At 42.2% G+C, this 60,037-nt stretch overlaps 1 protein-coding gene across 1 annotated transcript; it reads right to left on the bottom strand.

Moving 5' to 3' along the window:
* Nucleotides 1-9,132: 9,132 nt before the first annotated feature.
* Nucleotides 9,133-57,738, bottom strand: LOC118394835 (matrix metalloproteinase-16-like). Its single transcript, XM_052463930.1, has 11 exons — nt 57,270-57,738; nt 55,264-55,412; nt 52,337-52,453; nt 50,072-50,238; nt 49,818-49,955; nt 33,884-34,045; nt 25,619-25,836; nt 21,297-21,435; nt 12,276-12,426; nt 11,059-11,174; nt 9,133-10,826 (listed from the first exon to the last, which is right to left on the bottom strand). Exons 1-11 carry the CDS (start codon nt 57,396-57,398, stop codon nt 10,459-10,461), a joined length of 1,854 nt encoding a protein of 617 aa, XP_052319890.1. The 5' UTR covers nt 57,399-57,738; the 3' UTR covers nt 9,133-10,458.
* Nucleotides 57,739-60,037: the final 2,299 nt, after the last annotated feature.

The raw sequence follows: 60,037 nt of genomic DNA, 5'->3' as shown, positions 1-60,037 counted from the left end.
CCAACAGCCAGATCGATCGCCTTCAACTTGAAAGCTGCATCATATGCATTTCTCCGTGTCTTTGCCATGATGAGGGTGACAAAATGACTACCGTAATCAGAATGATGGGAAGTTTGAGCGCGCTCGATTTACGTCACATTATGTGACGGTGCTCAGTTTTTTGGCGGCATGAATCTTGTGAAAGAGGGAAAAATCTATAAATTAGCCGCGTCATTGTATAAACCGCGAGTTTCAAAGCGTGGGAAAAAAGTAGCGGTTTATAGTCCGGAAATTACGGTAATATATATTTATTCTCATTAATCTATTAAAAAAAGAGTTATTAGTGCTTTTTGTTGTGATTTTCAACAGGGTTCGTTAAATACTCATCTCTTGGTTCAGTCTTCTGGACAATGGAACCAACTACTGCAACCTCTACAACCTGCTGCAGAGTAAGGCCCAGTTTTCTATTGTAGAGTAGTTCTCTACATTATTATTACATGCTATTGCTCATTAAGTCTTATAACCGGTACCGGGTCCGACGAGTTTGGGGGGTACCTCCCCCCACAAAGAAAGTGACATATCATTTGAAGGCTACAGCCCTTGTCTTTTTGGAAATCAAACTCAAATCTTACTGCAGGCAAAGAATGTTCCTGTAAGACCAAAAATTACATTGCACAATCCCTGCACATTTAAAATGGCTGTGTTCCCATGGGAATTTGTCCATGCTTGGAGCGTCACAATTAGGTAAAAATCCTTTTGGAACAGTAATTGGTGACATTTTTCCCCCCCAACATTTAAACATTGTGGGGCCTGCTGTATCTCAGGCTCTGTAATTGTCACATTATTTCTGACACTTTTATCCACATTTCTTACCTTTCTAATGGTGAGTAGCATGTGTTTGTCGGGCTTAGAGTTTTGAAACCTAAATGTACTTTAGAGGGTAGTATACAATATTATGCATCGCTTAGGAAATGCCACCAGAGGGCATCAGAGTTTAACAGATTAACTATTTTCATGTCTGTTTCCTGTCTTTACATGAAGTGGACTCCTCTTTGTCCAGACTACTGTATGTTGAGATTTTTTTTTAAATAATAAATTAACTAGGCAAGTCAGTTAAGAACAAATTCTTATTTACAATGACTGCCTAAGCGGCGACCGAGAGACTGAAAAACATCTTCTATCTCAAGGCAATCAGACTGTTAAACAGCCATCACTAACATTGAGTGGCTGCTGCCAACATACTGACTCATCTCTAGCCACTTTAAAAATTAAATATTGATGTAATAAATGTATCACTAGCCACTTTAAACAATGCCACTTTATATAATGTTTACATACCCTACATTACTCGTCTCATATGTATATACTGTACTCTATACCATCTACTGCATCCTGCCATCGCTCATTAATATATTTTTACGTACATATTCTTATTCATTCCTTTACACTTGTGTGTGTATAAGGTAGTTGTTGTGAAATTGTTAGGTTAGATTACTTGTTAGATATTACTGCATGGTCGGAACTAGAAGCACAAGCATTTCGTGACACTCGCACTAACATCTGCTAACCATGTGTATGTGACAAATGGGATTTGATTTACCCTGGTGACGCTGGGCCAATTGTGCACCGCCATATGGGACTCCCAATCATGGCCAGATGTGATTCAGCCTGGATTTTAACCAGGGACTGTAGTGACGCTTCTTGCACTGAGATGCAGTGCCTTAGACCGATGTGCCACTTGATTGGTCCAATGATTGGTCCTGTCTTGGATACTCATTGGTCACCTGTAAATGTTTGACCAATGACATTGTGGGGCTGACATGTACCTGATAATTGTCTGTTGAGAAAGAGAGATGGGCAATTTGGATATTTTCTGAATAAATATTTAACATTTTCCTCAAAGCAATACCATAAAATACTTTTATTAATTTTATCAGGGAAGCTATATTATTTCAGAAAATACTGTAGATTTCTCAGACCGTTTCATCCTGAATGATTCTCTGATGGCTCTTAGATAGCTGTAGATCCCTACAGAAAGTTTATTTTACTGATCCACCTCTCTGAAGTGGTCAGGATATTCTCCATTCATACATAAAGTAGATAATCATTCACAAATTGGATGATATGCCAATTGAGGAGTCTGCATGTCTCACCTGGTATGACCATTTCCATGGAGTATTATCATGCACTATGTTGTGTGGTCAAGGGAAGAAACATCTGTGACATTAATAATGTGTCCCATGCAGAACAATAATTCATTGTTTCTGTGAGAATGTTATTATCCTCTTATAAGTCTCTGTCCCATGATGGATGTCAAGTTACCCCAGCTGTTCTGGGAAGCTCGGGATGAGAGCTTCAAGTTTACATTTACATTTACATTTAAGTCATTTAGCAGACGCTCTTATCCAGAGCGACTTACAAATTGGTGCATTCACCTTATGACATCCAGTGGAACAGCCACTTTACAATAGTGCATCTAAATCTTTTAAGGGGGGTGAGAAGGATTACTTTATCCTATCCTAGGTATTCCTTAAAGAGGTGGGGTTTCAGGTGTCTCCGGAAGGTGGTGATTGACTCCGCTGTCCTGGCGTCGTGAGGGAGTGTGTTCCACCATTGGGGAGCCAGAGCAGCGAACAGTTTTGACTGGGCTGAGCGGGAACTGTACTTCCTCAGTGGTAGGGAGGCGAGCAGGCCAGAGGTGGATGAACGCAGTGCCCTTGTTTGGGTGTAGGGCCTGATCAGAGCCTGGAGGTACTGAGGTGCCGTTCCCCTCACAGCTCCGTAGGCAAGCACCATGGTCTTGTAGCGGATGCGAGCTTCAACTGGAAGCCAGTGGAGAGAGCGGAGGAGCGGGGTGACGTGAGAGAACTTGGGAAGGTTGAACACCAGACGGGCTGCGGCGTTCTGGATGAGTTGTAGGGGTTTAATGGCACAGGCATGGAGCCCAGCCAACAGCGAGTTGCAGTAATCCAGACGGGAGATGACAAGTGCCTGGATTAGGACCTGTGCCGCTTCCTGTGTGAGGCAGGGTCGTACTCTGCGGATGTTGTAGAGCATGAACCTACAGGAACGGGCCACCGCCTTGATGTTAGTTGAGAACGACAGGGTGTTGTCCAGGATCACGCCAAGGTTCTTAGCGCTCTGGGAGGAGGACACAATGGAGTTGTCAACCGTGATGGCGAGATCATGGAACGGGCAGTCCTTCCCCGGGAGGAAGAGCAGCTCCGTCTTGCCGAGGTTCAGCTTGAGGTGGTGATCCGTCATCCACACTGATATGTCTGCCAGACATGCAGAGATGCGATTCGCCACCTGGTCATCAGAAGGGGGAAAGGAGAAGATTAATTGTGTGTCGTCTGCATAGCAATGATAGGAGAGACCATGTGAGGTTATGACAGAGCCAAGTGACTTGGTGTATAGCGAGAATAGGAGAGGGCCTAGAACAGAGCCCTGGGGGACACCAGTGGTGAGAGCGCGTGGTGAGGAGACAGATTCTCGCCACGCCACCTGGTAGGAGCGACCTGTCAGGTAGGACGCAATCCAAGCGTGGGCCGCGCCGGAGATGCCCAACTCGGAGAGGGTGGAGAGGAGGATCTGATGGTTCACAGTATCGAAGGCAGCCGATAGGTCTAGAAGGATGAGAGCAGAGGAGAGAGAGTTAGCTTTAGCAGTGCGGAGCGCCTCCGTGATACAGAGAAGAGCAGTCTCAGTTGAATGACTAGTCTTGAAACCTGACTGATTTGGATCAAGAAGGTCATTCTGAGAGAGATAGCGGGAGAGCTGGCCAAGGACGGCACGTTCAAGAGTTTTGGAGAGAAAAGAAAGAAGGGATACTGATCTGTAGTTGTTGACATCGGAGGGATCGAGTGTAGGTTTTTTCAGAAGGGGTGCAACTCTCGCTCTCTTGAAGACGGAAGGGACGTAGCCAGCGGTCAGGGATGAGTTGATGAGCGAGGTGAGGTAAGGGAGAAGGTCTCCGGAAATGGTCTGGAGAAGAGAGGAGGGGATAGGGTCGAGCGGGCAGGTTGTTGGGCGGCCGGCCGTCACAAGACGCGAGATTTCATCTGAGAGAGAGGGGAGAAAGAGGTCAGAGCACAGGGTAGGGCAGTGTGAGCAGAACCAGCGGTGTCGTTTGACTTAGCAAACGAGGATCGGATGTCGTCGACCTTCTTTTCAAAATGGTTGACGAAGTCATCTGCAGAGAGGGAGGAGGGGGGGGAGGGGGAGGAGGATTCAGGAGGGAGGAGAAGGTGGCAAAGAGCTTCCTAGGGTTAGAGGCAGATGCTTGGAATTTAGAGTGGTAGAAAGTGGCTTTAGCAGCAGAGACAGAGGAGGAAAATGTAGAGAGGAGGGAGCGAAAGGATGCCAGGTCCGCAGGGAGGCGAGTTTTCCTCCATTTCCGCTCGGCTGCCCGGAGCCCTGTTCTGTGAGCTCCTTGGTGTCCACATCACCAACGAACTGTCATGGTCCAAACACACCAAGACAGTCGTGACGAGGGCACGACAATGACTATTCACCCTCAGAAGACTGAAGATTTGGCATGGGCCCAAAATCAAAAAGTTCTACAGCTGCACCATTGAGAGCACTGGTTGCATCACTGACTGGTATGGCAACTGCACGCCCTCCGACTGCAAGGCACTACAGAGGGTAGTGCATACGGCCCAGTAAATCACTGGGGCCAAGGTTCCTGCCATCCAGGACCTATATACCAGGCGGTGTCAGAGGAAGGCCCTACAAATTGCCAAAGACTCCAGTGACCTTAGTCATAGACTGTTCTCTCTGCTACCGCACAGCAAGCTGTCACGCCCTGACCTTAGATATCCTTTAAATTCTTTATTTGTTAGGTCAGGGTTAGGGTTTGGGTGGGAAATCTATGTTTATATTTCTTTGTTGGCAGAGTATGGTTCCCAATCAGAGGCATCGTTGTCTCTGATTGAGGATCATACTTAAGCAGCCCTTTTTTGTCTTTGTGTATTGCATGTGTTGCACTCCTAGCTTTACGTTCGCTGAGTTGATTGTTTTTTGGTGGAACATTTCAAATGAAAGAAAATGTACGCCTACCACGCTACACCTTGGTCTACATTTTACACAAGCGGTACCGGAGCACCAAGTCTAGTTCCAAAAGGCTTCTTAAAAGCGTCTACCCCCAAGCCAAATACTCCAGAACAACTAACTAAATGGCTACCCTACATGCACATACTACCTGAATCACCTCTACTAACCTGTGCCCCCGCACATTGACTCGGTACCGGTACCCCCTGTATATAGCCTCGTTACTGTTTTTTATTGTTGCTCTTTAATTATTTGTTATTTTTCAATTTTCCTTTTCTTTTCTTTTTTCTTTGTATTTATTTATTGTTTACTTTATTTAGTAAATACTTTATTAACACTTGTTTTTTTCTTAAAACTACATTGTTGGTTAAGGGCTAAGGGCTTGTAAGTAAGCATTTCACTGTAAGGTCTACATTTGTTGTATTCGGCGCATGTGACAAACACAATTTCATTTGATTTGATTAATCTCCTCCCTGTCACTGTTAATCAAAGATGTAGTACCTACCGTGGTGCTGCCGTACTGCTGTAACTCTCCTGGATAGTACATATTTCAAACCTTCACCATCTTTGACCTTATCTTCATTAGCATATGTTGTTTCTGTAATCATCCCATCACACGACACACTGCTTTCACAGTGTGTTTTTAGTATTTTTGATTTGTTGAATGTCATTAATTGCCGAGGACAAAACAGATGGATATGAATATATGGGTCTGTGCTGTGGGAGTGTGCGCCCCCCCCTCTCTTTCTCTCTTTCTATCTCTCTCTCTCTCCAAAAATGTCACGTCTCTTGTATCGACTGCTGTGTAATGGCCTCTTCCCACTTCCATTAATAGCACTCCAAATTATCCCTAATGGCTTAACAGCATGTGTCAAAGCATCAGAGAGAGAGGCACTCAAGAGCCTGGTAAAGGCAACACTTATCTACTTCCAGAGGACAGACAGAGCTGGTTACTATGCCAGACAATTTGAACATTTAATGCTCCTGGTTTTTATGACGTTCCCTTTTGCCCTTAGTGGAGAAGATCTCATGTTAGTTGACTATAGAATTATAGGGTTTTGGCTTGTTATGGCGTTGATGCTGATCCTTTGTACACACAGGTGGAATTCTCTATACAACCCAAAATGATGAAATGGCAAAGTCTTTTTTAAGCGTGTTCATCGTTTAGCCTCTTTTCTCATTTTCTCTTTCCATCACTTTGCTTTCAAACTTCAATCATCACTTCTGTTGGCGACGATACTACTACCACTGTATTTAATCTGATGATAACTTATATAATTTTCTTAGATTTAAACACTTAAAAGGAAAATCACATTTACACAAATGTACAGTGACAAAAAGCAATCAGCAACAAACAAAGCATCAGGATGCCCAAAAAAGCTGCACTGCATTTTAAAATACACTTTATTGACAGACTTTATCTTGCCCTCAGAACAGTGCAACGAGACCGAGGTGCTGATGAGCACAGGGGAATAAATGCAGCAATACAGTACTGACTGAACTGAACTAGCTCTGCTTCAGAGTTGGGTTCCATTTCAATTCAATTCAGTCAATTCAGGAAGTACACCAACTGAATTCCAAATCCGCGTTAGGGAAAATTTGACTTTCAGCATACTTCACGAATTGACATGGAATACTAAGCTACTAAGCCATATGGAATTGTTTTAAGAAACATCATTTTGCTATTTGATTTTTAACTTTAAGACCCCTTGTATAAATAATATATATATATTTTATGATCATTTTTATTTGGTCTTACTGCTATGAATAACAGATTCACATTGAACAACCAAGCCCCCCCAAAAAAAATCGAAAGGAAGTTTGTTCTGAAGCATCTGTCTGATATCGGAGAGATATAAAAAAGATCCGATAACATTTGTTGTTTTTTTGTTATGTATTTAACCCCTGTTTTTGGCAGGTACACTTCCATTATTTTTTTTTCGAACTGGTACCTGGGGACCTTCAGACAAGTCTTGTGAGGCCTGTGGGCGTCCTAGAGCAACAACCGACATGTACCTGTTTGTGAGAGTCTCACATTTCCATAGAGTTTTGTAGGCCAAACTGTTCGATGTTACAGATGATTTTGTGAGGACCGATTTTCGGGATGTGTCCATGGTCTGCCAAAAACCGCTCTAGCTCTGTTACCTTTCAGCGCAGATGCGGAAGTGCGACATTCGATTTCTACGGGGACAAGGACATCGACTCTAGATTAAATGAATAACAATGAGAAATGAATGGCTTGATGAGAACCCTTTTGTGATATGATTTCTAAGGGTTACGATACAGTGTCTAGTGAAAGTCTACATACCCCTAGCACAGTTTTCACATTTTTCTGCCTTAAATTTAAATCATATTTTTTGTTTTGAAAGCACTGAGGTCGGAAGTATGAGATTTCTGAGTTTCCAGTTCCGAGTTCCCAGATGTTTTGAACGTGGGAACAGTTGTCTTGAAAGCACCATAAATCTCATGGTACCCTTCGCCAGATCATATCTGTGTGAAGCTGGTTTCAGTGCTCTCATCTGCATTAAAACCAAATGTCGATCGAGGTTGGAAGTGACAGCAGAGATGAGGAGAGGTGTGCACTGTCGACCACGCCCCCTGAATTTAAGATCCTCCTACGCAACATGAATCAAGCACACCCATCTCATTAGTGGTGGCGAGATTAGGTCAATTATGTCTGACTAATTTGCAATTGATTGTCATAGCCCCACATTAAAATGATGTGACAATCAGAAATAATGTTAGAATGTTTTTCAATTGACTGCCATAGCCCCAAATAAAAGCGTTTACATTGGCTTTTAATTGTCAGATATAAAAATGGTGTCGTGGGGCAAAAATATTTGGGAATCTCTTTTTTAGGGCAACATACACTGAGTGTACAAAACATTAAGGACAGCTTCCAATTCACCGGGGAATGGACTCTACAAGGTGTCGAAAGCATTCGACAGGGATGACGGCCCATGTTCACTCCAAAGCTTCCCACAGTTGTGTCAAATTGGCTCGATGTCCTTTGGGTGGTGGACAATTCTTGATACACATGGGAAACTTTTGAGTGTGTAAAACCCAGCCGCGTTGCAGTTCTTGACACAAATCAGTGCGCCTGGCACCTGCTACCATGCCCCGTTCAAAGGCTCTTTTGTCTTAACCATTCATCCTCTGAATGGCACACATACACAATCCATGTCTCAATTGTCTCAAGGCTTAAAAATCATTATTTAACCTGTCTTCTCCCCTTCGTCTACACTGATTGAAGGGAATTCAACAAGTGACATCAATGAAGGATCATAGCTTTCACCTGGATTCACCTGGTCAGTCTATGTCATGGAGAGAGCAGGTGTCCTTAATGTTCTGTATATCCATTGTTTTTGTCAAAATTGCTCAAACTCAGTGAATTTTGTTCGAAATGATTGATTAGTAGAAATATTCAAACCGTGTCTCTGTTTTTCAAGGAGATTTAAGTCAGGACTGAGACTGGACCACTAAGGAATACTAAACACGTCTTCGAAAGCCATTCTGGAGTGTATTTCGCCCTAAAATGTGTTTATTTGTCCCACTGAAAAATACAATTATATTGCAGTGTTAGGTCTTCAGAGGACTGAGGCAGATTTTCCTCAACATTTTTACATTGGCTTTGTTCCTTTCACATTTTTGGGATCTGGACCAACTCCCCAGTTCTTGCCGATGACATGCATACCCAACATGATATTGCCCCCACAATACTTGGAAAAACACTTTTTCACTCTGTGATGTGTTGGATTTGCCCCGAACCTTCTTTTTTTCATTGAGGCCAAAAAGTGTATTTCTTTGCCATGTTATTTCGCTGTGGAGTAGATTGTGTACACAAAAAAAATCCCAATTTAACCTCTTTTTAACACGAAATGTTAAACTTTTACAAGGGTGTGTAGACTTTCACATGGCACTGTATGGTATTGATATAGCTGTTGATATGGAGTTCATTATCCTGATTCTATCAAATATTTTTAAGTAAAAACAAAAAAAGAAGTACCTACCACAAATGTGGACAACTCAAATCCCTAAAAATGTAAAAATATGTTTCTTCAAGTTCACCGGGAATCTCACATACTGAGTCATCTCACACACGTCGAGAGGAACGTGACATCACACAACCACATTGATTTTAATATCATGGAGGGCAACCATGGGCAATTCAGAGACAATATACTGTAACATGTTTCTTGGGACCTACTGTATATTTTATTCACATTGACTGTACCTACTGTATATGTCTTCAGATCACAGCCAGGATTTTGCCACTTTTTTCTTTCACTTTTTTTTTATCACACCATGTAAAAGAATACATGAAAAACCAACTGCTGTCACTGCCAGTCAGAAGAACAACATGGCAAAAGATGTTAATAATAAATGGACACAGTAAACCCCACTACCACTATCTACATACAGATTTGTGGAGCCTACATACAGTAGATATGTTAACACACACACACACACACACACACACACACACACACACACACACACACACACACACACACACACACACACACACACACACACACACACACACACACACAAAGAAACATAACAAAAGTAAGCTATGATTAAGGCAGTCTCCAAAATATTGCAGAGATGGTTTTGGCCCCCTGTGTTAGAGACAGACTGCCACAACAGTCTTATTCGGTTCTCAGCTCTGTTCCTAGCTGCTGCTGCTTCCCGTAGACCACAGACAGACAGAGAGCACACCAGACCAGACGGATGGCCATGGGCAGATATGGAAAAGACATGGCCAAAGAAAACGTAAGCGTGATGTCATGTCATGATGATGTTAGATCCATAGATTAGAATTAAACATCCCAACAAAGACTCTCGGAGTCGTAATCCGCACTAGGAAGGGAAGATAGGTCAAAGGTCATATTTGGTTTGGGTATCAGACAGTCCACCTCACAAGTACTAATATTTGAAAGATAATTAAATCAAAAAGCACAGAGTCTGGGCAACTTCAACTTTACTAGGACATGAAAATAAAAAGTAGTAGCCTATTACTAAATGGTCCACTGTACTGTAGATAGTAAGGGCTTGTTAGGGGCGTGCAGAGACAGAGAAAGACATGGGTCCCACACAGCTTTCCTTTTTCTCCAATAACTACTGAGTGCACCCAATGATAGTCAAGAGTTAAATCAGACACATCTTCGTTGGAATTGGCAGCCACAGTCCATTATAGTCTTGAATGAAGACGTCTCGCTTCGCTCCACCTTGCATGTCACAAAGAGGGCAAAGCACAGTTTGGAACATGTTAGGAGGACTCCTCTACTGTACTGCATATACAGTCCATCCACAGAGGGAGTTAGTTTAACAACTAGAGAGCAATAGGAGTTTGATAGCTCTTCCCACAGTCCCTAGTGGAAGTTCCATACACCTCCCCTACAGTTCCAGTCCCCTCTCAGGTTTGGCTCAGACCCACTCCTGCATGGAGCGCTTGCAGTACAGTATGTGTCTCTGCGTGCTCTTCCTCCTGAACTGGAACACGGTGTAGAGCAGGACCATCATGCACAGCGCCAGGACGCAGGGGATGGCGATAGCCACGGCATTCTCTGTGCCCCCTGTGCTGTCCAGCTTGATGACGACGTCCACATCACCGTTGCTGCTGTCGGAGTGGCGCTCCTCCACCTCCGGGGGGCTCCAGTCCCAGTCGGGGTCGGCCGGCGGGCCGTCGCAGCCCATGAAGTCCCTCAGGATGGAGCGGGGGTAGCCCGGCTCCACACGCAACCGCTGGTTGTTGAACTTCCAGTACTCCTTCCCCTTGTAGAAGTAGGTGAATCCTGTTCACAGGAGGACAAAACTCAATATTTAAACATTCATACAAGTTAATAAAATGACTTGTGCCAAAAAAGTTGATCCTAAAATGTGTTTTAGAACACAATCAAAAACGTCCTGTACTGAGAAGCAAGGCATAAATAGGCTATATCGTGCAAAGAGGCCAATTTGAGTCATTAGAAAGAGATGCGATGCAGAGATAGAGGATGATATAGAGGGAGGAATGGGATGGCCTACCGTTGGCCTTGTCCACAAACGCCCCCTGAGGGGAGTCAGGGATGCCCTTCCAAACCGTGATGGGTTTGGGGTAACCAGGGTCCATGTTCCTCATGTCTTCGTTGTACCTCCAGTATCTAAAGCCGGGTAGGAAGGAAACAGTGCGGTCAATATCCAGAAATGCAGATGTAGGATCTTCATTTGAGCCAGTTTGCTAAAGGAGGGAAATCATCCTGCAGCAATAGTTCATTAGAATTATTATGTGGATTATAATTAATGACGTTTTTATAGGGGTTGATAAAAAAAAATTGTTAGGGCAACTTAAGTCGGACATTTCAAAGTGGAAATTCCAAACTTTAGAAGCTTTTTTGAAAACCCAAATACACTACAAGTTTGCATTTCCTTGCACACTCACACACTCACACACCAGCATTATAATCTCATGATCTTCTACACGCACACACACATTTTAAGGCTCAGGATAACGTTACGCTGTCATACACAGAGGGATGATGTTGTGGTCTTAAAAACAAAACCTCCTAGTGAACAGGGTGCTGCGGCATGATGACAGCACCATGACAAATAATTTGATCTGCTCTCGCACCCGGGTCAGCGCCTTCATATGATTTAATCTATCATGACAGCTTCACAAAATATCTGAGTCATATTGGTAAACACCATGTACTAAGTATAGCATCTTATTCTCTTATAGTCCACATACATAGATGGTCTCCTTACGAGACAAGTCCCTCAACATGGGGCGGCAGGGTAGCCTAGTGTTTAGAGAGTTGGACTAGTAACCGAAAGGTTGCAAGTTTCAAATCCCCGAGCTGACAAGGTACAAATCTGTCGTTCTGCCCCTGAACAGGTAGTTAACCCACTGTTCCTAGGCCGTCATTGAAAATAAGAATTTGTTCTTAACTGACTTGCCTAGTTAAATAAAGGTAAAAATAAATAAATTATAATAATATAATAAAAACATTTGTGCCAATATCAGTCAATTCTATATCAGCTAGCCTGTATCATTGTCATTGATAAAAACTAATACAATATAAGGTATAACCTAATTCACAATCTAACAAATCTAGTGTAACGCACAGACTGTCTCAAAGCCTCCATAACATGCAGGCCCCATTGTCATCAATGCCTGTCAGTCAATTCTATCATCAGCTACAATCTATCGTCACTATGAACCAAACCAATGTGGTGTCATGGAGAAAGGAAAAGGTAAAACAGACCTGTCTCCCTTGAAGAAGTATGTCTTGGCCACATCCTCCCACCACACGGCGGTCTCTATACTCTGGGTGGGCATCCCGCTCCCAAACAGAGAGATATCCTGAGGGTAGGTGGGCTGCAGAGTAGTGTCCTTGACCACCCAGAAGCGGTTCCCTAAAAATAAAAAATAGATACAAATGGATCAGTGGTCATAATTATCCAGTAATCACAAACAGAGCCTGAGTCCAAACATGATGTTTTACACTGTTGCTATGTAACACTGTGAGCAGTATTGTAACTTTTAATTGATTCCAATAACGAGGGCTTATTACACTGGCGTACCGGGCACCCCCGCAAGGCGTAAGGCCCACACCTCTGGAGGCCCATCCGCAAGTCCTCGATGTCTATTTTATTTACCTATTTAATCATTTTTACAGAAACCCTCCAAAAAGTTATTAAAAATATATATATATAAAAAAACTTTTTTTCATTTCAATACGTACTAGGAAGTTAAGTGTTTGTTTCTTGAGCTTCAGGAACGTGCCTTGAAAAAAATAAACTGATTGAAAGAAATGGGATATCAGTGAACAAGGGCCATGGTCCAGGCTACGACGCCGCTAGTGCAATGAGTGGAGCGTATCAGACCGAGAGTTTTTGTTCAGAAAATGATCTCTCCGCAGAAGCGACAGTTACAGGGGTGGTTAAAAAAAGAAGAAGCTTGATTGCCGTAGCAACATCAAGGAAACTGGGCAGAAGGGAGTGGTGCTTTAAATACAGTAGTTCTGTAACATCTTTAAATAAACCTCTCATTCTTCTTATTTGCTGGCCTCAACACGTTACGGAAAGAGAGGAACTGTATAGGAAGCTCTGGGGACAGGTCGTCTAGATACTGGACAGTCAATAAATGTGGCATTTAATAGATTGGTTTTACGCACAACAACTTTCTATCCAAGCTGGGAGAAAGAGTGAGAGCTCATGTCATGGAGGTTCAGGTAGGCTACACAGGACCTCTGTATATTCAAAAAAAAAAATCAATTGGGAGCTGATTAGTATGCTGCTGCATCGAAAATTAATTTTACAATCTGCAATGTTTGAATCTCCTACTTTAATTACCGAACAAGTAATTACATTATTGCCGCCAGCCAGCAGACACTGTGCATAGCTTCGTGAAATGTTAGGATTAACATGAGAAAAGGACGACCAAATAGGCCTAGTAATAAACATTTATCCAATCCATTAGCTAAAGCAAAGCTACAGGCTACAGGCTACATGCCCTGGCATCATCGGTTCTATAAACAGCCACATAGACATGAAGGGGGGGGACACTGCATTACACCAGTGACTTATTTGCATAGTTCAGGAAGAGGTAAAGAGCTACTATAGTGTTGTGAGTTTATTTAAGAGCTTTTGAAAACGAGTGTAATTATAATGAGTACAATAAGGGGCTACTGAAGTGTTGTTTTATTGTGAACGCAGTACAATAAGGGGCTACTGACGTGTTGTTTTATTGTGAACGCAGTACAATAAGGGGCTACTGAAGTGTTGTTTTATTGTGAACGCAGTACAATAAGGGGCTACTGACGTGTTGTTTTATTGTGAACGCAGTACAATAAGGGGCTACTGAAGTGTTGTTTTATTGTGAACGCAGTACAATAAGGGGCTACTGACGTGTTGTTTTATTGTGAACGCAGTACAATAAGGGGCTGCTGAAGTGTTGTTTTATTGTGAACGCAGTACAATAAGGGGCTACTGACGTGTTGTTTTATTGTGAACGCAGTACAATAAGGGGCTACTGACGTGTTGTTTTACTGTGAACGCAGTACAATAAGGGGCTACTGACGTGTTGTTTTATTGTGAACGCAGTACAATAAGGGGCTACTGACGTGTTGTTTTACTGTGAACGCAGTACAATAAGGGGCTACTGACGTGTTGTTTTATTGTGAACGCAGTACAATAAGGGGCTACTGACGTGTTGTTTTACTGTGAACGCAGGACAATAAGGGGCTACTGACGTGTTGTTTTATTGTGAATGCAGGACAATAAGGGGCTACTGACGTGTTGTTTTATTGTGAATGCAGGACAATAAGGGGCTACTGACGTGATGTTTTACTGTGAATGCAGGACAATAAGGGGCTACTGAAGTGTTGTTTTATTGTGAATGCAGGACAATAAGGGGCTACTGAAGTGTTGTTTTACTGTGAACGTAGGACAATAAGGGGCTACTGAAGTGTTGTTTTACTGTGAATGCAGGACAATAAGGGGCTACTGAAGTGTTGTTTTACTGTGAACGCAGGACAATAAGGGGCTACTGAAGTGTTGTTTTACTGTGAACGCAGGACAATAAGGGGCTACTGAAGTGTTGTTTTACTGTGAATGCAGGACAATAAGGGGCTACTGAAGTGTTGTTTTATTTTGAATGCAGGACAATAAGGGGCTACTGACGTGTTGTTTTACTGTGAATGCAGGACAATAAGGGGCTACTGAAGTGTTGTTTTATTGTGAATGCAGTACAATAAGGGGCTACTGAAGTGTTGTTTTATTGTGAATGCAGGACAATAAGGGGCTACTGACGTGTTGTTTTATTGTGAACGCAGGACAATAAGGGGCTACTGAAGTGTTGTTTTATTGTGAATGCAGGACAATAAGGGGCTACTGACGTGTTGTTTTATTGTGAACGCAGTACAATAAGGGGCTACTGAAGTGTTGTTTTATTGTGAACGCAGTACAATAAGGGGCTACTGACGTGTTGTTTTATTGTGAACGCAGTACAATAAGGGGCTACTGAAGTGTTGTTTTATTGTGAACGCAGGACAATAAGGGGCTACTGACGTGTTGTTTTATTGTGAACGCAGGACAATAAGGGGCTACTGACGTGTTGTTTTATTGTGAACGCAGGACAATAAGGGGCTACTGAAGTGTTGTTTTATTGTGAACGCAGTACAATAAGGGGCTACTGACGTGTTGTTTTACTGTGAACGCAGGACAATAAGGGGCTACTGAAGTGTTGTTTTACTGTGAATGCAGGACAATAAGGGGCTACTGAAGTGTTGTTTTACTGTGAACGCAGGACAATAAGGGGCTACTGAAGTGTTGTTTTACTGTGAATGCAGGACAATAAGGGGCTACTGAAGTGTTGTTTTATTGTGAATGCAGGACAATAAGGGGCTACTGACGTGTTGTTTTACTGTGAATGCAGGACAATAAGGGGCTACTGAAGTGTTGTTTTATTGTGAATGCAGTACAATAAGGGGCTACTGAAGTGTTGTTTTATTGTGAACGCAGGACAATAAGGGGCTACTGACGTGTTGTTTTATTGTGAACGCAGGACAATAAGGGGCTACTGAAGTGTTGTTTTATTGTGAATGCAGGACAATAAGGGGCTACTGACGTGTTGTTTTATTGTGAACGCAGTACAATAAGGGGCTACTGAAGTGTTGTTTTATTGTGAACGCAGTACAATAAGGGGCTACTGAAGTGTTGTTTTATTGTGAACGCAGTACAATAAGGGGCTACTGAAGTGTTGTTTTATTGTGAACGCAGTACAATAAGGGGCTACTGAAGTGTTGTTTTATTGTGAACGCAGTACAATAAGGGGCTACTGAAGTGTTGTTTTATTGTGAACGCAGTACAATAAGGGGCTACTGAAGTGTTGTTTTATTGTGAACGCAGGACAATAAGGGGCTACTGACGTGTTGTTTTATTGTGAATGCAGGACAATAAGGGGCTACTGACGTGTTGTTTTATTGTGAATGCAGTACAATAAGGGGCTACTGAAGTGTTGTTTTATTGTGAATGCAGGACAATAAGGGGCTACTGACGTGTTGTTTTATTGTGAACGCAGTACAATAAGGGGCTACTGAAGTGTTGTTTTATTGTGAACGCAGGACAATAAGGGGCTACTGAAGTGTTGTTTTATTGTGAATGCAGTACAATAAGGGGCTACTGACGTGTTGTTTTACTGTGAACGCAGGACAATAAGGGGCTACTGAAGTGTTGTTTTACTGTGAATGCAGGACAATAAGGGGCTACTGAAGTGTTGTTTTACTGTGAACGCAGGACAATAAGGGGCTACTGAAGTGTTGTTTTACTGTGAATGCAGGACAATAAGGGGCTACTGAAGTGTTGTTTTATTGTGAATGCAGGACAATAAGGGGCTACTGACGTGTTGTTTTACTGTGAATGCAGGACAATAAGGGGCTACTGAAGTGTTGTTTTATTGTGAATGCAGTACAATAAGTGGCTACTGAAGTGTTGTTTTATTGTGAATGCAGGACAATAAGGGGCTACTGACGTGTTGTTTTATTGTGAACGCAGGACAATAAGGGGCTACTGAAGTGTTGTTTTATTGTGAATGCAGGACAATAAGGGGCTACTGACGTGTTGTTTTATTGTGAACGCAGTACAATAAGGGGCTACTGAAGTGTTGTTTTATTGTGAACGCAGTACAATAAGGGGCTACTGAAGTGTTGTTTTATTGTGAACGCAGGACAATAAGGGGCTACTGAAGTGTTGTTTTATTGTGAACGCAGTACAATAAGGGGCTACTGAAGTGTTGTTTTATTGTGAACGCAGTACAATAAGGGGCTACTGAAGTGTTGTTTTATTGTGAACGCAGTACAATAAGGGGCTACTGAAGTGTTGTTTTATTGTGAACGCAGGACAATAAGGGGCTACTGAAGTGTTGTTTTATTGTGAATGCAGGACAATAAGGGGCTACTGACGTGTTGTTTTATTGTGAACGCAGTACAATAAGGGGCTACTGAAGTGTTGTTTTATTGTGAACGCAGGACAATAAGGGGCTACTGACGTGTTGTTTTATTGTGAACGCAGGACAATAAGGGGCTACTGACGTGTTGTTTTATTGTGAACGCAGAACAATAAGGGGCTACTGAAGTGTTGTTTTATTGTGAACGCAGTACAATAAGGGGCTACTGAAGTGTTGTTTTATTGTGAACGCAGGACAATAAGGGGCTACTGACGTGTTGTTTTATTGTGAACGCAGGACAATAAGGGGCTACTGAAGTGTTGTTTTATTGTGAATGCAGGACAATAAGGGGCTACTGACGTGTTGTTTTATTGTGAACGCAGTACAATAAGGGGCTACTGAAGTGTTGTTTTATTGTGAACGCAGTACAATAAGGGGCTACTGAAGTGTTGTTTTATTGTGAACGCAGTACAATAAGGGGCTACTGAAGTGTTGTTTTATTGTGAACGCAGTACAATAAGGGGCTACTGAAGTGTTGTTTTATTGTGAACGCAGTACAATAAGGGGCTACTGAAGTGTTGTTTTATTGTGAACGCAGTACAATAAGGGGCTACTGAAGTGTTGTTTTATTGTGAACGCAGGACAATAAGGGGCTACTGAAGTGTTGTTTTATTGTGAATGCAGGACAATAAGGGGCTACTGACGTGTTGTTTTATTGTGAACGCAGTACAATAAGGGGCTACTGAAGTGTTGTTTTATTGTGAACGCAGGACAATAAGGGGCTACTGACGTGTTGTTTTATTGTGAACGCAGGACAATAAGGGGCTACTGACGTGTTGTTTTATTGTGAACGCAGGACAATAAGGGGCTACTGAAGTGTTGTTTTATTGTGAATGCAGTACAATAAGGGGCTACTGACGTGTTGTTTTACTGTGAACGCAGGACAATAAGGGGCTACTGAAGTGTTGTTTTACTGTGAATGCAGGACAATAAGGGGCTACTGAAGTGTTGTTTTACTGTGAACGCAGGACAATAAGGGGCTACTGAAGTGTTGTTTTACTGTGAATGCAGGACAATAAGGGGCTACTGAAGTGTTGTTTTATTGTGAATGCAGGACAATAAGGGGCTACTGAAGTGTTGTTTTACTGTGAATGCAGTACAATAAGGGGCTACTGAAGTGTTGTTTTATTGTGAATGCAGGACAATAAGGGGCTACTGACGTGTTGTTTTATTGTGAACGCAGGACAATAAGGGGCTACTGAAGTGTTGTTTTATTGTGAATGCAGGACAATAAGGGGCTACTGACGTGTTGTTTTATTGTGAACGCAGTACAATAAGGGGCTACTGAAGTGTTGTTTTATTGTGAACGCAGTACAATAAGGGGCTACTGAAGTGTTGTTTTATTGTGAACGCAGTACAATAAGGGGCTACTGAAGTGTTGTTTTATTGTGAACGCAGTACAATAAGGGGCTACTGAAGTGTTGTTTTATTGTGAACGCAGTACAATAAGGGGCTACTGAAGTGTTGTTTTATTGTGAACGCAGTACAATAAGGGGCTACTGAAGTGTTGTTTTATTGTGAACGCAGGACAATAAGGGGCTACTGAAGTGTTGTTTTATTGTGAATGCAGGACGATAAGGGGCTACTGACGTGTTGTTTTATTGTGAACGCAGTACAATAAGGGGCTACTGAAGTGTTGTTTTATTGTGAACGCAGGACAATAAGGGGCTACTGACGTGTTGTTTTATTGTGAACGCAGGACAATAAGGGGCTACTGACGTGTTGTTTTATTGTGAATGCAGGACAATAAGGGGCTACTGAAGTGTTGTTTTATTGTGAATGCAGTACAATAAGGGGCTACTGACGTGTTGTTTTACTGTGAACGCAGGACAATAAGGGGCTACTGAAGTGTTGTTTTATTGTGAATGCAGTACAATAAGGGGCTACTGACCTGTTGTTTTATTGTGAACGCAGGACAATAAGGGGCTACTGACGTGTTGTTTTACTGTGAACGCAGGACAATAAGGGGCTACTGACGTGTTGTTTATTGTGAATGCAGGACAATAAGGGGCTACTGACGTGTTGTTTTATTGTGAATGCAGGACAATAAGGGGCTACTGACGTGTTGTTTTATTGTGAATGCAGGACAATAAGGGGCTACTGACGTGTTGTTTTATTGTGAACGCAGGACAATAAGGGGCTACTGAAGTGTTGTTTTATTGTGAACGCAGGACAATAAGGGGCTACTGAAGTGTTGTTTTATTGTGAACGCAGGACAATAAGGGGCTACTGAAGTGTTGTTTTATTGTGAACGCAGGACAATAAGGGGCTACTGAAGTGTTGTTTTATTGTGAATGCAGTACAATAAGGGGCTACTGAAGTGTTGTTTTATTGTGAATGCAGTACAATAAGGGGCTACTGACGTGTTGTTTTATTGTGAACGCAGGACAATAAGGGGCTACTGACGTGTTGTTTTATTGTGAACACAGTACAATAAGGGGCTACTGAAGTGTTGTTTTATTGTGAACGCAGGACAATAAGGGGCTACTGAAGTGTTGTTTTATTGTGAACACAGTACAATAAGGGGCTACTGAAGTGTTGTTTTATTGTGAACGCAGGACAATAAGGGGCTACTGAAGTGTTGTTTTACTGTGAATGCAGGACAATAAGGGGCTACTGAAGTGTTGTTTTACTGTGAACGCAGGACAATAAGGGGCTACTGAAGTGTTGTTTTACTGTGAACGCAGGACAATAAGGGGCTACTGAAGTGTTGTTTTATTGTGAATGCAGGACAATAAGGGGCTACTGAAGTGTTGTTTTACTGTGAACGCAGGACAATAAGGGGCTACTGAAGTGTTATTTTACTGTGAACGCAGGACAATAAGGGGCTACTGAAGTGTTGTTTTACTGTGAACGCAGGACAATAAGGGGCTACTGAAGTGTTGTTTTATTGTGAATGCAGGACAATAAGGGGCTACTGAAGTGTTGTTTTATTGTGAACACAGTACAATAAGGGGCTACTGACGTGTTGTTTTATTGTGAACGCAGTACAATAAGGGGCTACTGACGTGTTGTTTTATTGTGAACACAGTACAATAAGGGGCTACTGACGTGTTGTTTATTGTGAACGCAGTACAATAAGGGGCTACTGAAGTGTTGTTTTATTGTGAATGCAGTACAATAAGGGGCTACTGAAGTGTTGTTTTATTGTGAATGCAGTACAATAAGGGGCTACTGACGTGTTGTTTTATTGTGAACGCAGGACAATAAGGGGCTACTGACATGTTGTGTATTGTGAACACAGTACTATAAGGGGCTACTGACGTGTTGTTTATTGTGAACACAGTACAATAAGGGGCTACTGACGTGTTGTTTTATTGTGAACGCAGGACAATAAGGGGCTACTGACGTGTTGTTTATTGTGAACACAGTACAATAAGGGGCTACTGACGTGTTGTTTTATTGTGAACGCAGGACAATAAGGGGCTACTGACGTGTTGTTTATTGTGAACACAGTACAATAAGGGGCTACTGACGTGTTGTTTATTGTGAACACAGTACAATAAGGGGCTACTGACGTGTTGTTTTATTGTGAACGCAGTACAATAAGGGGCTACTAAAGTGTTTATTTTTATTGTGAATGCAGTACAATAAGGGGCTACTGACGTGTTGTTTATTGTGAACGCAGTACAATAAGGGGCTACTGACGTGTTGTTTTATTGTGAACGCAGTACAATAAGGGGCTACTGACGTGTTGTTTATTGTGAACACAGTACAATAAGGGCTACTGACGTGTTGTTTTATTGTGAACGCAGTACAATAAGGGGCTACTAAAGTGTTTATTTTTATTGTGAATGCAGTACAATAAGATGCTACTGACGTGTTGTTTTATTGTGATCGCAGGACAATAACGGGCTGCTAAAGTGTTGGGAGTCCAGTCCAGTAAGTAGCTCCTCCACGAGGGAATAAATAAAGCATGATGCCCTCTGTGATCCTGCTCGGTGACAGATGTCATGTTAATCTGCCTGATGGAGGGATGCAGGGATGGAGGAGGGGCTGAACTCTCACCCGTTATCATACAGTACAAAATTGATGCAATTTAGAACATATTTCTACTAATTGCATTGACATTCTCTTGTACTTATCAATATGACATTGTGATGACCACAAACTGCTTTGCTCTGTCTTTTTCCCTCAATTGCTCTCCTCAAACTACCCTTCAAACATAATGCTACCTTCTGCTGATACAAGAGTAAAGTAAGCTCCCTTTCATCTCCTCCATCTCTCTCCCATCCTGTCCTTTTTTCCTCTCTATCTCTCATTTATCTCTTTCTCTCACCTTTGAAGAAGACAAACTTCCCTTCGCTGTTTTCATAGACGGCGTCGATCTTGGCAGGCAGGCCTTTCCAGAAGTAGTTGATCTGCATGGGGTAGCCAGGGACCACTGAGTTGTCCCTCACCCTCCAGAACCACTGGTCCTACACACGGTGCAGACAAAAACACATGATCTTCACCTCCTTCTCTGTGGTAGCATAAACCCAAACTCTGAAACCTGCTTCGTCGCATTCCCTAAAACCAGCAGTGATCGATTCCACTGAAAGCCTTCAGTGAACACCTCCACATGTAAACATATCTTTTAACATCTCTCCATCCACAGTCAGGGGACATGGTCAACAGTGGAAGTGTAATAATAACCATCAAATCTAGCGGTCAAACAGACATGGTTCCAATAATTTCCCCACCATTCATTTTCCCCATAGGAAATATTAGAAGCACTTACAATAAGGGCTGCGTTTCGTGTAGGATTACCCGGCGTGATGTTTTGATAACCTTTCGGACAAGGTGACTTTTATCAATATCAGTAGGTTTTATTTACTCTCAAATTTGAAAATGCTAGTTAGCATGGCTAACGGGTATTGTGTCAATTTAAAACTTGCACAAGACAGTTCACAGAATTTTAAATGTAAAGAAATTTAACATTTTTGGAAAATAATTGAATATCTGTGTTTATCAAAGATAGAAGGTAGTGAGAGCACTGGGTGGAGTCCTTATCTTTTTAAAAATAAAAGCGAAATTAGCGCTGTATTTACATCCCTTCAAAACAAACCTTTGTGAGCGGCTTTGTTAATCATTTCAAGTAGCAGTGGACCTAATTGGTTCCCCAATACATTATAGACCTCAGGAGGAATACCATCACAACCAGGTGATTTGTCTTTATTCATGTTATCCAATGTCCATTTGAGGTCATGAAGGGAGATGTGGGCTCCCTGGAAGCTGGCTTCTTCAGTTGAAAAAAGACGAGTTCTTATAGCTTTTAAAAATGATTCAATCTGGCTTTGTGTGGATGTACAATCAGAGGTGTACAATTATTTTATAGAAATGGGGAGTCATTAGCAATTCACCTGATTCAGATTCTATAGTTGCAATATACTCTAATCGATCATTACTACAAAGCCTGTTACACAGTAGACGACTGGATCGATTACCACGGAAGTAAAGGTTGAGTCTAACTTGATGGATGTCAAATTCTGCTCTCTGTCTTATAGATTTAGATCTGTCTTGACTTTGAAAAGAGTAGTCGCTACCTAGTCTGATAAAAGTGTTTGTTGAAACCGCTCTAACGTCGTTAACAACTTTTCCAATTCTGATATCTTCATTAATTGTGATTCATTCAGCCCAGATGCAAATGCAGTTGAATTGTTTTTAATAAAACCTTCAATGACATCCCATAAAATCGGATGATCATCGACTTAATTTTTGTTAATCATTATCAATTAATTTAATTCAGTTTGAAATTGTTCACAGAAAGTATGATTTTGTAGTAAGGAATCATTAAAACATGTGGTTCTTTTAGGAGGTTCTGGCATTTGTATCTGGCAATAATAAGCATGGTGATCAGATATGCTCATATGCCGAATTTCTATTTTCATGATTAAAGAAAATAGAGGAGTAGATAATGGCACGAAATCAATATGGGAGAATGTTTTGTGCCTGTTTTAATAGATAGTGTATTTCTTTGCTTTAGGGTTATGAGCTAGTCAGGCATCAATAAGGTTGTAATCAGAGAGTATATGTTGGAGAGCCTTGACTGCCTCTGGATTGGAGTTGGTCTCATTAGTTTTGTCCCGCATGTCCAAAATGGCATTCATGTTTGTCCCAATAACCAGTTGGAATTCACGTATTTCTAACAATATGCTGCTCAGAGAATCAAAAAACATAGAATTATATGAATTTGGAGCATACACATTAATAAAGGCAATTTTCTTTCCATTATGGATACATTTAAGGAAAGTGATTCTGCCTTCTTGGTCTTTGCCTTTACCCAAGATGGTACTTTTTTATTTCTTATGTGTTGCAATGATTACCCAAGCAAAAAAAAAGTATATTTGAATATATTACAAGTATACTGAAATATACAAAATAATCAAATAATATACTTCAAAATCGAGATGTATTTTTCTAGTATATATTAAGTAGACTATAATATATTATATTAATTGTTTTTCAGTCTTGTAGTATACTATAAATATGCTATCATCAACCTTCAATACACGTATTAAGAGTACACTTTAAATGAATCATTTTTCAGTCTTTAAGTATACTATATTGGGGCGGCAGCGTAGCCTAGTTGTTAGAGTGTTGGACTAGTAACCTAAAAGGTTGCAAGATCAAATCCCCTAGCTGACAAGGTACACATCTGTAATTCTGCCCCTGAACAAGGCAGTTTATCCACTGTTCCTAGGCCGTCATTGAAAATAAGAATTTGTTCTTAACCGACTTGCCTAGTTAAATAAAGGTAAAATCAAAATATGCTTACTATCATTAAACTTAAACACATTAAAACTGTACTTCAATTTCAATCGCTTGAATTGCAATTTAGTATATTCATTCAAAATACAGGAGTTGTTTTTAATAAGTTGAAGCATAATTCTTTCTTTTTTTTATAAAACTCTTGTGAGTGATCAAGTGCACTATAAGTATACAGTGCCTTGCAAAAGTATTCTTACCTCTGGTATTCAAATTTGATTGTGTTAAAGAGTGGGATTAAAATTGATTTCATTGTCATTTGTTGTCAACAATGAACTCAAAATACTCTGTAATATCAAAGTAAAAAAATTATATTACAAATTAGATCACTCAAATATAGCCATTGCATAAATATTCAGCCCCTTTGTTTAGGCAAGCCTAAATTAGTTCAGGAGTAGAATTTGGCTTAAGAAATCACAGAATATGTTTCATGGATCTGTGTGAAGTAACAGGGGTCGACATATATTTATTTTGTGACCAACCTTTCCTCTGTCCCCCATTACAACATATGTAAGGTCCCTCAGTCAGGTATTGAATATCAGGCACAGATTCAACTACAAGGACGAGGGAGCCTTTCGAAAGTCTCATAAAAAGGGCAATGATTGATAGATCGGTAACAATACAAAAATCAGACATCGAATATCTCTTTAAGCATGTTCAAGTTAATAATTATGCTGTGGATTATGAATTAAACCACCCAGACATAGCAAAGGTAACAGTCGTTCTTCTGAACTGAGCTGGAGGACAGGCGTGAAACTGCTAAGTGATGTTACCATGAGGCCATTGGTGATTGATTGTAAAACAATTACAGAGTTCAATGGCTGTGATGGGAGAAAGCGGAGGATAGATCAACAACGTTGCAGTGACTCCACAATAATGATGTAAATGACAGAGTGAAAAGAATAATACAAATATACAGAAGAAAAATATTCCACTTTTGAGAAATACATATAAATATATTTAAGGTGTATTCAAAGTATATTAGAATACACATTAGTATCTAATATACTAAGAACATGCCCCAATTTAGATCCTTTTGTATGTATTTAATATACTTAAATGGTTATAAAATACAAATAAATTCACATTAAATGTATTTAAAATGGTTCCAATTTAGATCATTTTAAATATACTTAAATACATATACTTAAAATATGTTAATGGAGTATGATTTAAGGATATTTAAATATTATTTTTCGCTTGTGTGCGTGCACCTTTAGTTTTGTTTGGGGCTGGTGAAAAAGCAGCCAGTTTGTACAAGTAGTTCTCTATTCTGTGTGTGTCCTTTTGGAGCAGGTGTTCTCCTTGGGACATTGCTATATCAATATGGTTTCTTGCTAGAATATCAAGACAGCTGGAACGTTTGATTGGTGAGTTTAGGCCTCTCACATTCCATGAGAGAATAGCTAGCGTTGCCATTGTACCCCCCCTTATTACAGATGTAATTATTATATTTGGTGTTAATAAGCCCATGGCTGTAAAACAAAAAGCAGGAGCCACAGGAAAAACCACTCATGTTCCCTCCCTCACGAACAATCTGATATTGAGAGACGCCATATTCCCACAGTCGGATTGTGGACAGACAAATTCTAGCTGCTGGAGCGCAATAGACCTACTAGTTATTCCTTGTCACACAATGAATGTTCCACACCTTAATATGGTGTTAATTATTGACAGGCTTGAGGAAATAAGTCCATCAATTTATAGTAATTTGCAAAAGAAAGCAGCGAAAAGCCACATGTTGCAATTAATGCCACCTTAACCGGAAGGAAAAATCTATTACCTTTTAACACTTTGTAGATTTTATAGGGTAGACAAGTGTACATTACACAGTATCTGTGCATGCCGACCTACCTTGAATACGAACAGCTCCTGTCTGAGGATGGCCAGGGTGTTGAAGCCTCCGTCGCAGATGTTGGGCGTGGCGTAGGGGTTGGAGGGTTTGGCGCCCTGAGGCGGGCGGTGGGGCCGTACCTGGCGGTCGTGCTTGCGGGGCTCTGAGGGGGAGTGGAAGCGTGGGGGAGGGGCCGTGGGTGGGGCCCTGGTGGGCTGGAAAGCCCTGTCTGGTGGACCTGGAGATGAATGGGAAACATTAGCCCAACCAACTAACTAGCTAAGGGCATAAAAAATATACATATTGTCATTGAACATTATCATTGAACATTTATTCCTTCAATGAAAACAATAAAACAAATGTTTTTAAAATTATATACACAATACTATTACTATACTACTTTGCGTAGATTTAGTGTACTAAACAGATTGAGGGCATTACAATAATATAATATTATGTGGGAAATTAAATGCAGTACAATAGATACAGGTAAATGCCCAAATAAAGGAAACACTTGAGTAAATGAAGGATACAAAGTATATTGAAAGCAGGTGCTCCACACAGGAGTGGTTCCTGAGTTAATTAAGCAATTAACATCCCATCATGCTTAGGGTCATGTATAAAAATGCCCAGTTGCCCATTATTTTGGCTACCATGGCAAGAAGAAAAGATCTCTGTGACTTTGAAAGAGGGGTTTTAAAGGGGCATATGGGGTTTAAAGGGTGTGTGTGTGTCAGTTATAAGATCACAACCCAATTGAACACTTGTGGGAGATTCTGGAGCGTTCCCTTTCAGTCAGTCAACTTCAGTACAACCTACTATGGGTAGTCGCACTCTCGTTGAAGGATCTACAATCACGCCTGACAAGGCAAATTAAATCCACGCCTCACTAGAAGCCCAGTGTGAGGCTCGGATTCTTTCAATTATTCCACTCTTCACCTCATGTGGTCCCGTGTGGCTCAGTTGGTAGAGCATGGTATGATTCCCACGGGGGACCAGTATGGAAATGTATGCTCTCACTACTGTAAGTTGCTCTGGATAAGAGCGTCTGCTAAATGACTAAAATGTCAAAACAGGAACGATTCACGCTACGAACACAAACAATTAGAAAAGGAGACTATCTTACGTTGCGCTAACTAAACTGTGATAGAGTGGGCTCACCACCTGTACGCTGTACTAGTTATCATACGTTTTCTAATCACAAACAAAGTTATTAGTTATTCTTCAATTTGCTGGTACAATGAGTAAGATGGTCAACAAAACAACTGAGACGACGATGCATAAGTGTGTGTTTGGTTTGGGGTCGAGATCATGCCCCCAGTCATGAGGTTATAGCATTTCTCTGAAAGATACTCACAATCTATGTATAGTTTGTCTCGGGTTTGGAGCATGCTTAGGTGGCCCTCAATCAAACCAGTTTGGGTACGCATTGCCACGTACTGTGTACAGAGTCCCTGGAAAGACGTGTAGCATTCTTGAGGAAGCTTGGAATTACTGATGGTGACTTTCCTTTCCCGAATGCTGGAAGCGGAGATGGATTGGGTGGTCTGCCTGGGCGTGGGGTATGTAATGGCTGCAGGTGCCCAACTCGGCTCCTGTGCACTCTGTCGTCGGTTACGGGAGGCTACTCGAAGAGAAGGGGCATCCTGGTTCGGTAGGTACCTCACAGGCTGCCTCGGGCAAGCACTGCTTGCCTCTCTTCCCAGACTTGTTGATGAAGGGTCCGGTCCCACCCCAGTGATCCGTTCCTATGTGGACTTTCGAGACCGGGCTAGCTAAACAAGTGCTGCATAGCGTGCTAGCCAGGTTGGCTAACTGACTAAGGCGAGCTAGGTATTACTAGCTATTCCCGCCTCCTCATGATGGAGTTTCTGGAGTAGCTCTCTTGTTTAGTATATGTATCATTAAGTCGCTTGGTTATTCTAAACGGACCGGGCTGCGGTCAAAGAGGCTAGCCTAGTGTCATGACGTGGCCCTTTCTGGGTGTGGATCGTCCCCCCCCCCTCTTGTTCCTCGTTCCTCACTCTCTCTCCTAAACCCAGGTTTTGTTATCTCAGGTCATACATTATTGGCAGAGGCTCTCTCCCCCTGGTCATGCAGAAAGAGAGGGAGAGAGTACAGAGAGAGAACAAAGGGCTTCACCGGGCCAAACTCCTAAATCCCCAAAATGGGAGAATTAAACCATTTCTACTTTTGAGAATGTGGGAATGGTCCATGGACACTAAAGGGACAGTTATGATGAGTGTGTTTCATTTGGTGATCTCATGAAGGACAGGAAACACACATAATGTTATCTCTTAAAGTGGACATTTCCCAGCTGTTTGTGAAATGATGTAACGTGATATTAACCTTCTAAATGAGAGTATGGATTTTCATATAAAGATTAACTAGTCAGTGGCCACACTCCCGTGAGCCCAGACATCACATTAGACGTCACGGCCCTTTTCCACTGAACGGTATCTCTTAATGTGTACATTTCCCAACTGTCTGAAACGTATAAAACCCACTCCTGATGAAATTCACACCAGACCACGTAAAACCCAATGTAAACTAAGGTTGCAAATGGTTGAATTTCTAAGACCAAAACATACCGTGTGACGCTGGTCTGTGAAGTGGATTAAAACTACAACTCTACCAAAGGACAATACTATACTACGTGGAGCATTGGCTACACGGCTGGAAATTAAACTACAGAATTTAATGGAGCATTGGCTACACGGCTGGAGTTAAACTCTGAAACTATCAATCTCCACAGAATAAGTGACGAATTCTAGACGACACAAATTACTAGTCTTCAGCTAGAAATTACGAAAACCTAGGACAAGAATACAGACAACCGCCGAAACACCTATTCTATGGCAACATCTCCGAATGGTATTCTGAACTCTCCAGCAGACAGACCAGATTCCAACAGAGAAGACAATGACATACGGGCGTAAATATGAATTGCAATTTATTTTTGAATGAGTGGTCATTCATGTAAAGTATTAGTCATTTCTATGAGTGTAGTAATCCTCTGAGTTTCCCGCTCTTTATCGGTCCACACGCCCTTTCTTTTGTCTACCAAGCCATCATATCGGCTTTGCCAGCTAGGGAGTCTTTTCTTTGTATCATGTAGCAACCCAATGTATAATATCTACTGTTTGTTTGTTATGTATTTATGTGATTTGATTAGTTAATAAATAAATAAATAAGCCAATTTGTATAACGCTGATTCATAATTTATGCTAGGTTTCGTGCAGAATTTTGTAAGACGTTCCGATGAGACTAATAGAAGGTAAAGAATCATTAATTATGGACTGCTATTGATATAAAAGATCTTCAGATCTTTAAGAGTGGATTTGGGAGATAGCCGCTCCATATAAACTAATGCTTCCGTGGTGCCATCCTATTCCTAATGAGTTAGTTATTGCCTGATTAATTTATTCAAAAGTTAAACGTTAGGTAATCGATTTGAAAATAGCCTGTCATCACATTAAGGATAATAGAGACACGACACTATCTTATGCTAAAAAGCCTCCCGGTTAACATTGGCTAGCATACTTAACCTCCGGCGAGTAAAACTGACTAGCTTTCCCCTGGCGTTATGGCAACCCTCTTCCTATTTTCAGTTCCTGGAGTTGGAGGGAGTGAAAGAAATGGAGTTTGTGTGCACCGCTGATGAAGAAGCAGAGCCCTGGGCACTTGTCTGGGGTAACGCCCAGAGCGAGGGGCTTTGGCATGGGTCTGTGAAAACAGTGCCCCTACTTTAGCTAAACGGTTACTACGTCAGCCATTGCCAGAGTGCCTGTAAAGGGGCCGGGCTTCATACAGGCTATACAGTCTCATGGAAGCACAACGTATGTTGGAAGCTTGGCCATGTTTAATGCTGCTCCCTCTGTTACCCCACGTTCCACGTTGTTCACAGGGTTCAAGGGGTATATCAGTGTCCCCAGGTTGAGAGTGACAAGTTGGGTCACTGTCCGCAAGGGGGCGTCCCTCCCCCATAGGTGGGATCCATTGCTAATTCCTGCCTGAAGCTCACTAGTCCCTTTAAGGTGTCTAGTGATACAGGTTATGGGCTCTATAGAAAATTAATTGTTGGTAGCGGAGTCGAGGGAACCAGCAGGGTTGGACATGACAAGGCTATTATCCCACACGCAGTTTTACCGCCAAAACCGAGTGAGGCTCATTGTGGCACGGCCAATCGGGGTACATCACTGGCTGCGTTTCAAACTCATAAAAGACACATACTCGTCCACTTACCCTCGCCTTATGCCCTTGGGAGAATCCCCACAGCCATATTTGTCATCGGTCCAAATGATTAGCCAAGCAAGGGAAGTTAGCAATGAAAGCACCTCCACCCTCGATTTCGAGTTTGAGAGTGTACATTTATGTTCACCTCGGGGCTGAAACGCCTCATAATTCAATTCGCGATGATTGTACATCCACTAAGAAAAGTCCACCAAAACTTAAAACCTCAACATCAATATGGAGTCAACATAAATAAGTAAAAACGAATGTAAATAAGTTAGAAATGGTGCTACTAATGCACATGACGGCACAAACACGTCTCGTAAAATGAATGATGTTTTTGTTAGGTTAGCTTTTGGAAATGACAGAAATAAAACATTTTCCTTTTTCAGAAGTAGCTAGGCAGGCTAACGTTATTTAGATAATTCATTCGCTAGCTATCATACAGTAGGTGTATATTAATAATTATATATTTAATGTAAGTAGAAATGCAATCATAATTGACAGTAGCGAATGTAAAGCACCCACAAGCTAACGGTGGCTGAAAACACAATCATCGCGGGTTGAATGTGACGAATGTTCGGGCCCGAATGGCTTGTCCTCGGGGTTTCGCCTGGTACATAAGTTATGTTATACACACAGATATGATTCAAACCATTTTAGAAACTTCAGAGTGTTTTCTATCCAAATCTACGAATAATATGCATATCTTATCTTCTCGGGATGAGTAGCAGGCAGTTGAATTTGGGCATGCTTTTCATCCAGAATTCCAAATGCTGCCCCCTATCCTAGAGAAGTTAAACAACTTCTTCCGTGGTGCCCCAAATTCCTAATGAGTTAATTGTTACATTATTAATTTAATCAGGTAACAATTAAACATAGTTAGTGGATTAAATAAATAAAAGTCATCAGATTAATGAAAGTCACAAAAAGGTTTTGTTTGCATCACGCATTTTGACATTTGAGTGAGGGGCCCCTCCAGCGGTCAGGCGCATCCCCCTCAGTCCTCTGGCCTTGCAAATTCTTTCCCCACTTGAATTTACTTTTTTATTGGTCTTGTTTTTTCTGTCTTTTTAGGTTGATGCTAAGCAGGCTGTTATGGTGCACAGGTTTTTTGGTTTATATTGATGCATCATGGGGAATTTAAGGTCATAAATCTCAATGTAAACAGATTGGGGAGTGCCATCAAGAGAAGTGAGGTAAAAGCAAAGATGAAACGGGAGAGAGTTGACATATTATTCTGTCAGGGAACTCACTTATCCCATCCTGATCACGAGAACTCAAGAGATATAGGGATATAGGAATACCATTTTCTCTTCTTATAAAATGGGTAGAAGGGGCGTTGCATTTTTGAGCTTACATCAGAAATAAAAGGAAAGGAGGGAACAAGGAAATATAAGGAAAGGAGGGTAGATGTATCTTTGTTAAACATAAACTGGATCACAAGGAAGTTTCATCATTTAATGTTTACGCTCCACCGGGGAATGTGTTCTTTAGGAATGTGTTTGATTTAACTGCCACAGAAATCTCTGGCACGCTTATCAGTGGAGGGGATTTTAACATGATTTTAATCTCACAATTGGACAGTACAAATCAAAATAGGAAAATGAGCTCGGTTGCTAAAAAGATCAATAGGATTTTACAGGATTTAGGACTGTTTGATGTTTGGCGCGACTTCCATAGGTCCTATAGGGGATGCAATTTTTACTCAGCCCGCCACACTGAATACTCCAGGTTAGACTACTTTTTCATGTACAGTGCAGATGGACACAGGCTTAAGGATTGTAAGGTTAGGCAGAACGACTTATTAGATAATAATGGAGTTGACCTAACTCTACATCTTGATAGCAAACCAAGAAATACTCTATGGAGGCTTAATACACGCATGCTGAATGATCCAGCATTTAAGGAGTCAATAAAGACAGAATTGAACGTCTATCTGGAGAATAATGATAACGGGGAAGTATCCCCTGCCTCATTGTGGGATACACTAAGCTGGTTAATAGAGGGAAGATCCTAGCCACATCATCTCTCAAGAAAAAGATAAATGCACAGAAACTGCTGAAATTACAGGAAACATTAGGAAGCTTAGAACGATCTCATAGTCATTTCAAAGACCCTTTTATATTACGTGAGATTCAAAGGGTAAGACAGGAAATTGACCAGATTTAGATTGAAGAAGTAGAGAAAAAAAGCTTAGGTTCCTGAAAGAACGATATAACGAAGCAGACTCAAATGACTAGGATGGGGACTCAGAAAACAATAAGCACAGAATACAATTTTCTAAAAAATGAAGACCGCAAAACAAAGCAGATTAAATGCAAATTGGATGAAATACAGAATGCGTTTGAATCATACTATACAAATCTGTGCAAGCAACCAGAGAAGGCAGATGCACAGACAACAGGGCGTTTTTTTTTACTCACTTGATCTCCCTTCAATTGGAACAGAGCAAAATGATAAACTTACTTCAGAAATAACTACTGAAGAAATGAATAATGCAATATTTAATCTAAAAGCAAAAAGATCTGGTTCTGGTTCAAAGCCTTCAGAGAACAACTAACACCTCTACTTCGGCCCTCTTTGAACTGGAATCTACGAGAGGGAGATCTACCACCATGGAGAGAAGCCATCACATCTGTAATTCCAAAAAGCGGGTAAAGATAAGAAGGAATGCAGTTCCTATAGACATATCGCAATTCTTAACATGGATCATAAATGGTATGCATCACTAATAACCAAAAGAATGGAGGACATAATCCCAGAATTGATAGGAATTGAGAGTTGGAAATTGGCACTGGTTTTGGAGGCACTGAGCCTCTGGAGTCGGTGGATCTGAAGATCCTCTCCTACAAAACCTCCCTTTGGCCTCAGCTAAACATGTTGGGGACCTCCACGCGTTATCCGTACACCCTTCCTGTATTCAGCTCTAAGGTGACATTGTGTCTAAATGCAGCCTTCGCTCCAAAAGTCATGGCTATGTCCTACAGGTACTTAGCTTTTGAACTAGTTCCCTTTTTGTGTCCTCTTTTTTTGCGTCTGAAGAGAAACAGAGGTTACATGCCCTGTGCCCCGTGCGGGCTATACGCACATACATTAAACGTACCCAAGACATCTGGTTATGTGATCAACTTTTTATCTGTTTTGCTAATCCAGCTCGCGGCAGGGCGCTCTCTATGCAGCGTTTCTCCCATTGGATTGTGGAGGCTTTCTCCCTGGCATATAGCAGTATGGGGCAAGGGTCACCTAGCGGTGTACATGTCCACTCCACCAGGAGTCTGGTGGCTTCTTGGGCGTTGTTTAAAGGGTTGACTATAGGAGATATTTGTGCTGCGGTGAGTTGGGCATCACCACACACTTTTGTGAGGTTTTATTGCTTGGATGTCACTGCTCCCAGTATAGTACACAGAGTACTTATGGCTGGGACAGGGGAAAGTTACTAGCCAACACGTTGTGTGTGCAATACCCAGACTGACGCATCTGGTGAGATCAGGTCTGGGTGGTTTGCCATGGGCCGTTTCATTTACTATCCGTTGGGGTCAGCTTGGGGCGTGATTATATTTCCCCATTGTATGTTGTACCGAAGTTGACTGACTGAAAGGGAATGTAACGTTATGACTATAACTACTGTTCCCTGAAGGAGGGAAATGCACCATCCATTCCTGGGCTCGGTTAAGAGTGGTATTAAATTGAAGGAGTGAATCCGAGCCGCATGCTTATCACCTGTGGAAGACGTGATTGTAGATCCTTCAACTGAAGTCGCAAGAGTGTGACTCCCCATAATATGGTGTACCTTGTTGCCCTCATTCAGGGAACAGTAGTTATAGTCATAACGTTATGTTTTCCACCACCATCAACAAAACACTGAATTGTGGAATTTGTTGTGGAAGAATTGTGTCGCATTCCTCCAGTAGAGTTTCAGACACTTGTAGAATCTATGCCAAGGTGCATTGAAGCTGTTCTGGTGGCTCGTGGTGGTTGGCCCAACTCCCTATTAAGACACTTTATTTTGGTGTTTCCTATAATTTGGCAGTTACCTGTTGGTACAGTACCATAGATTTTCTGGATGCCCTGAAGGTCGTCGTGAGGAAGTTTGAAGTTCTCTGTGTCCATGTACTGGTAGAATGGAGCCATGATGGCTGTGGGGTCATTGGAGTGTTCCAGACCCAGGGCGTGGCCCAGCTCATGGACTGCCACCAGGAACAGGTCATTACCTGGGAAGGGAGAGAGAGACTAGGGATTAGAATCACACACACAGAAACACACACGTAGTGTGACTACACACACACATGCGCACACACAGACCCCAGCTAGCACATTTGGTTCCTTGGAAGTTGTGGGAATGTACACTACCGTTCAAAAGTTTGGGGTCACTTAGAAATGTCCTTGATTTTGAAAGAAAATCTTTTTTTTGTCCATTAAAATAACATCAAATTGATCAGAAATACAGTGTAGACATTGTTAATGTTGTAAATTAATATTGTAGCTGGAAACGTCTGATTATTTATGGGATATCTACATAGGCGTACAGAGGCCCATTATCAGCAACCATCACTCCTGTGTTCCAATGGCACGTTGTGTTAGCTAATCGAAGTTCATCATTTTGAAAGGCTAATTGATCATTAGAAAACCCTTTTGCAATTATGTTAGCACAGCTGAAAACGGTTGTTCTGATTAAAGAAGCAATACAATTGGCCTTCTTTAGACTAGTTGAGTATCTGGAGCATCAGCATTTTGGGGTTCGATTACAGGCTCAAAATGGCCAGAAACAAAGACTTTCTTCTGAAACGCATCAGTCTATTTCTGTTCTGAGAATTGAAGGCTATTCCATGCAAGAAATTGCCAAGAGACTGAAAATCTCGTACAACGCTGTGTACTACTTCCTTCACAGAACAGTGCAAACTGCCTCTAACCAGAATAGAAAGAGGAGACGGAGGCCCCGGTGCAAACTGAGCACTGAAGGGGAGTAGACAGTTTAAGGGGAAAAACTGAAGGGGAATAGACAGTTTAAATAATCTGTTTTAAGCCTTGAGACAATTGAGACAGGGATTGTGTATGTGTGCCATTCAGAGGGTGAATGGGCAAGACAAAGGATTTAAGTGCATTTGAACGTGATATGGTAGTAGGTACCAGGCGCACCGGTTTGAGTTTGTTAAGAACTGCAACACTGCTGGGATTTTCACACTCAACAGTTTCCCGTATGTATCAAGAATGGTCCACCACCCAAAGGACATCCATCCAACTTCACACAAGCATTGGAGTCAACATGGGCCAAACATCCCTGTGGAACGCTTTCGACACCTTGTAGAGTCCATGCCCCGAATAATTGAGGCTGTTCTGAGGGCAAAAGGGGGTGCAGCTCAATATTAGGAAGGTGTTCCTAATATTTTGTACACTCAGTGCATATGGTTTTAAATAACATTGTTAGAAAGTTCCTTGAACTCTACTAATGTTCTTGTGGGTTTTATGGAAAGTTCTCTTAATGTTCATGAACATGACATTAAATAGAACTATGAGGAAACCTGCAGAAAACATTCTTCTGAAGTACTGAAATTCCCACAGAAGAATGTTGTTTCTTAACGTTCTCTGAATGTTCTGAGAGCATGACTTTAAATTGAACCGTGAGGAAACCTGTCGAAAACATTATGTTGAAAATATTGACATTCCCACCTGAGAAACTGAAAAAGAAAAGTAAAAGCTGGGTATCCTGCACCATTCTCAGAACTTTGTGGGAAAGTTGCATGCAAAATAACCATAGGACAACCAAATTCTCACCAAGCTCTTTGAAACATATGGTTCTCAGAACGTTATGTGCTAGCTACGATACACACACACACACCTACAAAACTGGCTCATATCCAGTTGAATTCTACATAAGTGTATCAACATGTTAATCACACTGCTGACATTTACTATAGTCTATAGGGCTATAATTCATACGGTTTTGTGTTTTTCACCTGGGGATTCAACTCTATTATGAACGGCAAGGTTAGAATGAGGCTATTAAGGCTGGGAAACGTGAAGGGCATATTATGTGTCTATAGGGAGCCATAGCTTACAGAGAAAAGAGTGTCCCTGCCCAAGGCATTGGAACATTCATGTCCTGTTACACAACACACCGGTGCGCACACGCACACGCACACACACACACACACACACACACACACACACACACACACACACACACACACACACACACACACACACACACACACACACACACACACACACACACACACACACACACACACACACACACAGCAGCAGGACCACAGATATACGTGCTTGACTCCACGTCACTCGTCATGGATCTGGAATATGTGTAATTTTAACTGACTTGTCCGGAAGGGCCCGTACAGATCCGAACGCAACTGCTGCAGTAGAGAGAGAGAAATGCTCAAATTTATTCTGTAGCACTCGCTCTATACAAGAGTGGAGCGTGACGCGTGTAGCTTGTTGTTGGCCAATCACAAGTCATTACAAGTGACAATAGGCAATTGCCTCCGTGTGGAAAAAGTTAGGATATTTAATCAAGGGAAGATGGAATTAAGGAGAAGGATAGGCTACAACCACCAAAAGCCAACAACTAGCCTGCTATTTAGCTAATATTCTGAACGGAGTTGTTGTTATTTGTAGCTGTAGGATGAGAACTCATGCACAGCAGCGTCAATTAGCCAAGCAAGCTGGTTTAGCTAGCTTCTCCCGGTTTGATGCAGTCAAGACAGGTACCACTTTATTTTTATTTTTTAACCTTTATTTAACTAGGCAAGTCAGTTAAGAACAAATTCTTATTTTCAATGACGGCCTAGGAACGGTGGGTTAACTGCCTTGTTCAGGGGCAGAACGACAGATTTGTACCTTGTCAGCTCGGGGATTCGAACTTGCAACCTTTCGGTTACTAGTCCAACACTAACCACTAGACTACCCTGCCGTTATTTATCACATTTGAGGAGAAATAACCTAACTATGGAAGCTATTAATCTACTATAGCGCGAGTCGGCTTGGTTGGTTGGTTGCTGTCACTCGTCTCTTTCCTCCCTTCTCCCTGTTTCACTCGTTCACAGTATGGCCCCTCCCCCACCTGCTAGAGCGGCACCACTCTCCTTCTTCGATGGGGTTTTTGCAGCAATTCAACCAGGAAGTCCTGATTCACACAGTCTCATCGAACAGTTGATGTGTCTGTTACTTGAACTCTGAAAAGCATTTATTTTGGTTGCAGTTTCTGAGGCTGGTAACTCTAATGAACTTATCCTCTGAAGCAGAGGTAACACTGGGTCGTCCTTTCCTGTGGCGGTCCTCGTGAGCTCATGAGAGCCAGTTTCATCATAGCGCTTGTTGGTTTTTGCGGCTGCACTTGAAGAAAGTTCTTGAAATTCTCCGGATTGACTGACCTTCATGTCTTAAAGTAATGATGGACTGTAATTTTCTGTACACCACCCCTACATGTCACGGATCCCTCCGGAACTGTCATGACGCACACCTGGTCCCTATTTCCAGTGATTAGTATTGTATAATTGTGCCCTTTGTTCACCATTATTATCCTGTTGATTATTGTTACAATGTCCGTTGGTCGTGTGAGCACCTGTGCTGTGTTGCTTTGGCTTTTATGCCACTTGTATTGCGTAGATGATTAAGGGTCTCGTCCCGTGTAAGAATCACTGTGCGCTTGTGTATGTTCGGGTCTCGTCCCGTGTATTTATTAGAGGTACTCCTCACTCTTCTGTTTGGGTTTCAACCCTGTCTTTTCTATACGTGTTTGTTTGGTTTTCGTCCCCGTGTTTTTACACGGAATGCTGTAATTTGGGGGAGAAAAAAACCTATTACGCATTTCTGCGCCTGTCTCCTGACCATTTATGCCAACGTGACACTACCTTGTCACAACACAACTGATTGGCTCAAATAACAAGGTACACCTGTTAAATGCATTAAATGCTTTTCCAGTTCTGCCCACAAATGTTCTATGGGATTGAGGTCAGAGCTATGTGATGGCCACTCCAATACCTTGACTTCTTTGTCCTAAAGCCATTTTGCCACAACTTTGGAATTATTCTTGGGGTCAACGTCCATTTGGAAGAACCAAGCTTTAACTTCTTGACTGATGTCTTGAGATATTTCTTCAATATATCCACATAAGTTTCCTACCTCATGTTGCCATCTATTTTGTGAAGTGCACCAGTCCCTCATGCAGCAAAGCACCCCCACAACATGATGCTGCCAACCCCGTGCTTCACGATTGGGATGGTGTTCTTCGGCTTGCAATGATTTGGCTCCAAACATAACGATGGTCATTATGGCCAAACAGTTCTATTTGTGTTTCATCAGACCAGAGGACATTTCTCCAAAAAGTATGATCATTGTCCCCATGTGCAGTTGCAAACCGTAGTCTGGCTTTTTTATTGCGGTTTTGGAGCAGTGGCTTCTTCCTTGCTGAGCGGACTTTCAGGTTATATCGATATAGGACTCATTTTACTGTGGATATAGATACTTTTGTACCTGTTTCCTTCAGCATCTTCACAAGGTCCTTTGCTGTTGTTCTGGGATTGACTGAACTTTTCACACCAAAGTATGTCCATCTCCAGGAGACAGAACGCGTTATGACGTCTCCATGGTCCCATTGGGTTTATACTTGCGTATTATTGTTTGTACAGATGAACATGGTACCTTCAAGCATTTGGAAATTGCTCCCAAGGATGAACCAGACTTGTGGAGGTCTACAATTTGTTTTCTGAGGTCTTGGCTGATTTCATTTGATTTTTCCATGATGTCAAGCAAAGAGGCACTGAGTTTGAAGGTAGGCCTTGAAATACATCCACAGGTACTCCTCCAATTTACTCAAATTATGTCAATTAGCCTATCAGAAGCTTCTAAAGCCATGACAGAATTTTCTGGAATTTTCCAAGCTGTTTAAAGGCACAGTCAACTTAGTGTATGTAAACTTCTGACACACTGGAATTGTGATACAATGAACTATAAGTGAAATAATCTGTCTGTAACCAATTGTTGGAAAAATTACTTATGTCAAGCACAAAGTAGATGTCCTAACCGACTTGCCAAAACTATAGTTTGTTAACAAGAAATGTGTGGAGTGGTTGAAAAACAAGTTTTAACGTCTCCAACCTATGTGTATGCAAACTTCCGACTTCAACTGTATATTCAGGAAGCAAGGTTATTCTTGTATGATGGATACAAAAGAAGCTTCAGCGTTCACACTGAACTGGCAGGGAAGATTGAATGGTTAGAGCTTCTCTGGTGTGATACGATCACATTGGCTGGTGGTAAAAATGCAATAAACGGAGATCCTCTGTTCTCCCCACGCCCTGTGTTTATGTTTGCAATGAAATGTATTACCTCAGAATGCCCAATGCTAAAATGTTTGCAATCAAATTCAAGGAATTAAGTTTTCCTATCAATCTAATTTGCATAAACATTGTGATTGGAGTATAGCTGTGACGGTTATCGAATCAGGATCAAATCCTCTGATTTCCTCGAGCTCATTAATGATAGAATGTTCATATTTGAAGATTATCGAAAGGGTCAGTCTCTTTGACAATGACAAGGAGTGGCAAGGAGTGGAATGTTAGCTAAAGAGACTGGTACTAATGCTAATGCTATACTAATGCTATAGATACATTTTTTATATTTTTTATTATGGCACGGCATCAACACACACTCAGGTGTGACCAATTAATGGGCACTGCCAACCAGTGCTGGAAAAAGTACCCAAAGTAAAGATACCTTAATAGAACATGACTTAAGTAAAAGTGAAAGTTACCCAGTAAAATACTACTTGTGTAAAAGTCTAAAAGTATTTGGTTTTAAATATACTTAAGTATCAAAACTAAAAGTATAACTCATTTCAAATTCCTCATATTAAGAAAACCAGATGGCACCATTTCCAGGGGCTACCTCCAACACTCAGACATAATTGACAAATCAAGCATTTGTGTTTTGTGAGTATGCCAGATCAGAGGCAGTAGAGATCACCAAGGATGTTCAATTCACAGTTTTCAGCTGTGCTAACATCATTGCAAAAGGGTTTTCTAATGATCAATTAGCCTTTTAAAATGATAAACTTGGATTAGCTAACACAACGTGCCATTGAAACACAGGAGGGATGGATGCTGATAATGGGCCTCTGTACGCCTATGTAGATATTCCATAAAAAAATCTGCTTTTCCAGCTACAATAGTCATTTACAACATTAGCAATGTCTACACTGTATTTCTGATCAATTTTACGTTATTTTAATGGACAAAAAAACGTGCTTTTCTTTCATAAACAAGGAAATTCTAAGTGACCCCAAACTTTTGAACGGTAGTGTACACTTATCTCCCTCACCAGCTTTAAGCACCAGCTGTCAGAGCAGCTCACAGATCACTGCACCTGTACATAGCTCATCTATAAATAGCCCAAACAATTACCTTATTCCCTACTGTATTTATTTATTTATTTATTTTGCTCCCTTGCACCCCATTATTTCTACTTTGCACATTCACCTACTGTAAATGTACAATTCCAGTGCTTTTAATTGCTATATTGTATTTACCTCAACACCATGGCCTTTTTATTGCCTTTTACCTCCCTTATCTCACCTCAATTGCTCACATTGTATATAGACTTGTTTTTGTACTGTATTATTGACTGTATGATTGTTTTACTCCATGTGTAACTCTGTGTTGTTGTATGTGTCGAACTGCTTTGCTTTATCTTGGCCAGGTCGCAGTTGTAAATGAGAACTTGTTCTCAACTTGCCTACCTGGTTAATCAAAGGTAAAATAACATTTTAAAAATGAGATGAATAATGCAGTATATGTAAACATTATTAAAGTGCCATTATTAAAGTGACGAGTGATCCATTTATTAAAGTGGCCAATGATTTCAAGTCTGTATGTAGGCAGCATCCTCTCTGTGTTAGTGATGGCTATTTAACAGTCTGAGTGCCTTGAGATAGAAGCTGTTTTTCAGTCTCTTTGATTCAGTCTCTTTGACTGGCAGGGTGAACAGGCAGTGGCTTGGATGGTTATTGTCCTTGATGATCTTTTCGCCTTCCTGTGACATCGGGTGCTGTAGGGGTCCTGGAGGGCAGGTAGTTTACCCCCTTGTGATGCGTTGTGCAGACTGCACCACCCTCTGGAGAGCCTTGCGGTTGTGGGCGGTGCAGTTGTCGTACCATGCGGTGATGCAGCCCCGACAGGAGGCTCTCAATTGTGCATCTGTAAAAGTTTGTGAGGGTTTTAGGTGACAAGCCAAATTTCTTCAGCCTCCTGAGGTTGAAGAGGTGCTGTTGCGGTACTGTCTGTGTGGGTGGACCATTTCAGTTTGTCTGTGATGTGTACGCCGAGGAACTTAAAACTTTCCACTTCTCCACTGCGGCCCCGTCAATGTTGATAGGGGGGTTCTCCCTCTGCTGTTTCCTGAAGACCACAATCATCTCCATTGTTTTGTTGACGTTGAGGGAGAGGTTGTTTTGCTTCCACCACACTCTGTTACCCAGGAATGATTTGATATTGATAGAAAAACGCCTGCACTGGGCCTTTATCTTTCTTGGAAAAATTTGAGCAACTATCCTGCACCATTCCCAGAAACTTGTGGGAAGGTTGTATGCAAAATAACCATAGGACAACCATGCTCTCACCAAGCTCTAAAAAACATATGGTTCTCAGAACATTATGTGCTAGCTGGGTGAAGATGTCCCAGGGCGATGGCTGCTCTTTACAACATTATATCTACTCCAGCAAGGAGCACAAAGAGCCAGGAGCACAGGCAACACATTAGCAACAGCAACAGCTGACCCTCCTATCTACACAACTAGCTGAGAAAGAGACATTATATAGCAATAAGATCCAAGCCCTCAAAATGCAAGATCCCACCCAGTGGCATATGAACATCAATGGCTTAACCAACCCCTCAGAAGTCAGGCAACCTTCCACATAGAAGGTCTTAGACCAGGTGACAGAAAGCAAACAGCAAATGAAATCAACAAAGCACTATCAAAATTAGCACAGTCCCGACCACCCATCAACTCAGCACTGCTGCCCTCCTTTTAACCAGCACACCCTGCTCCAGCGGTCCAACCCTGGGAAGTCTACAGAAAATATCAGAAAACCAAGCCACTAACCTCTCTAGTGAGCAAAGTAGCTGAGAGCTTTATCACTGAAGGGGCTCTCAGTGACATCCTACCCCAAATTGACACCCAACAGTATGGATGTCTACAAAGCCAATCAACCACACTGTCTGGTGGATCTAACCAATGAGCTATTCAAGTCCCAGGATAAGAATGGTTCCATCTGCTCCCTGGTGACCACCGACTTCAGCAAAGTCTTCAGCCATGTCTGCCACAACCTCATCACCATCAGGATGTAATACCGAGCTTGGGCTTAGCCCATCACCCGCCAGATGGATAGGCAACTTCCTCTCGAATAGACACCAGGTGGTGAGGTATCATGGTGTGCTGTCGGACAGTGTCAGTATATCTTGTGGCCTACTGTACCTCAGTGAACTCTGCTAGGCCCGCTGATTGTTATTGAATATATCAACAGTGCACCCAGGCAAACTGCGGTTTTTGGATGACCTTAATTTATTAGATACCAGAAGAACTGGTTGACCTGGAGAAGTAGTCATACCAGACCCGCTCCTCAGCTAAGCTGGAACTGATCCACTGCAGGACTGAGCATTTCTGTTGCAGCGCCATCCCAGCCATGATTCGCCTGCTGATCAGCTGATGATGAACATTCTTTTTTTGCCTATAACTGTTGTTTATTGTATTTTAGTTTGTATTGCCAATTTGAATATTAAAATGTAAGTTGTACACACAATTCAGCGTGTTGCTGCCATTTGTACAATGTTCTGTTCTGTTCTCTCTCACTCTCTCCCTCTCTCTCTCTCTATCTATCCTATCTAAACAACTAGCCACCCTAACCCCCCCACACACTCCATCTATCATAGCTACAGAACAACATGGCAACAACGGAAATTTAAGCAATACTAAATATCTTATATTGAGTGATAATTATATATTTTTTACCAAGCTAATTTATGTAACTTCATAAGCAGATCATTTTGCTTATTTTAATCAACAACAAAAAAAGGCTTAATATAAGTAATTAGTCTTATTTCAAGATATTTCACTAATCGTCTGATTAAGATAAAATATCTAGAAAAATATATTGAAATAAGATAAATGATTTGTATTAAGCATTTTTCGGGGGTAAAATAAGCAACCCTACAGGCATACACTCTGCCTCCTCCCATTTCACCCCCAACCCACTCCATCTCTCCTACAGAACTAGCCACCACAAGACATGGCCTCATCCTCCTCCATTAACTACAGCCCATAATAATACCCAAGGGACAGACCAGGCCACCATTAGCACACATCAACATACAACATTCACAATTACATACACCACTGTGAAAACCCATTAACCAATTCTTAACATGCAGCTAAACCCTTAGTTGGCAGCTCTATTTTACAGTCATTGATTTACACACACAAGCTGAGGCAAAGGATTGAACCAGAGTTTATTCTGTATGGGTAGCCATGATTTTAAACAACATGTAGAGAGAAATCTAAATCAGAGATAATAACAAGAAGCAACTGAGGAGAAGTGATAGGGGGCTACAGGACAAAAAGCTGAACCAAGAAACAAACAAAACATTGGCTGCTATTGCCCTTTGCACACTGACAGGCAGGCGGCCTAGGAGGGGACTGCCTATCTAAGTGGCAGTGTTGTGCCAGTTAATGCTGCCTGACAGCCCTCTAGATGTGCTGTTCCGCAGGCAGTACTAACGGCAGCCAGAGCAGAGCAGGCTGGCAGCAGGGTAATTAAAGTAAAGTGCTGCCTGACGGTGGATGGATGGAGGCTGACAGGGCTGAGAGAGGGATCTGATTACCCTCTTCAAGCTGCAGCTCTCTAGGGCTGCAGGCTGGATCCCCACTCCACCCTGCCCTGCAGCTACAGTACAATACACTCCCTGAGCATAACAGAATAAAAATGTGAGGGTTTATATCTGATTACAGCATTGGTGTGGTGCAATACAATGCAGCCTGTTGAAATGCAGACTGTATCAGTGACGTGCAGTCAGGGTAGGCAGTCTAATAAAATTAAAGCTGTTATGAAAAGCCTAATAAAAAATACAATTATATACAAAATGGTCATTCTATTTTTATTTCATTTTTATCAAATGTCTTTTCTCTGTGATTCTGGCGGTTTTTAAGCTCAAAATCCCAAAATGTGCAGAAACTCCATCAAAACCTCAGGAAAGACACCACGGTATGCATTACTTCCTTCCCATCCTTTAAAATCCATTCAAATCGTTGATGCACATGGCCCTTCATGATTCCAGTCACTGTTAAAGGACAGGGTCAGGGTAGGACTCACTGCTTTGCCTAGCTGACATTTGTTGCATTGAGTGGATTTCATATTTTGCATGTTGCCTGAACATGTTTTGTGGGAAAGCTCTGCACATTTGGGCATGTCTATATAATGTTGACGCGTGCATCCCTGAAACTGAACGAAGCTTGCTAGCAAAAACAACATGACGAAATGGACACTATTGTACTTTAAAAAAAAATCCAAGTTACTGTATGTATTAGGTATTTTATTAGGATCCCCATTAGCTGTTGCGAAAGTAGCAGCTACTCTTCCTGGCGTCCACACCAAACATTAATACAGAACATTGATAGACAAGACCAACTCCAGGACAGAACTACATAACTATATATCAATACATACAGTACACACAAAATATTGAGGCAAAAAAGGGGAGAGGAGTTGTGCCGTGTGTTGTTTATAACATTTTTTCAACCAGGTTTGCTGTTCATTTGAGCAATATGAAATCGAAGGGAGTTCCATGCAATAATGGCTCTATAATACTGTACGCTTTCTTGAAAAACAATTCTGGATTTGGGGACTATGAAAAGACTTAGATTTCCAAAGAAAACTTGATAAAATTCAGAGAGGGAGACCAACACCTGCACTTACTGAATTTCATCAGAGGAAGGGACAGCAAATCATACGACCGTTTAAACAAACGTGGTGTGAAATAAAAGAGTGGCTGTGTGACTGCGCTACTAGAAGCCGCCTGTACTCTTTCTTCTGCCTGCTCTTCTCAACCGGGGACAACATTTGGGTGGAAGGCAGGCTACTGCAATCTCAACAACCTGACCAATGCCCTCAACAAACATGAAAAGTCTGCACATTCAACACCAGATCACCCTAAAAACTTTTGAGAACACTTGATCGATCTGGCGTTAAATGATGGGCAAAAACAACAAGTGACAATCCACAATGCTAGTGACCATCCACAATGCTAAGGTTAAGGAAAACTGTGAGATTTTGAAGGACCTTATTAGAGCAACATGCTACCTAGGGAAAGAGAGAGTTAACATTTTGCAGTAATGATGGTGCCGGAGAGAATGGATGCCATTTTACAGTCTCCTAACCAATTGTGCTATTGTGTGTGTTTTCTCCCGTTATTTGTAACTTATTTTGCACATAATGTTTCTACCACAATCTCTTCTGACCGAAAAGAGCTTCAAGAAATCAGGACAACATTTACTCACCTTGTATTGAAAGATTTTTTTTTTCAATGAGTTGGACGAGAGGGATTTACTCCAGACACCCGAGAAGGCCCTCATCTCCGTCATTCCCAGGAGAAAGAGACAGAGATATCGAGGACGAAGGTCCGACCACGAGTGTGTAATTTGCCTTTACCTTCGGTCCTATTAGCCAACATACAATCATTGGATAATAAAATAGACGAACTACAAGCACGTATATCCTACCAATGGGACATTCAAAACTGTAATATCTTATGTTTCACCGAGTCGTGACTGAACGACAACATGAATAACATACAGCTGGCAGGTTATACACTGTATCAGCAGGAAAGAACAGTAGCCTCTGGTAAAGACAAGGGGTGCCGGTCTATGTATATTTGTAAACAACAGCTGGTGCACGATATCTAAGGAAGTTTCAAGGTTTTGCTCGCCTGAGGTAGAGTATCTCATGATAAGCTGTAGACCACACTATTTATCAAGAGAGTTTTCATCTATGTTCTTCGTAGCTGTCTATTTACCACCACAAACCGATGCTGGCACTAAGACCGCACTCAATGAGCTGTATACGGCTCATCCAGAGGCGGCGCTCCTATTGGCCAGGAAATTTAAATCTGTTTTACCTCATTTCTACCAGCATGTTAAATGTGCAACCAGAGGGGAAAAAACTATAGACCACCTTTACTCCACACACAGACACACATACAAAGCCTCTCCCTCACCCTCCATTTGGCAAATCTGACCATAATTCTATGCTCCTGATTTCGGCTGACAAGCAAAAACAAAATAACAAAATTGCACTCCACACTGCCCTTTCCCACCTGTACAAAAGGAATACCTATGTGAGAATGCTTTTCATTGAATAAAGCTCAGCGTTCAACACCATAGTGCCCTCAAAGCTCATCACTAAGCTAAGGAACCTGGGATTTAAACCTCCCTCTGCAACTGGATCCTGGACTTCCTGACGGGCCGTCCCCAGGTGGTAAGGGTAGGTAACAACACATTTGCCACGCTGATCCTCAACACAGGGGCCCCTCAGATGTGCATGCTCAGTCCCCTCCTGTACTCCCTGTTCACTCATGACTGCATGGCCAGGCACGACTCCAACACCATCATTAAGATTGCTGATGATACAACAGTGCCTGATCACATATAGGGAGGAGGTCAGAGACCTGGCCGTGTGGTGCCAGGACAACCTCTCCCACAATGTGATCAAGACAAAGGAGATGATTATGGACTACAGGAAAAGGAGGACCGAGCACACCCCCATTCTCATTGACGTGGCTGTAGTGGAGAGCTTCAAGTTCCTTGGTGTTCACCAACAAACTGTCATGGTCCAAACACACCAAGGCAGTCGTGAAGAGGGCATGACAAAACATATTCCCCCTTGGGAGACTGAAAAGATTTGGCATGGGTCCTCAGATCCTCAAAACGTTCTACAGCTGCACCATCGAGAGCATCCTGACTGGTTGCATCACTGCCTGGTATGGCAACTGCTCGGCCTCCGACCGCAAGGCACTACAGAGGGTAGTGCTTACGGCCAAGTACATCACTGGGGCCAAGCTTCCTGTCATCCATGACCTCTATACCAGGCGGTGTCAGAGGAAGGCCCGAAAAATTGTCAAAGACTCCAGCCAACCTAGTCATAGACTGTTCAATCTGTTACCACACGACAAGCATTACCGTAGCGCCAAGTCTAGGTCCAAAAGGCTTCTCAACAGCTTCTACCCCCAAGCCATAAGGCTCCTCTTTTACACTGCTGCTATTCTCTGTTTATTATCTATGCATAGTCACTTTAACTCTACATACATGTATGTACATATTACCTCAATTACCTCGACTAACCGGTGCCCCCGCACATTGACTCTTTACCGGTACCCCCTGTATATAGCCTCGCTATTGTTATTTTATTGCTGCTCTTTAATTATTTGTTACTTTTATTTCTTGTAATACTTAACACATATTTTTCGTAAAACTGCATTGTTGGATATGGGCTTGTAAGTAAGCATTTCACTGTAAGGTGACCTGTTGTAAAATTTGATTTGATTTGAGTACAAGCTTGCTAAAAAAAACTTCCACTGTGTTTTCGGTTATCAAACAGAATACAGAATGATTTGATTGAAGCAGTTTTTGATATGATTCGAAAGGACATTGAAGATGAGATTAGTGTAGCCCCATTTGTTGCAGTAGAAGTAGATGAAACCACAGATGTTACAAACAAAGCCCAGACCTCTGTGATTTTTCATTATGTGGCTAAAAGCGAAATCAAGGAGGCGTTTTGGGAATTGAATGATGTGAGGGATAGTGCCTAGCGATTAGTGCTTTTTCGAGGTCGTTTCGGTTTCAGCTCGATTATTATTTTGGAAAACTACCATTTTCGTCCTTATGCTAGCTAGCAGTAGCCACAGCAGCCATTTTGGAATGTCATTCTCAGCCAATTAGCTTCTTTGTTGTTATTATTATTTCAATCTTCTTAATGTATCAGTGTGGATAAAGGTACAATTTGGAGTACATTTGCATATCACACCCCTACATTGAGGTACATTTTCCAACCCATATATTGTGCTGGCTCCACAGTGTCTTAAAGTAACCATGATTGTGTTCCGACCCCAGTGCAGCTCAGTGTAAACAACTGTAAAGGTAGGTTCGGTATCTTCTAGTAAACACCCATAGAAATGATTTCAGTAGCAATAGCAGCCAGCCAGCCAGACCATCTAACGTTATCTCTGTCCTCCTTATACTGTACTGTCTTCAGTCATCCTATTTATCTAGGCTAACCTGCCTAAGTAGACTGCAGAGCTGTTTGACTAAATCATTTTTCTAGCTCTTCAAAGTAGATAAGGCATACTTTCACAAACTGTCTCTATCCCTCTCGTCACTGTTGTGTACATTCCTCTTTCATGTGGTCTATGTGGTCTGTGTGTATCTAACCTAATGTAGCAGGCGTAAAAGTGTATCTATCTCTGTCTGAGCCAGAAAGAACAGGCACAATGGATTATGGTCATTGTAGTTAATTACCATGTTTATGCGCTGAACTAGGTTGAATATTTGCTTCATGAAAACTCCAACTCCATTCAGCCCAGCGTCCCACATAGTTCTTGACTTTATTTCTCACGTGAATGATTTGATTTCTCTCTAGAGAAATGGTGCATCGGTCAAAATTTTGGTTAATCATTCTGCACTAGTGAGTGATGGCAAACGAGCTGCGGCCTTGGCGGGTTATGTATTGGGAGTGTTGGGGAAGTACAACTGAGTTGAAAAGCTGGTTAGCTCAAACATACAATGGGTCCTCAGTGATGGCATCCCAGCTTAATGGGGTGCAGGCCAAGATGAGAGAAAAAGTGCCCGAAGTTCCATTTATTCACTGTTAAACTTGGTGATCTCACAGTCAGTGAAATGCAGCCCAGAGTGTAAAATCATTTTCAAAACAGTGGAAGGACTCACTTTGACTTTCAAACTCAAAAGGAATGAATAAGACTTCCACAACACTACCACGGAGAGGTTCACCCTGACGGACAGACGAATGGACTTCATTTCCAAGCCAAGGTAGGTCAAATGCACCCCCCCCCCCAGTTAGGTTACCGTTGACTGAACATGAGAATAGTGCTGCTTACCATTCAGCACAAAGGAGTTCACCTGTAGGCTATCACATTAGTTGCCTACAAGGCGCTGTCCATTCAGCAGTGCTGAATCCTGGCCACAGCCTCAGATACCTTTAATAAAAGATTTTCCTTTGTAGCTTACTTCCTCATTTTCACCATTGTCTATACTTTAGTGGCTTTAATATGTATTTCATTTCCTAAAGGTGTCTAGCTTGTTTATGGTTTTGATTAACGGACAACATCCCTTTGATGCATTTGATTTATCAAGATAGAATTCCGTTTTGATGAGACACTTTTCAGTAATTTCGATTGTTGATATGGACATTTTCTTAACACCTTATTTATTATATACAGTATTAGTGTGTAATAATATTTCACCTAATAATAGTATTATGTGTGTGTGTGTGTATTGCAAATTATTCGGATTAAATGTGTCCATACATTGGTATTTTAGTGACATCAGTAACTGTGGACGCTACATTGGCCTACGGCTGAGTTGAACAGTGTGTCATTTTGTTGGACTATATGAAATATGCTGCCATAGGAGGCTATCGCTCCTATAGGAGCTATCTGTTATATGGAGAAGTTGGGCTTCATCGATGTCTATTTGTGAGTAAATCTGGCATTGATAATAGCCAGTGCCTACCCAGCCACCGACCTCACCGCACATCACTGGACTGTATCCATTTTTGGACTTGTTAGTCTTTGATATGATTCTCTCACAACTATATTCCTTTAATCTTTCTCTCTGAACCTCCCCACCCCCTCTCCACTCCCTCTTTCTCCTTCCCCCTTTCTCTCCCTCTCCCTCTTTCCATCTCTCACCATCGTGGTTGGGGTTCCCCAGGGTCCAGGGTTCGTCTGAGTCGAAGTGGGTGTCCCCTCCGATCCCAGGGCCCGGAAAGTAGGCGTGAGCTAGGAACCCGCCCTCACCGTCGAAGGGTGAGCTGTCGCCATGGAAACCTGAGGTGAGATCAATTTAATTTAACTTCAAAGTTTACATGGGGAGAACGGGATTAGGCCGACATTGACATAGTTTCAGTTTTCCCCTGCCAGGCACCATTCAATACAATTCTCACCTGAGGCGAAGATGATGGTGATGTCCACATCACGCCTGCCGCTCTCCAGGGCGCTGTAAGGGACGGCCTCAAAGTGAAGCGGCGTCACCCCCTGCCACACGTCAAACGCACGCCGGATGGCATCGTGGGTCTCCCTGGAGCCCACTTTGGGCGTGACGTTCTTTATGCTGAGGGAGGAAGAGAGGGTGAGTCAATTAAGAAAATATTCTTCTTTACATTGACAACATGTTTTACAATAAAGACCTGATGTTAGGAGAGAAAGGGATAGGGGATATGATAAAAGTGGAAAACAGATTGTGTGATCCATCCTGGGTGGTTATTGGGAGGTTGGATGGTACCACCAGCTAGATGAGAGCAACATTTTACCGGACATTTTTTTTTATAAGGCATTGACAGTAATATAAATAAAATATTTTACTCCTTAGAAAGATTTAACTCCTATTCTGATCTAACCGGAACAATTATACACACATTCATTCATAATTGTTACTGCAGTGGGCTAAATCAAGGTCGCAGTCTTAAACAAATCTACTTTGAAACAAAAGTATGCACCTCACACACATGGTTATGGGCTTTAAAAAAAGAAGACACCTGTACCATGTCAGATATGTATTAAATGTTGAGTTTACATCCCAATATTACACTTTATATACATCACAGAAGACTAAAACATAACAAACCATTTGACATAGAAACACAGAATTTTCAGCATTTAAAAAAAATAATGTTGATGAATTATTATTCAAAAATATATGAATAACATTCCACCCATGAGGCCACTAGAGGGTGATTTGGTCATTCAATTGCAGGAAGGGAGGCTACAACAAAGCTTTAACACAAGGCAGCCCAGCAAACAGAGCATTTTAAATAAAGAAAGAAACAGATAGCTACAGCGTCACATACAGCACCACATATCATATACTGTAAGTCCAAATCTGAACACCCCCCTCCCACTATTGCTTGGGGAGAATATTCTCTAAAATGGTTGACGAGACGCTCGAAAAAGTTTCAGTGTTAAACTATTCCAACAAACCCGGCAGCTTTCACTGCACTTTTAACACAGCTGTCGTTATCAGTCGCTCGCAGACACACAGAGAGAGAGAGAGAGAGAGAGAGAGAGAGAGAGGGAGAGGGAGAGAGAGAGAGAGAGAGAGAGAGAGAGAGAGAGAGAGAGAGAGAGAGAGAGAGAGAGAGAGAGAGAGAGAGAGAGAGAGAGAGAAAGAGAGAGAGAGAGAGAGAGAGAGAGAGAGAAAGAGAGAGAGAGAGAGAGAGAGAGAGAGAGAGAGAGAGAGAGAGAGAGAGAGAGAGAGAGAACGAGAGGAATTTTCTTCCCCGTTTTCTCTCCCCAACTCATTTTCATGTAGAGAGTGCAGTCAGCAGCGACAGCCAGGCTGACTGACATTCCATTAGAAGAGGTGCCTCATCAATTCACATGCAGGAAGGAAGGAAGGATTTAAATAAATTGACAGTGTTATCGTCTATTACGGCTGTAACCTGTCAATTTCCCACAGCGCCGAGCAGCACCCCTTATCCCGCTCTCTCAGACCCCATTAACAGTGGAAACTTAATCACGCGTGATAAGTTGGGGAATTTGAATATTTTTGTTGCGATTATTGGATGATTTACATAGAGGTATTTGGAGAGAAATGGACGAAGTAAAAGTTGTCCTCGTCCTCGATAGTCCTTGCTATTAAAATTTGGCAGTTTGTCTTCTGGTACTCTTAAAAGGAGTAATGAAAGATAACTGCAAAGGAATGCAATGGAATGCAAAGAAGAAGAAAGTTGAAAACCATTACATCACTTTATTCTGTCCTCTGACTTGACTTCTATTCACACACAAACAACTCTTCCTCTATGTATATCAATGTGTGTGTGTGTGTGTGTGTGTGTGTGTGTGTGTGTGCGTGCGTGCGTGCGTGCGTGCGTGCGTGTGTGTGTGTGTGCGTGTGTGTGCAGGTGTGCGCGTGTGGGTGGCTGTGTGGGTGTGTGTGCGTGTGGGTGGGTGGGTGTGAGTTTGTGTGTGTGCATGTGTGTGCGTGTGTGCCCATATGTGCTATCTCTAAGGCAACGCTGAGGGAATGTGACACCAAGGAGGAAGAGAGAGCACAAATTAATAACTACACTGACAAACACAGAACCCTATAATAACCCTTAGCTAATGTGACTAATGGCTGGTTGTCATGGTAACCATCAAGGCTGCTGGAATGAATCTCTCACCTGTAGGTGATGCGTATGTGCGTGCATGTGCCGGCCTACATTTCTCACCTGTAAGTGATGTGTGTTCGCTGCCACTTCTGCCCCGTCAGTGCGTACCTCCGCTTCCGCGACCTTGAAATGCCCTTTAGTTTGTCTGGATTTCCACACCTCGGCCTCTTCATCCAACTAAGAACAAAGGAAGTAGTGGAGGTCGAAGAAGAGGACAATGGAGGGAAGAGGAGGACAACAGTTTGGGTTTGGCGGATTCCAGGAGAACACTAATTGCCCCAATACTTAGTGCCAACTGTAAAGTTTGGTGGAGGAGGAATAATGGTCTGGGGTTGTTTTGCATGATTCGGGCTAGGCCCGTTAGTTCCAGTGAAGGGAAATCTTAACACTACTGTATACAATGACATTCTAGACAATTCTGTGCTTCCAACTTTTGGGGAAGGCCCTTTCCTGTTTCAGCATGACAATGTCCCCATGCACAAATCGAGGTCCATACAGAAATGGTTTGTCGAGATCGTTGTGAAAGAACTTGCCTGGCCTGCACAGAGCCCTGACCTCAACCCCATCGAAAACCTTTGGGATGAATTGGAACGCCCACGGCGAGCCAGGTCTTATCGCCCAACATCAGTGCCCGACCTCACTAATGCTCTTGTGGCTGAATGGAAGCAAGTCCCCTAGTGGAAATACTTCCCGTAAGAGTGGAGGCTATTATAGCAACAAAGGGGGGACCAACTCCATATTAATGCCCATGATTTTGGAATGAGATGTTCAACGAGCAAGTGACCACATACTTTTAGTCATGTAGTGAACCTACAGGATGTTTGACTGGTTATATCTGATGCCACATCAAGAACTACTCTGAACTAGAATACCAAACACACGGTCTTACATACTGCAGTGAAGTGGACAATGGGACTAGTACTTCCCACTATAATATACACTGAGTGTACAAAACATTAGGAACACCTTCCTAATATTGAGTTGCACTCCCTTTTGCCCTCAGAACAGCCTGTATTCGTCGGAGCATGGACTCTACAAGTTGTTGAAAGCATTGTCCTATGGGTGGTAGACCATTCTTGATACACATGGGAAACTGTTGAGCATGAAAAACCCAGCAGCGTTGCAGTTCTTCACACACTCTAACCAGTGTGCCTGACACCTACTACCATACCCGTTCAAAGGCACTTAAACATTTTTCTTGCCGATTCACCTTCTGAATGGCACACATACACAATCCATGTCTCAATTGTCTCAAAGCATAAAAATCCTTCTTTAACCTGTCCTGTCTCCTCCCCTTCATCTACACTGATTGAACTGGATTGAACAAGTTACATCAATAAGGGCTCATAACTTTCACCTGGATTCACTTGGTCAGTCTGTGTCATGAAGAAGTTCCTAATGTTTTGTGCACTCGTTGTAGAGTTGCCTCTTACATCCCCTAATAATCCTACTAACACTGGCCTTAAACATCAACCCAAACTAAATACATCATCATAAGCCTTAAAACAGTAACTGCAAGACTGCACAGAGATGGTGTGACAAAAAAAGTTATTCAAGTATATATACAGTCAATCGGACCCTTTACTCAGTACTTTTTACTCTGTACTTTGTTGAAGCACCTTTGGCAGTGAATACAGCCTTGAGGAGAGACAAGATCAATCACCAATCAGGATTTTACTTTATTCAAAAAGTATTAATAACATTGATTCATTTTTGAAATAATAAAGCTGGTCGACGAACCACCCTTAGATGATTCGTTGAGAGCCCAACGAGCGGATTTGAGCCACAGAATTTTATAACAAAGTACATCCTACTGAATGTTCATGACAAACAACAGATGTGTGAAATGGGTTAGGATTTGTTAGGATTTTATATGAAATAAATTAATAATTCACAGCAGACATTATCTGCTGTATAGACTGTTCTCATTGTGTGAAAACCAGGGTCTGACCCCCAAAACAAGGTTCCTCTCATAATTATCCATACCCGAGCCATCTCCACCCTGGGACCTCCCAGAACACAAACACTAACTCATGCTATGGAATGCTTTCTTTAGATTTTATCACCAAATGCATCGTTAATCCACTGTCAGCATTAAGCCCCCAGATGCCCAACTCAGAAGAACACACACAGATGACAGTGTTCTAAGAACCTATTCCATAAAACAACACTTTGATGCAATAACAGCATAATAACATAATCTTGTAATTTCGCTCTCACACATTATGGGGTATTATGTGTAGATTGCTGAGGAAAATGTTTTCTTATATCAATTTTAGAATAAGGCTGTAACGTAACAAAACGTGGAAAAAGTCAAGGGGTCTGAATACTTTCCGAAAGCACCGTATATTGCTTCTGGGAGCGAAACAAATATTATAGTACAAAACAAAGTAAATATATGACCATAAAAATGTGACATCGAGTTGACTGAAATGGTTCTTTCCATTCTGAGAAAAAGTGGTGAGACTGTGTTGGCCAGGTTAGAGCTTCAATGACTGATCTAGTTACATTCAAACCCATGTAACACATATGGAATACTGTGCTCAGAGATAATATGTAAAAGATAGAGCCTCACCTTAGTGTGATATCACTTCATCAATTTAAGCAAGAAAGAGAAGAATGAAAAGTGTTATGATCTCAATGGGCTGCTAGTTAGAGATGCTGGAGCTAATAAGTCCATGTAGGCTACATACATTTATCATTGGTGATAATTATGTTTTTGTGTTCCTATTTTCACTGATACATCAGTGCCATTCTCTGTGTGTGTGTGTTTGTGTGTGTTTGTATGTGTGTGTGTATGTGTATGTGTGTGTGTGTGTGTGTGTGTGTGTGTGTGTGTGTGTGTGTGTGTGTGTGTGTGTGTGTGTGTGTGTGTGTGTGTGTGTGTGTGTGTGTGTGTGTGTGTGTGTGTGTGTGTGTGTGTGTGTGTGTGTGTGTGTGCGCGTGCGCGTGCGTGCGTGCGTGTAAGTGTGCGTGTATCTACTCACTATGTGGTCCTCTCATCCAGTGTCCCTGTGACATTGAGGCCGTAGACGCGCTGCATTGCTGCTATGGCTTGCTGCATGGTCTGGGCTGAGCGCAGGACAGCCATTCTGGGGTCTGTGTGGGGCAGGTAGCCGTACTTCTGTAGCCATCCCTACAGGAGAGAGAGAGAGAGGAGAGAGAGAGGAGAGAGGGAGAGAGAGAGGAGAGAGAGAGGAGAGAGGGAGAGAGAGAGGAGAGAGAGAGGAGAGAGGGAGAGAGAGAGGAGAGAGAGAGGGGAGAGGGGAGAGAGAGAGGAGAGAGAGAGGAGAGAGGGAGAGAGAGAGGAGAGAGAGAGAGAGAGAGAGGAGAGAGGGAGAGAGAGAGGAGAGAGAGAGGAGAGAGGGAGAGAGAGAGGAGAGAGAGAGGAGAGAGGGAGAGAGAGAGGAGAGAGGGAGAGAGAGAGGAGAGAGAGAGGAGAGAGGGAGAGAGAGAGAGAGAGAGAGGAGAGAGGGAGAGAGAGAGGAGAGAGGGAGAGAGAGAGAGTCATGACAAATGCTGCTATTACTTTGTTGTTCCGTGAGTTTTATAAATGACAGAGTGAAACGGACGTAGGTCTGTCCTTGTTCATAACGTCTCGAGTGTGAGTCAAACTGATCGTACAGTCCAGGTTCATAACTCTCGGGATGGAAGTGTAGCCTGTAAGCCACGTCCTACGGGCTACAGTATACCTCCATGCCTTCCAGAGTTACAGGAACACTCAGGGCTGTCTATCACCACCACCGCTCAAAGCTTCCAGCCCACACACACTGACAGAGAAAATGTCTGGTTCAGGTTCAGATCTTCTGCATATTAGGATGGACCGAAGTCCAGTATTCAATGCTGAACATTGTAACCCACATGGCTATGCCCAGTTACCCGAATCAGTTCCCAATAACATTCACTCTGTGTTTCTACCTCTAACCACCACTGGTCAAAGCTGCCACCCACACAGAGTGACACTGCCACCACTGCACTCCTGAGTAAAGCAGAGATTCAGTGTCGTCCAGGGGTCATTGTCAGACCCAATCCCCCGTTTACCGTAGCCAAGCGCCATGAGGTGGCGGCTAGGCAGACAGCCACGCTCCGCCACAGCTGTCCACACTGCCAACCAACTGCTGCCGCCGCGCAATCGCCATCATTACCTAGCCTATGAGACGCTCCCGCTAATCCTTCATCTATCTCTCCCTCATCCCTCCCTCTATCCCTGTATCTCTATCGCTTGCTCTCCGCTGCTCACTGAGCCAAATGCCTTGTTGTTGTTTGTCCATCTTTCCGCCATCCCTCAATCAGATGTAGCCAATTGTTTGTTTGTTTGCTTGTTTGTTTTGTCTGTGTACAGCTAAGGCCCAGGTTCTGGTTCACAGCACAAAGGAATGAATGAGGATCCGATGCCAGAACGTGGCATTTAACAGTGTCGTTTGACTTGAGGGATGAGAGAGAATAGCCTACAGTAGACTAGGCCTATACAGATAATATGACAGAAGCAATTAATATGGTACAATATATTCAACCCGATCTATCCTATTACGCAACTTGGATCACATCTTAATCTGCACAACCATAAACCCACCCAGTTGCGTAGGTAATTTATAGAATACTAGTATATACAGTATACTACATATATATTTACAGATGTATGATAACAAATATTACAGACGTGTCAGCTCATGAGCTGACTGAGCGGAAGGGCGCTGGACCATCTGGTTCAAAACAATGCCAACAGCATCCGATGTTGTTTTTGTGATTGTAAAAATAAAAAGAATAGAACTCATAATAATTTCGATGTTCCGCGCGTCTTGAAACATCCATCCGAATCAGATACATTTGCCATGCCATCCACCAGACTTCAGTGATGATGTAGCAGACAAATAACAACCCTCGTCTACAGTTAATGTTGTTTTTCGCGCAAAGCGCTGCCACCCGAGCAGAGGGGAGTGCACAGTAATTTATGATGAGCAGCCGCGAAGCACTAGCAGGCCATTTATCTTACCTCAACGCTGAACTGATGATGCTCTTCTCTGGACACAGCGCATACAATCCACAGCAAGAAATGCAAGCAGAACGCTGCTGCGGGAAAACAATCCAATGGTTTTCTTTTAGATGAGGATACTAAGGTCATAATGACCCGTTTTTCCCAAGTGGGTTATTAGATAAAACCGCCCGTCGTGTGATTAGGTTCGTGCGTCAAATTAAGAAAACCATCCGGTGAGCTGTCAAAGCCAAATTCGGAGACGCGCATAAAAGGACGGCCGCGGTGGTTTTGCCAAGGGGATAAACCCAGATGCCATGTATTATTTTCTCATGTCAAGCTGTGATAGAATTAGGCATGTTAGATCCACCGCCTCCGTCGCTGTTATTTACATCGCTGGTTTGGTTTATCCAGCGGCATCGATGGCCATGTACAGTAATCATACCTCCAGAGTCTACGCCTGCGCTTTGATGTTTCCAGCAGCGCAACACACCCCATGAAGGCGTAAAGACCAGCGTCATGTAATGTTTGCCTGGCTACCCAAACTCCTTGCTTCCAAACGCAACGTGATGTACGCCCACGGCGGTTTTATAGTTTATCTCATGCTGTTTCACACATTTTGCCAAAATGTCGCCGTTTTAGAGGGATCCTTGAAAGACAGGACAATCTCAACTTTTTTCCCCAAAAATATGTATCTTAATATTAACACAATGTTAATCCTTGAGCCAATTTCCTGCTATTCTACACATTTTTCCACGAGTCTGGGAGAAAATGTTGCCGTTTTAAAGCAAATTGCCTGTAATTTAAAAAGAATATCATGGTTTATGACGTGCTATATGCAATCTGGTGGACCCGTACTCCGGGTGGACCCCAACCTACATTTTATTTGATATATTTCGTTTTTAGGGAGGGTTGGGGGTTGCAGCGGGGGTAAACTAGTTTCTTCTCCCCAGTGAATATAGAGCAGAGGAAGAATTCCTTTTCAGTCGTCAGGCAAATGTAATGTACCCTGGTATGAAATATGTATACTGGGAATTAGAAATAGCCCGAGACAGATGGAGCAATCATCCTGCAATCATCCTTCAATATGCACTGATATCATTCAAGTACAGACTATTACACGGTTATAACAATGTAATGTAATACAGGGTATATTAACAGTTTTAATCATATGGCCTATTCCCTGATGAGATACATACAAAGATACACATATGATATTCAGTGAAGACAAGCATTTTAATATCAATAACCATTCAGTCAGATAAGCCTATCCCAACACCACTCTTGGAAATACTCCATTAGCAGGTTCATGGTGATTGGTGAATGAATGCATGGAGACAAGAAACCTCATCTGGGTACCAATGTCAGGAATCTGCACGAGACAGAGATAATGTACTTGAACCACAAGCTGGCAGTGTTGTGTTGAGAAACAGGTTCCCTACTACTACTTCAATGGGGTCAAGATGGATCGGAATTAAATAATGATATGGTGTACGCTCCACCCTACTCAATGGATATGAAAGATTAAAGAGACATTGTTACATTTGTTGGATAGAATACGCCTCTGTCTCTCAGTGTCTTGCTCTTGATAGCAGACCTAGGGTGCACTGCTGTGTAGGACGGAGTCAGGGGCAGCCAAAAATGAGGCTATTGTAAACCGACACACTCCATGGAATATCGCCACAGATCTGTCTCACCTTTTCATGATGATTGATTATTCAGTGCATTCGGAAAGTATTCAGACCCCTTGACTTTTCCCCACATTCTGTAACGTTACGTTTGGTGGTTACAGCTTTTTCTAAAAATCTATTTAATATTTTTTTCCCCTTATCAATCTACGCACAGCACAATACCCTATAATGATGAAGCGAAAACGTTTTTTATTTTTTATTGTAGCAATACCTTATTTAAATACCTTATTTACATAAGTATTCAGACCCTTTGCTATGAGACCTGAAATTGAACTCTGGTGCATCGATCATATTTAGATGTTTCTACAACTTGATTGGAGTCCACCTGTGGTAAATTTGATTGGACATGATTTGGAAATGCACATCCCGCAGTTGACAGCACATGTCAGAGCAAAAACCAAGCCATGAGGTTGAAGGAATTTTCCGTAGAGCTCCGAGACAGGATTGTGTCGAGGCACAGATCTGGGGAAGGGTACCAAAACATTTCTGCAGCATTGAAGGTCCCCAAGAACACTGCACACATCATTCTTTAATGGAAGAAGTTTGGAACCACCAAGACTCTTCCTAGAGCGCGCCACCCGGCCAAACTGAGCAATCGAGGGGAGAACCAAAATTGAACTATTTGGCCTGAATGCCAAGCATCACGTCTGGAGGAAACCTAGCATCCGCAGCATCATGCTGTGGGACTGGGAGACTAGTCAGGACCTTCCAAAAGGAAACCGACCCTAAGCACACAGCCAAGACAATGCAGGAGTGGCTTCGAGGCAAGTCTCTGAATGCCTTGAGTGGCCCAGCCAGAGCCCGGACTTGAACCCGATCGAACATCTCTGGAGAGACCTGAAAAAAGCTGTGCAGCAACACTCCCCATCCAACCTGACAAAGCTTGAGAGGATCTGCAGTGAATAATGGGAGAAACTCCCCAAATACAGGTGTCCCAAGCTTGTAGATTCAAGGCTGTATTCACTGCCAAAGGTGCTTCAACAAAGTACTGAGTAAAGGGTCTGAATACTTATGTAAATGTGATAAAATTATTAAATTACTTATTTTTTGCAAAAAAATCTAAAACCTGTTGTTGCTTTGTCATTATGGGCTATTGTT

This window comes from Oncorhynchus keta, chromosome 15 (genome assembly GCF_023373465.1).
Source record: "Oncorhynchus keta strain PuntledgeMale-10-30-2019 chromosome 15, Oket_V2, whole genome shotgun sequence".
NCBI lineage: Eukaryota > Metazoa > Chordata > Actinopteri > Salmoniformes > Salmonidae > Oncorhynchus > Oncorhynchus keta.
The sequence above is the reverse complement of the archived record's forward strand: the minus strand, read 5'-3'. Positions and strand labels throughout refer to the sequence as shown.

Bases quoted from the DNA above. Each gene is read 5' to 3' on its own strand.
- LOC118394835 (XM_052463930.1), bottom strand. From the start codon at position 57,398: ATGACCTTAGTATCCTCATCTAAAAGAAAACCATTGGATTGTTTTCCC. The intron at 52,454-55,263 runs GTGAGTAGATAC...CTTTGTTCTTAG, and splicing joins CTGGATGAGAGGACCACATA to TTGGATGAAGAGGCCGAGGT. The intron at 34,046-49,817 runs GTGAGAGATGGA...CTCCCTTCCCAG, and splicing joins GGGGAACCCCAACCACGATG to GTAATGACCTGTTCCTGGTG.